Below are 72,089 nucleotides of genomic sequence, written 5' to 3'. Positions count from 1 at the left end.
GTAGGCTACGTCCGAGAGTGGACCCTCTGAATAGCGGCACTGGATTTCCCAGGGGCGAGCTCGCCAGGTGGTGCCGACCCCTATACAGGGGCCGTTAGGGGCAGGCCCTCGGAAGACAGATGCCGCGACTGCTAGACCCAAGAGGGGCAGCTCAAAAGACTGAGTGAGGGGTGCAGGACTGAGCATGGAATGAAGAAGGGAGTAGGAAGCACAGAGTAGGCGCAGGACAGTAACATGGAGTATAGGACTGGGCACTGGGGTGCAGGACGGAGACACGGAGTACTGGAAGGGGCACTGGAGTACAGGACAGAGACATGGAGTACAGGACTGGGTACTGGAGTACAGGACGGAGACACGGAGTACTGGACGGGGCACTGGAGTACAGGACAGAGACATGGAGTACAGGACTGGGTAATGGAGTACAGGACGGAGACACGGAGTACTGGACGGGGCACTGGAGTACAGGACAGAGACACGGAGTACAGGACTGGGCACTGGAGTACAGGACGGAGACACGGAGTACTGGATGGGGCACTGGAGTACAGGACAGAGACACGGAGTACTGGACTGGGCACTGGAGTACAGGACAGAGACAGAGAGTGAGAAGGGGAAACCCCTAAACACTGGGCCAGGATACCGTAGGAAAGGCACACGATAATCAGGCGTCTCCACCATGTTGGAGACGCCTGATATACCCGGTGCTGCCGGCTGATTGGACGCCTAGGCTTCTGGGCGGGAGCTCAAGGGTTAAGAGACCTGGAGAGCGCGCGCCAGAGGCCTAAGGCGCCCGCAGGAAGCAGGCACACGCCGGATGTAGGAAAAGGAGGAGGAGGCGGGCACAGAGCGGGGAGGCGAGCGCCGGTGAGTATAGGCGGTGGCAGGCCCCGCTGCTGCTAGGTCGGCGGCGGCTACCGCCACCGACGTGACGGTACCCCCCCTTTACGTCTCCCTCTCCTGAGGTTAGATAAAAATTTCCTTAATAGAAGAGGAGCATTAACATTCTCCCTGGGTTCCCAGGATCTCTCTTCGGGACCAAAACCCTTCCAATCAATGAAGTAGAGAGTGCGCCCCCGAACTCTTTTCACGGCAAGAATTTCTTTCACCTCAAAGACGTCATCGGCCCCTACTGGCTGAGAAGGAGGTGGGACTGAGTGAAACCAATTCAGAACAACAGGCTTAAGGAGCGAGACATGGAAGGCGTTAGGGACCCGAAGCGAAGCTGGCAACTTTAATTTATAAGCCACGTCGTTAATGCGTCCCAAAACCTCGAACGGACCGGTGTACCGAGGACCTAGTTTGTAAGAAGGTATCTTCAAACGGATATACTTAGTTGACAGCCAAACTTTGTTGCCAGGTTGGTATGGCGGAAGGTCCCTGCGCCTCTTGTCTGCATGTCTCTTAATCTGGATACTGGATCTTTCAAGTGCCTCTCTGGTCTCCTTCCAGACTTGAGAAATTTCGGTAGCGAGGGCATCTGCTGCGGGAACACCAGAGGGCGTAGAGCGAGGTAGTGGAACACCAGGGTTCTAGCCGGAAACCACAAAGAACGGCGTTTTAGTGGTGGACTCATTAGGATGATTGTTGTGGGCAAACTCTGCCCACGGCAGAAGAGACACCCAGTTGTCTTGATGGGCATTAGAGAAGTGACGCAGGTAGGCTGTTAATACCTGATTGATCCGTTCCACTTGCCCATTGGACTGAGGGTGATAAGCGGAGGAGAAGTCCAGAGATATATCCATGAGCTTGCTGAGTGCCCTCCAGAAACGGGAGGTAAATTGATCCCCTCGATCAGAGACAATTCGTTGAGGAAGCCCGTTTTCACGTCACCGTCAGACTCAGGGCCGGCTGTCCCGGCCTCGGCCATTAGGAGGCGCCGGACTGTCACATCACCGTCAGACTCAGGGCCTGCTGTCCCGGCCTTGACCACTAGGAGGCGCCGGACTGTCCTATCACCGTCTGACCCGTGGCCTGCGGTCCCAGCCTCGGTCTCTGGGAGGCGCTGTGCTTCAACCCCGAGTGATGGCGGCGATAGTTATGAGGTTCCTGCGCAGGCGTCCTCTGGACGCAGGCTTCGTTCCTCGGTCAGTCATGAAGGGGCTGGTGCATCACCATCCAGCCTGGTCCTGGGGGCGGTCCGGATGACATCATCAGCCCAGGAGCCTGTGAGGGATGACCTGATCCCTCAAATACCTTGGGACTGCTCTTGCAGGCCGCCGGATATATTCTTGGTTCCCTTGCGTGTATTACTGTGTGACTGACTTTTGCCTGGACTTCTGACCCTGCTTCTGCCTAACGATTCTGTACCTCTGCGACTCTCCTGGTTTATGACTCTGACTTTGGCCTGGATTCTGACTCTGCTTCTGCCTAATGATTCTGTACCTCTGCGACTCTCCTGGTTTATGACACTGACTTCGGCCTGGATTCTGACTCTGCTTCTGCCTAACAATTCTGTACCTCTGCGACTCTCCTGGTTTATGACTCTGGCTTCGGCCTGGAATCTGACTTTGCTACTGTCTACTGTTTTTATACCATTTCTGCCTGACTGGTTTAGTCTCGGATATCATTGCCTCTGTGTCCTGTATTGGAACACCTTTCTGGCGACCGTCCTGCTCTGGTCATTGCTCATATTCAGACAGCACCTCCTGGGCTCTGCTATAAATCCAGATCCCTGTATAGGGGTAAAGGGTATCAGTGTTTCTCGGGGTGTTGTCTGGCTGCAGCCCAGAGCGCAGGCAGACATCACATTATATCCGGCCATAAAAAATAAAACTGCTTTTTGTGTCTATACTTAACACATATAAAAGCAGTTTTCCTTACCTTTTTTTTTCCTCTTCCTCCTGACTGAGCTGATTCTTGGCCCAAACACCTGTTATATTGCACAGCCTGGAAGGTCACTCTCAGGCTCAAGCATGCTGCAGCCTGGAAGCTTCAAGGAAAATGCTGGCTGTTGGAAATCCACATTCCTGGATCATCACCCCCTGGACAGCTCTGGGGGTCAGGTATTGCCCGCAAATGCGGCCAAACTGTTGTTACCAGTTTCCCTTTCTTTTGCTAAGAAACGTCTGTGTGTGAAGGCTTTTGTGGATTGTGGTGCTGCCGGCAACCTTATGGATTTTTTATTTGCTAGGAGCCTTGGTGTACCTCTGTCAAGGCTTAAAGCACCTATTCAGACTACTGTGATTAATGGTACATCTATATTCCAGGGAGGCGTGGAATTCGTTACTGCCGAAATTTCTATGTCAGTGGGGACATTACATAATGAACAAATGTCATTTTTTGTTATATACAATTTATCAGATCCAGTTGTGTTAGGCATGCCATGGTTGCACCAACATAATCCGGTTATTGACTGGCGCATAGGTGACGTTGTGCGCTGGAGTCCACAGTGTCAGAGTAACTGTATGTCTTTTTCAGTAAACCAGATTAAAATTAAAACACCTTCTATTCCATATGCGTTTAGGGATTATGAAGATGTTTTCTCTATAGTGGAGTTGGAGAAACTACCTCCTCACAGAGAATACGATTGTCCTATTGACTTGGTCCCTGGTGCCCGTCTCCCTAAGAGGAGAATATTCAACCTCTCTGGTCCTGAGCGTGTATCCATGAATGACTACATAGCAGACAGCCTACGAAAAGGCTTCATTAGACCTTCCACCTCACCTGTAGGAGCTGGGTTTTTCTTTGTAGAGAAAAAAGATGGTGGACTCAGACCATGCATTGATTACTGTGAGCTGAACGCCATTACTGTAAAAAATCAGTACCCACTGCCACTCATTCCTGATCTTTTTAATCAGTTACTGGGAGCCCGCTGGTTTACTAAACTTGACCTCCGGGGGGCATATAACCTGGTCCGCATAAGAGATGGGGACGAATGGAAAACGACCTTTAATACACCCCTTGGCCATTTTGAGTACCTGGTAATGCCGTTTGGACTCAGTAACGCTCCTGCAGTATTTCAGCACTTGGTCAACAATATTTTCAGAGACATTTGTGGGGTGTATGTCGTCGTATATCTGGACGACATTTTGATTTATTCTGCTGACCCTGTGACACATGCTCAACACATCCGTTCAGTACTGCAAAGACTGCGCGAAAACTCTGTTTGCGAAATTTGAAAAATGTGGGGGGTTTTTTGCCGAAGAGGTGCAGTTTTTAGGATACATGGACTCAGGCAAGGGGTTCCGCATGGATCCTGCCAAGATTCAACCTATTAAGGATTGGGTGCAACCCAAATCGCTGAAAGCACTGCAGCGATTTTTGGGATTTGCGAATTATTATCACAAATTCATCAGGGGATTCTCAGATTGCCAAGCCACTCACGGACCTTACCCGGAAAGGGACGGACGTGACCAATTGGAATCCTGAGGCAACTCGGGTTTTTTCTACACTAAAAGAGTGCTTCGTGGCCAACCAGGTGTTGATTCAACCAAACTTGGACCACCCGTTTATTGTAGAAGTAGATGCCTCCGAAGTCAGAGTGGGAGCAGTGCTCTCGCAAGGCACTGCATCCCTCACTCAGCTTCGCCCATGTGCCTTTTTCTCCCGCAAATTCTCTGCCACGGAGAGAAACTATGACATCGGGAATTATTGGCAATCAAGTGGGCCTTCGAGGAATGGCGCCACTTCCTCGAAGGTGCCAAACACAAGGTTACTGTTATTACCGACCACAAAAACCTAACCTACCTAGAGTCGGCTAAAAGACTAAATCCTAGGCAGGCCAGGTGGGACTTGTTTTTCTCCAGGTTTAATTTTTTTTTAATCACCTTTTGCGCCGGAACTAAAAATGTGAGGGCAGATGCCCTCTCTCGCAGCTTTTGCCCCACACAAACCGAGGACTATGAACCAGTTCCAATATTGGCTAATGGCATTGTCGTGTCGGCACTATCTCTGGACCTTCTGGAGGAGATCCGTAGGTCATCAGAACGAGCTCCTGACACTACACCCCCCAAAAAAATTATTTGTTCCAGCTACCTTTCACTTACAAGTGTTAAAAGAATCACACGACTCCGTCATGGCAGGCCATCCTGGTCTCAATAATACCACTAGGCTGGTAACCAGGAACTTTTGGTGGCCAACGGTGGCCAAGGACTGTAAGGACTACGTCTCAGCGTGTGAAGTCTGTGCCTGTGCCAAGTCCCCCCATAATCGCCCTACCGGCTGGCTTCAGTCCTTGCCCACCCCTGAGAGTCCATGGACCCACATCTCCATGGACTTCATTACAGACCTGCCACCCTCCGATGGGAAAACTTGTATCTGGGTGGTGGTGGACAGGTTCAGTAAGCAGTGTCACTTTGTTCCCCTGTCTGGCTTGCCTAACTCTGAAACTTTAAGTAAGTTGTTTGTTCTTCACATTGTATGTTTGCACGGCGTTCCGGCAAATATTGTGTCCGACAGGGGTACCCAGTTTGTCTCGAAGTTCTGGAGGGCGTTCTGTAAACGTATTGGTGTTGAGTTGTCCTTCTCCTCGGCATACCATCCCGAAACCAATGGTCAAACTGAGCGTGCCAACCAAGCGCTGGAGCAATACCTCCGCTGCTATGTCTCAGCACATCAGTCAGATTGGGTGGAACATTTGCCATTGGCGGAGTTCGCTCTCAATAATAGATACCAAGACTCCATCAAAACTATCCCCTTTTTCTGTAACCTTGGACTACATCCGCGCTTTGGATCATTTTTGGCCAAGATGTCGGAACTCCCAGGAGTTGAGCAAAATATACATCGTCTGAAGACAATTTGGTCCGAAGTAAACTCTAATTTGAAAGGGGCTCAGATTAGACAGGCTTCGGCGGCTAATAGACGACGATCCCAGGGGCCGCACCTGGGAGTTGGTGACAAGGTTTGGCTCTCTTCAAGAAACATCAAACTTAAGGTACCGTCTGCCAAACTGGGTCCCAGGTTCATCGGCCCATATGAAATATTGGAGGTAATTAACCCGGTAGCGTTTCGGTTAAAGCTCCCGCAGTCGTTTAAAATTCCTAATGTTTTCCATAAGTCCCTCCTCAAGGTGTACCGTTCCCCAATTCGTCCCGTCCAGTCCCCTCCTCCTCCAGTTTTGGTCAAGGGCGCCTTGGAGTACGAAGTCCAGGGCATCTTTGATTCCCGCCTAGTGAGAAACTCTGTGCAATATTTAGTGCATTGGAAGGGCTACGGCCCAGAGGAGAGGTCCTGGGTCCCCGCTAGTGACATTCGTGCAAAGCGGTTGATTAGAAGGTTTCACCTCCTCCACCCTGACAAACCGGGTTTTGAGGGTCCGGAGGCCCCTCTTAGAGGAGGGGGGTACTGTCACATCACCGTCAGGGCCTGCTGTCTGGACAGAGCGTCTGCCTTGATGTTTCTGTCCCCAGGCCGAAAATGAAGTTTGAAGTCAAACCGGGAGAAATATAGCGACCACCTGGCTTGCCTGGAGTTGAGTCTTTGCGCGGACTGAAGATACGCCAAAGTCTTGTGGTCCGTGAAGATTACGAAGGGATCAACTGCCCCTTCTAAAAGATACTGCCACTCCTCCAGAGCCATCTTAATGGCCAGTAATTCCCGGTCTCCAATTGCATAATTACATTCTGCAGGAGAGAATGATTTAGAGAAGTACCCACAAAGCACCACTTGACCCAAAGTTGTCCGCTGAGAAAGGACCGCTCCCGCACCAGTAGAAGAGGCATCCACCTCTAGGATGAAGGGCCTATTGACTAACGGCCGATGTAAAATCGGAGCGGAAGCAAAGGACTGTTTCAAGGTGAGAAAGGCCTCTTCAGCCTCTGGAGTCCAGGCATTTGGTTTGGTCCCTTTTCGGGTCAACGCAGAGATGGGCTTAGTCACTGAAGAGAAGAAGGGAATGAACTGTTGGTAGCAATTCACGAACCCCAGGAACCGTTGGATGGCTTTGACTCCAACCGGACATGGCCATTTGAGCAGAGCAGACAACTTTTCGGGGTCCATCTTTACTCTGGAGTCCGTGATGATATACCCTAGGAAGGGCAAAGAGGTTTGCTCGAACAGACATTTCTCTAGTTTAGCGTAGAGTCTGTTCTCTCGTAGATGTTGCAGAACCAGCCGAACACTCCTTCTGTGGGTGGATAAGTCAGGGGAAAAGATGAAAATATCATCTCGGTATACGACGACACATGAGTATAGTAGGTCTCGAAAGATCTCGTTAACGAACTCCTTAAAAAATCGCCGGAGCATTAGGGACCAAAAGGCATAACCAAATACTCATAATGGCCGCCCCGAGTATTGAAGGCCATCTTCCACTCATCCCCGGCGCGGATCCTGATCAAGTTATAGGCTCCCCGCAGATCCAATTTGGTAAAGATCTGGGCCCCTCTCAAGCGGTCAGAGTTCTGGGATCAGCTTAAGGGGGTACCTATTTTTGACGGTGATGCTGTTCAGGCCTCGGTAATCAATACATGGCCGAAGGGACCCGTCTTTCTTCCGGACAAAAAAGAATCCTGCCCCAGCAGGCGAAGATGACTTCCGAATAAAACCCCGAGCCAAGTTCTCCTGGACATATTTGGACATGGCCGCGGTTTCTGCCGGAGACAAAGGATAAATTCTTCCCCTGGGGGGAGTCGCTCCTGGAAGAAGCTCAATTGGGCAGTCGTAGGCACGATGCGGCGGTAGAGTTTCAGCCTCCTTCTTACTAAAGACGTCGGCGTACAAGTAGTAAGCCATAGGAAGCCCAGGAAGATCGATAGGAGCTTGCTGCGGACTTGGGCGAGATACAGGCAGTGTTCATAGCAAGAGCGTCCCCAGCGGAGGATCTCCCCGGACCGCCAATCTAGAATCGGCTCATGAAGACGAAGCCAGGGAGCCAAGGAGCACGGCGTGGGACAAACTGGGCAAAACATAAAAGGCGATTTTTTTTTTTTTTTTTTTTTTTTTTTTTTTTTTTTTTCTCGGTGAAGAGCTCCAACTTGATACTCCAATGTATCAACCGGAATTCGGAGCTGGTCCACTTCTTTGAGCCGGATGAAGTTACCAGTCGCACCCGAGTCCACATACGCCTCCACAGATCTGCGCTCCCCACCTAAAACAATTAAAGCTGAACTAGTAAGGGGCAGAGAGGAATCGGTGTCACCTAGGAAGGCCTCTCTTACCTGGCCTAGGCGGAGGCGTTTCCCGGCCGCACTGGGCAAGTACGCACAAAATGATTAGCCCCACCACAATAAAGGCATAGGTCCTGCGTCCTTCTCTCCCTGCGTTCTTGCTCAGACAACCTTACTCGGTCTACTTGCATGGGCTCAGGGGTGGAATTACTAGAAGACGCCGGGGAGCGGGGGATGGGCGCTTGGTATAGCCTAAAAGACCTCTTCTCCCTAACTGACTCACGGGTGTGTTCCTGAAACAGTAAATCTATACGGTTAGCTAGAGATATGAGATCTTCCAGAGTGGTAGGAGTGTCTCGGCCAGCAAGCTTGTCCTTTATTTTACCGGAGAGGCCCCTCCAAAACGCCCCAACCAAAGCCTCATTATTCCACCCCAGTTCAGAGGACAGTGTCAGGAAGCGAATAGCATACTGTCCCATGGTTAGGGAGCCCTGTCGAAGATTGAAAAGAGCCTCAGTGGTAGAGGCCACACGGCCAGGCTCATCAAATACCCTGCGGAAAGTATCCAAGAAGTTATGGATACTTGATACCACCGGGTCATCTCTCTCCCACAGGGGATTCACCCACGCTAAGGGCTCCCCCTCAAGATGGGACACAATGAAAGCTACCTTGGCCCGATCAGAGGGGTATTGCTGAGGCAGGAGCTCAAAGTGCAATCGACACTGGTTTAAAAACCCCCGACACAACTCGGGGTCGCCACTAAACCTGGGAGGTTTCCCTAGGCGTGGTGGCGATGAGATTGGGGGTCCCAAGGTAGGGCTGAGGCGGCCGCAGAGGACTGTAGGGATTGGAGTCGGTCGTCCACGGACGCCATGTAGCTCAGAATATGGGACTGGGCGTCCCGCTGCTGCGCGAGCTCCTGCTGGAGTCCTGCTAGTAACGGGGCGTTCCCCGGATCGGTAGTTTGCAAGGCGGAAAGGCGGGTGTCCATGGACTTCATAAAGGACATTATCCTAGTTTGATTTTCACGCAAGAAGAGCAATTCTTTCTGGGTGGCCGCCGAGGCGCTAGCAGGATCCATGGCCTGATTATACTGTGATGTATACTGACCACGGGTAGGACCCTCTGGATCGTGGCACTGGAGCTCCCAGGGGTGAGCGCGCCAGGTGGTGCCGACCCCTATACAGGGGCCGTTAGGGGCAGGCCCTCGGAAGACAGATGCCACGACTGCTAGACCCAAGAGGGGCGGCTCAAAAGACTGAGTGAGGGGTGCAGGACTGAGCACGGAATGAAGAAGGGAGTAGGAAGCACAGAGTAGGCGCAGGACGGTAACACGGAGTATAGGACTGGGGTGCAGGACGAAGACACGGAGTACTGGACGGGGCACTGGAGTACAGGACAGAGACACGGAGTGCAGGACTGGGTACTGGAGTACAGGACTGGGCACTGGAGTACAGGACAGAGACACGGAGTACAGGACTGGGTACTGGAGTACAGGACTGGGCACTGGAGTACAGGACAGAGACGGAGTACTGGACAGGGCACTGGAGTACAGGAATGGGCACTGGAGTACAGGACAGACACGGAGTACTGGACGGGGCACTGGAGTACAGGACTGGGCACTGGAGTACAGGACAGACACGGAGTACTGGACGGGGCACTGGAGTACAGGACAGAGACACGGAGTACAGGACAGAGAGTGAGAAGGGGAAACCCCTAAACACTGGGCCAAGATACCGTACGAAAGGCACATGATAATTAGGCGTCTCCACCATGTTGGAGACGCCTGATATACCCGGTGCTGCCGGCTGATTGGACGCCTAGGCTTCTGGGCGGGCGCTCAAGGGTTAAGAGACCTGGAGAGCGCGCGCCCGTGACCTAAGGTGCCCGCAGGAAGCAGGCACATGCCGGATGTAGGAAAAGGAGAAGGAGGCGGGCACAGAGCGGGGAGGCGAGCGCCGGTGAGTATAGGCGGCGGCAGGCCCCGCTGCTGCTGGGGCGGCGGCGGCTACCGCCGCTGACGTGACGACCAAAAAGCTCTATCTTGGTTTCTTGTGTCCAGAAGAAGCTTTCCCAGATGGATTTCGGCTTATTCTCATACATATGTCTGTGTCAGCAGTGGGGTCCTCTTGGGTCACCTGCCATAGTGTTTTATTTCATTTAAATGTTGGCGGATAGTTTGCGCTGACACTGATGCAACCTGAGCCTGCGGAAGTGCATGGATTTCTTTGGAACTTGATTGGGGCTGCTTATCCAAAGAAAAGAATTTAATATAGAACAAAATTTCCCATCTGATGAAAAAGATAAGCAAAAATAAACTTGGCACTCGAATTGATGAAAGATGAGGAAATTTCATCTATTTTGCATCCAGACAGAAACAGAAGAAATAACTGAACGATTTCGGTGCCACATTAGGCCTTCATCAGAGTATCTTGCTGGTTCAGAAGGATAAGACAGTGTGCTTCAAATAAGCTGGAAGGCTGATAAGAGGAAAATGCCTTAATGCTACAATATTTAAGGAGGCAAGATTTAATCTGGCCAAATTAAATGTAGCGCGTCCATAAAGCCCCCGTCACACATAGCGATCTCGAGTCACAAGTTTTGTGACGCAACAGCGATCTCGCCAGCGAGATCGGTGTGTGACAGCGATCAGCGACCGGCCCCCCTGCCGGGTATCGCTGATCGCTGTTGAAAGGTTCAGACATTTTTGGGGTTGCTGGTCTCCCGCTGGTCAGCACGCATCGCTGTGTGTGACAGGCGGGAGACCAGCGAGCAGGAGATGGTAACCAAGGTACACATCGGGTTTCTAAGCAGCGACGCCCAGCGCCTAGAAACCCGATGTGTACCTTAGTTACCAGCGCGCTGATGCAGGGAGATGGTAACCAAGGTACATATCAGGTTTCTAAGTGACGCGCGCTGCTTAGAAACCCGATGTGTACCTTGGTTACCAGCTCCCTACATCAGCGCGCTGGTAACTAAGATACATTGCGGGTAACTAAGCGACGTGCGTCGCTGGTCCTTATCGCTGGTGAAGCTGCCTGATTGGCAGCTCACCAGCGATCACATAGCGACTCACCAGCGATCCTGACAAGGTGATATCGTTGTCGGGATCGCTGGTGAGTCGCTATGTGTAACGGGGCCCTAAATGGCGACTGCCGTCACTGTGGTAGAGTACTGGATGCTGTGTAGGGAATTAGAATTCAGTTCAGCATGTCCTTAATAGGTAATTACTATCGCTGTGCCGGTACTCCTGTCCAGCGCCCGGGACCTCCACACACGCAGCACTTTGAAGCAGCGACCACAATCGCCTCACATGGATGAGCTGCCCATAATCTGATCTACATATACAGCAACCAGCGCTTGGGCACAGCGATAGTAATTACCTATAATGGACATGTTGAACTGAATTCTGATTCCCTATGTAGCATTCAGTACTCTACCACAGCGACGGCAGTCGCCATTTATGGATGCACTACATTTAATTTAGCCACATTAAATCTTGCCTCCTTAAATACAGTCATATGTTAAAGTTTGGGCACCCCTATTAATGTTAACCTTTTTTCTTTATAACAATTTTGGTTTTTGCAACAGCTATTTCAGTTTCATATATCTAATAACTGATGGACTTAGTTATATTTCTGGATTCAAATGAGGTTTATTGTACTAACAGAAAATGTGCAATCTGCATTTAAACAAAATTTGACCGGTGCAAAAGTATGGGCACCCTTATCATTTTCTTGATTTGAACACTCCTAACTACTTTTTACTGACTTCCTGAAGAACTAAATTGGTTTTGTAACCTCATTGAGCTTTGAACTTCATAGCCAGGTGTATCAAATCATGAGAAAAGGTATTTAAGATGGCCACTTGCAAGTAGTTCTCCTATTTGATTCTCCTATGAAGAGTGGCATCATGGGCTCCTCAAAACAACTCTCAAATGATCTGAAAACAAAGATATTCAACATAGCTTTTCAGAGGAAGGATACAAAAAGTTGTCTCAGAGATTTAACCTGTCAGTTTCCACTGTGAGGAACATCGTAAGGAAATGGAAGAACACAGGTACAGTTCTTGTTAAGGCCAGAAGTGGCAGGCCAAGAAAAATATCAGAAATGCAGAGAAGAATGGTGAGAACAGTCAAGGACAATCCACAGACCACCTCCAAAGACCTGCAGCATCATCTTGCTGCAGATGGTGTCACTGTGCATCGGTCAACAATACAGCGCACTTTGCACAAGGAGAAGCTGTATGGGAGAGTGATGCAAAAGAGGCCATTTCTGCAAGCACGCCACAAACAGAGTCGCCTGAGGTATGCAAAAGCACATTTGGACAAGCCAGTTACATTTTGGAAGAAGGTCCTGTGGACTGATGAAACAAAGATTGACTTGTTTGGTCATACAAAAAGGCGTTATGCATGGAGGCTAAAAAACACAGCATTCCAAGAAAAACACTTGCTACCCACAGTAAAATTTGGTGGAGGTTCCATCATGCTTTGGGGCTGTGTGGCCAATGCTGACACCGGGAATCTTGTTAAAGTTGAGGGTCGCATGGATTCAACTCAGTATCAGCAGATTCTTGACAATAATGTGCAAGAATCAGTGACGAAGTTGAAGTTACGCAGGGGATGGATATTTCAGCAAGACAATGATTCAAAACACCGCTCCAAATCTACTCCGGCATTCATGCAGAGGAACAATTACAATGTTCTGGAATGGCCATCCCAGTTCCCAGACCTGAATATCATTGAACATCTGTGGGATGATTTGAAGCGGGCTGTCCATGCTCGGCGACCATCAAACTTAACTGAACTGGAATTGTTTTGTAAACAGGAATGGTCACAATAACTTCATCCAGGATCCAGGAACTCATTAATAGCTACAGGAAGCGACTAGAGGCTGTTATTTTTGCAAAAGGAGGATCTACGAAATATTAATGTCACTTTTATGTTGAGGTGCCCATACTTTTGCACCGGTCAAATTTTGTTTAAATGCAGATTGCACATTTTCTGTTAGTACAATAAACCTCATTTGAATCCAGAAATATAACTGAGTCCATCAGTTCTTAGATATATGAAACTGAAATAGCTGTTGCAAAAAACAAAATTGTTATAAAGAAAAAAGGTTAACATTAATAGGGGTGCCCAAACTTTAACATATGACTGTAGCATTAAGGCTCAACAAGATAGTTATAATCTGTTATGTCAGCGCTGGCATCCCTGCACGATCCCTCTCCTCCTCCCAGCAGGGATGCTGACAAGTCCACCCACTTACTTCCTCTGCTCTGGTCTGGTCCCCACCATGTATGCTTCCTCCCAGGACCTGCGCATGACACGCATATCTCCTGTGAGTGTGCTTAGCGCATGCATGCACACTCTCCCTACTTCTTAAAGGGGAAGTGAGCCAATTTCTGAAATGTCCCTCAGCCAAAAGCTGAAAGACATCAAATATTTAAAGCACTCTCCCCTATAGGCATTTAGTGTTTATACGTCCATCTTAGTTGTAAGGTCCCTGTATCTGTCCTGCCTAAACCTGACCATCCTGCTTGAATCTCTTTCTAAACCTGTCCTGCCTGTAGCTATTCCTGATCCTGACCCACCTAGTCCATTCCTGAATCTCTTCCTTCTCCTGTATTATCTAAACCAGCACCCATGATCCCTTACCTGAGTTCATCTTGCTTTCTTGAACCTGTACTGTCTGTACCTGTTCTGGTATACTCCTGTTAACAAGTTTTTGGCTGGCCTGGCTCTTTGCGTCCATACCTGCATCCCTAGCCCTTTGGGGTCAGCTGCTGCAGCTCCGGGATCTGTCCTGGAGTGGTATCTGGTGTCGACCTGCGGCCAAGTCTACCCACACCATCAGGGGCTCTAGTGAAGAGCCAGGTGGTCGCATAGTTACTCTCTTCCAGGTCTGTGACACAGTAGTTCCAAAACCACAAGGCGCAACATCCTGTAATCTCATTACAAATAATCATCTAGTGATTAAACCAGCTGACAAAAGTAGGGCAATCTTCATGATGGATAGGACTAACTTACCGTTATTTTACTTTTAATTCCATAAAGAGCAATGAAAATAATTAACTTTGCCATATACTGTATATTATCAGAGAAATCTGCTTCTTTTCCTGGATTGAACATTAACTCTCAATTTATGGGTAAAATCTGTATTCAATAAATACAGATTTCCAAGTTATTGGCAAATGCTACTAAGAAAAAAATTCCATGGAGAGGGGGAGGAGTACGATGCTAGAGACAGACACAGACATGCTTCTGCAAGTTCTCTTGACAAGACAATTGAATCCTATTTATGCTGGCCGATAATCTGCCAGATTCTAATGCTAGTGGCCAATTGTTCAAGACAATTGTGTAAAGTAAATGGTTTGAGCAATTGAAAAATGTGTTCAAAAACACTTGTTCACCATGCATAAAATCATTTAGTATGTGAAAAAATTATTTTTCAACCTTACTGACTGACAAAAAAAGAAGTGGAAATTCAATTTCTAAATAGGTTTCTGTCGGTGTGAACACAGAGCAAGATGTTCGCTGTTCCAATATAACTATCGCTATTGAACCATTTCATTCACTATTCTAGTCCTATGTAAACACTTGTTTGACATCGTTTGCTAGTTATGATCACATCATTCATGCGATTTTCTGCTCATTTAAATAAACCCTTACACCTTAAAGAAGTTGTCCACTATTTAGACAACTCCTTGTCATACCCCAGGCTTGGCCGCGATAAAATAAAAAAGCCCATACTCACCTCCAGTGCAGTTGCCGTTTTGGCATGTTGCTTGGAAGGAGAAAGACCAGCACACTGTCCTTTTAAAATTGTATGCTTGTGGAAGGGACTTGTGGTCCAGACTAATAGAGATAGGAACCTCAGCACTACAAAAGAAAATGAGACTGTAGGTCTTGCTGCAGTGTAAATTTATTTTGAATCGGCAAGGAGTCACAAACAGATGTGGTCCAACGTTTCGCCTGTAAACTGTCTTTGTCAAGGACATCTGAAGTTCGTGAAATTACAAAATGGATACATATTATACAGTGTATCGGATGATATATACAAAATTATGTACAATATTTAAAAAAGAATATGTACAAAAATATATAGGAAGAATATGCAAAAGTAAATACATTGATCAAATGGAGGGAAAAGGGAAGGGGAATGGAGCAATGAGTAAAAGGTCCAATGGAGACTTAATCACTATCACCTGTTGCAGGTGCATGTAGGCAAAATCAAGTAGAGCAATAACTTAAATCATAAGATCTTTTTCACGCCAAGGAGGTCCTACAGAACATATAGGTTATAATAAAGTACAGTCAGTAATCTGAATAGACATTATACACATCATAGAAGGAGGAGAGTATCTGGAGTATAAATAATACATCTTAAAACCTAGATGGAGTGACCTGAAGCCAAGGAAAGGAGGAGGGGAGAGGGAAGGGGACGGAAAGTGTGAAGCAGAGCATTATAAAGAGGATTGGTTGAAAATCACTGGCGCGTTTGTTGTGACACATGACCCCGGTGACCAATCAGCACTGGCATCACTGTCTCTGCCTTCAGACAAATTGATAATGAAGAGCTGCAGCTGATCTCTGACTTCCTCTTCATGTTCAATTTTTCCAAAGGTGGGACCAGTAATGCCAGCGCTTATTGGGTGCAAGGGTCATGTGTCATAACACCACATGAGAGCCCCAGGGAAATCGAGTGCTGACTCTGTGGGAACCATGCTGGCATGAGAGGTGAGTATAAGCTTTTTTATTTTATGTGGGCCAAGCGTGGGGTATAAGAAGGGGTTGTCCTAGCAGTGGAAATCTCCTTTAAGGAAATACACTCCCAACTTAATGACCATAACACTTACCAAGGGACCTAACACAAGAGAAAAGAAGGCAAATTAGGAACAGGTAAACCCCGCAGGTAAACCGGGCCCTTAGCGCGGCGCTGCGGGTGGCAGCTAAACGCTATTGACATGTGGGCCCGCCGACCCGCACGTCAATAGTTAACAGCTGCCAGCCAATCGGAGGCTGGCAGCTGACGTCAGCCGCAGCGTGCACATCGCCGGCGTCTGACGTCACTGTCAGTCGCCGGCTAGAGCATGCTTCAGCAGCGTGGAGGGACGGAGCCTCGCCTGATGCTGGAGCATGGCCAGGTAAGAAATTTTTTGTTTTTTGACAGCGGCGATCGGGGGGGCCGGGGGCAGAATGCTGGAGACTGGGGCAGAATGCTGGAGACTGGGGCAGAATGCTGGAGACTGGGGCAGAATGCTGGAGACTGGGGCAGAATGCTGGAGACTGGGGCAGAATGTTTGACATGGGGTAGAATGCAAGACACGGGGCAGAAAGCTGGACATGGGGGCAGAATGCGAGACACGGGGCATGATTGGAGACACTGGGCAGAATGGAGATATGGGGCATGATTGGAGACAGATGGGGCAGGGTTGGAGACAGATCGCACAGGATCATGGGGCAGGATGGATACGATGGAGACAGATGGGGCAGAATGGATACTCATGAGGGCAGGATGGGAGAACATATGGCTAAAGCCAGGAATGAGAAACATGGGGGTCAGGAGGGGGGATATTATTACCATAGGGGCTAATTAAGGGATATTATTACTGCAGTGATGTATTTACATTTTTGAGGATACTGTTTTAAATGGGGGGGCGGTCCTGTTACTGTGCAGAGCAACACTATGCCACCTTTTTTTTCTTCATGTGGTGTAATGTAGAAGTTGGGAAAAAATAAGTAATGTGTTCTGCAAGCGGAGCTCTAGATAACTGTGTTATTTCCTGCAGAGATGAGTCCTGGCTGGAAGACGTAATGGCGATCTGTGCTGGATGAGTGAAAAGCAAGGATGAAGGACTTCACCTAGAGACATCACTGGTGAGTTAGTGTGTTACCTATACACTAACACTATACATTGTATACTATATACAGAGGTCCTGTGTATGTCACCAGTGATCACTGTGTTACCTGTACATTATACACAGAGCTCCTGTGTATAATGTCATTGATCACTATATTACCTGTACACAGACACTGCATACTAAATACAGATCTCCTGTATATAATGCCACTTATGGTGATAGTATTATGTTTTTTTATTAATGATTAGTATTGTAGTATTCAGTCACCATGTGGTGGTAATATGTGGTCTGGGCATGGTGCGGTGGTATTTGTCCCTTGTATGTGCTATTATTTGGTCACTTTGTGGTGGTAATATGTGGTCTGGCGTTGGTGCGGTGGTATTTGTTCCTTGCATGTGATATTATTCGGTCACTATGGTAGTAATATGTGGTCTGGTCATGGTGTGGCGGTATTTGTTCCTTGCATATGGTATTATAGGTCACTATGTGGTGGTAATATGTGGTCTTGACATGGTGTAGTGGTATTTGTTCCTTGTATGTGATATTATTGGTCATTTTAAAGATTGAAAATTAAATAAAAATATACCTAAATTGTATTGCATATTTTAACAAATATTTAATAGGTTACAGTAGAGTAGAGCCTGGCCAAAAGTGTCTACCCTGTTATGGTGGCGGCTTAAAAAAATCTTTTGTCCAAAGCAAAAGCTGCTGGCTATATGTGTGATCTGGTGATGGGAACTGTTATTGTGTGATTGGTGAGAAGTGGAGTTTTTCCAAGAGAGAGCGGTGGGACTGTGGACAGTTTGAGGGGTGGAGCCTGGGCGGAGTCTCAAGGGGGCCCCGAAAATTTTGCCAGTATGGAGCCCCAAAATTCCTAGTGGCAGCCCTTCCCATCGGGCTTTGTCTGGTGTCACTGATAACAGTGACAGCAGGTGCCGCTGATGGGACAGTAGTATCATCTGCCGGCGCCTTCGCTCACAGTTAAAAAAAAAAAAGTAAAATTACATACATATTCACTTAAAAATATAAACCCATTATACTCACCTCACACCAAATCCACAACATCCTCGTCTCCTAGAAATAATGTAAAATAATAAACCAACCCCGGAAATACTCAACGAGCTCCGAGCATCTCGAGCAGTGAGATGCTTGGGCGAGTACCAAGTAGTGGTGAGCATGCTCACTCATCACTAATTAGTACATTTTTTTTATTCAAATCTTGCCAGATTTGCCAATTTTTTAAAAAATTTGATTTGCTGTCTAAGCTACTGCAATGCATCCAATTGCCATGAAAAGACATAGCTGACACTCAGAAGTCTCCCAATTCTGTGTTCATCCCTTTCCAAGCTCTTGAATAAAAACACTGCCTGTGTAATATCATAGTGACCTCAATGCCTATAGATAACTGGTAGTAACCAAAAGACAATTTATTCACATACTGCACTTTTGAACTTTATATTTTCAAAATAAAAATATACTCTAAAAAAAAATCCTATTTTGAGTGCAACCCCTTAACAACATATGACATACTATGTATGTCATATAACGTCTCACTATCTCTGATGCAGGCTCTTTCACAACAAATGATGGCTGAATTACTTGCATTTACAGCATGCCAGCAAAGGGGTTCGCTGTGCTAACCGCTCATCTGCATTCCCGTAGCACGATCGTGGGACTCTAATTCTGAAGTTCTCTGTGCCTGTCATGACGGTACTCCTGTGAAAGTCAGCCGGTGACCGGTGTTCATAGGTGACTGTGATTTTTACAATATACAGCAAAGCTGCGGTATTGCTGTATATAGCGCAAGCGATCAGACGATTGCAGGTTCAAGACCTCCAAGGTGACTAACAAATGCAGTGAACATTAAAATACAGTTTTTAAAAAATATGTAAAAAATATAAAAGTTCAAATCACACCCCTATTCCTCCATTGAAAAATTATAAATAAAACAATTAAAATCAATTTTAAAAATACACATTTTACATTTCTGCATTCATAAAAGTCTGATCTATCAAAATATAATAAGTTAATCCATTCAATAAAAGGTGAAATTTAATAAAAAAATTAAAACCCCCAAATTGTGTTTTTTCGGCAGCTGCAATAACACGAAAAAATTTAATAACTGGCAATGAAAACATCATATCTACCCCAAAATGATATCAGTTAAAAGCATCGGCTTGTGGCTCAAAAACAATTCCTAACATAGATCCATATTCCAAAAATTAAAATGTTACGGCTCTTGGAAAAGCATCGGCCTGTGGCTCAAAAACAATTCCTAACATAGATCCAAATTCCAAAAAATTAAAATGTTACGGCTCTTGGAAAATGGGGACACAAGCAAATTTTTTTTCACCACTTTAATAAACAAAAACATAAAAGCGAAAACTCGCCTGGTCCTTAAGGATTTAAATACCTGCTGTCTCGGTGTTTATGCACATCGACAAACAAACCACCAAGCCATAGCTTTTAGGAGTAGCAACAGGTTTGGTGTTTGCAAACCGAAGAAGCATTGGCTTGGTTTCTTTCAGCTGTCAAAAATTATTAATCCTCCCTTCTTGTAGAGTGGTAACAGGTTTGCTCTTTGTTTATAATATGAATAAGTAATGGAGAAAAACATAAGGATCCAGACAGGTCATTTTATCTGGTTTGTGACAACTTAAGTTGATTATGTTGGCAGCAGTAAGAATCATTAAAGAAAGTTTTTTATTCATTAAATTTGTATGCATTAATATACTCACTTACCACTGCTATCTCCAGTGTCCATGGCCGTTCTTCGATGCTTCTCAGTGACGTCACTGCAATTGTGACTAACCGGCTCACTCTATACTCTGTGTGAGCTGGATGTCTCTTTAATAATGAAAACCTATGGATCCCATGAGCCCCAGCTGGTGTAATTTCTTCCGGTAAAAGGACACTTTACCAGTACATTACTGGTTGCAGCTCTACCCTGGATACCTTATCTAAATTAGCCACCTTTATATGGATAAGATTGTGAGCCCCATCGGGGACAGTGATGAAAATGTGTGCAAACTGTAAAGCGCTGCGGAATATGTTAGCGCTATATAAAAAATAAAGATTATTATTATATCATCCTATCAGTCTGATTTTAGCTGCAACTTTAGGGTACAAACTATTCTATCGGTGCCTATTCCTGATACCATATTGCAGGGCATTCCCCACATGTCCTCCTATCTCTGTATGAGTTGTACATAGTTTTATATAATTATTCCATTTACACCTTCAACCAAGGGATTTTACCTTTTAATATATGTTTCCTATTAGGTCTAACTTTGTGGGATGTTTGCTCATTGCATCCAGTGCACCCTCTGCATACATTGGTGTGTGTTTTTTCACATGTTTTATTTCCAGGCTTTCCCATGGGATGGAGGATATGTATGATGGGTATATGAGCACGGGACTATCGGATGGTGGATGTATGATGGGTATATGGGCATGGGACTATATGATGAAGGATGTGTGATGGGTATATGGGCACTCGACTACGGGATGGAGAATATGTATGATGGGTATATGGGCACGGGCCTATGGGATCGTGGATATGTATGATGGGTATATGGGCACGGGACTATGGGATGGAGGATAATTATAATTTGCTATAACTAACCACAGTTAGTTACTATGCCCGGGCAGCGCCGGGCTCTTCAGCTAGTTGTTTGATAAAGTTATTATCTCATTATATAATGAACTGTATGATTGTCTCTTTGGTCCCCCCTCCCTCTTTGTCAATATATATACTGTATAGCCGACGATCAGTCCTGACCTCGTCCTGCTTGTATGTTAGAGGTTATATGATTTAATACATACTATACCCCATTTGGGTAACATATAAAGTAGCCTTGGTGCACACTCCCTCTAACATACCAATGCATTTAATAAGTTATCTATATTACTATATATTGAAATATATATATACTAGCTGAAGAGCCCGGCGCTGCCCGGGCATAGTAACTAACTGTGGTTAGTTATAACAAATTATAATTATCCTCCATCCCTTAGTCCCGTGCCCATATACCCATAATACATATCCTCCATCCCATAGTCCCGTGCCCATATACCCATCAAACATATCCACCATTCCATAGGCCCATGCCCATATACCCATCATACATATCCTCCATCCCATAGTCGAGTGCCCATATACCCATCATACATATCCTCCATCCCATAGTCCCGAGCCCATATACCCATCAGACATCCTCCATCCCATAGTTCCATGCCCATATACCCATCATACATATCCGTCATCCCATAGTCCCGTGCCCATATACCCATCATACATATCCTCCATCCCATAGTCCAGTGCCCATATACCCATCGCACATCCTCCATCCCATAGTCAACCATTATGACATCATAATGAGCGGCGGCGGGGCTTGCAACCTATGATGACATCAGCGTCACCATGGCAACCATTGTGACATCATAATGAGGGGCGGGGCTTGATACGCACACACTGCTTCCCCATTATGCAGATAGGGGCATTATGACATCATAATGAGGGGCAGGGCTTGACACGCACACAGTTTTTTTCCCCATTATGTAGATAGGGGCAAAATTGTTTGGCAAATTGGAACGTGCGGGGTTAAAATTTCGTCTCACAACATAGCTTAGGACGCTCTCGGGGTCCAGACGTGCGACTGTGCCAAATTTTGTGGCTGTAGGTGCGACGGTGCGGATGCCTATCCCGGACATACATACATACATACATACATACATACATACACACTTTGAGCTTTATATATTAGATTATGTATGTTGGAAACATGTTAGATATTAGCAATTTATTTCTATCGGTGTTGTGCTTAAACCTCTGGAAAATTCTGAAGAATGACCTTGATTTAGACTTTAGGTCTGTGATATCTTAGTAATTTTCTCTTTTCACATGTAAAATGTATTACTGGCTATATGAAGGTCCAGACTTGGTCCTTAATACACTTCTGCCTTGAGTGACATCTAAGTTGGATATCTGATCCACTGTGGACAACCTTTAGTATAAAATCATATCAGATTTATATAGGGTCATCCGTCAGTGAGCTGGGGTGCCATATTGCGACCAAGTTAGGGTGCCAACCTCGGCAGCAAGGCAAGGTCCTCCTATAGGGTCATGTTAGGGATAGCTAGGTATTAAGTTTAATTACTTTGAGCAACCTAGTCGTTTATCAAAATATCGTTGTGGTATTGTACAAAAAGTTGACACCCACTTGACTAGGATAATTGAACATCTGTGACCTTGTTCAAGTGTTTTTGGACTCTACAACTGATATTAAGCCTTTATATAGCTGATACGGGTATAGTTTAGTCTCTGAGATTGTTTTATTAATTTTTGGGTATCTGATGTAATTGTGGTTTATTTTGTTTATTCTCTTGCAGTTTGTTATATGAATAGCCTATTCATGGACAGCGGTGTTTTGCATTATTGGGATGTCTGGAGGCATTAAATTATCCAGTAATAGGGTGCAATAGGGACCACTAGGGCTAGCCGTTGGTGAGCCGGGGCGCCACATTGCGTCCAAGCTAGAGTGCCAACCTCCACAGTTAGGAAGCTATAAAAATCAGGGTGTCTATAAGGCAAGAGAGACCTTTTCCACATGCAATTTACACTCACTGGCCACTTTATTAGGTACACCTGTCCAACTGTGTGTTAAGACTTAATTTCTAATCAGCCAATCACATGGCGGCAACTCAGTGCATTTAGGCATGTAGACATGGTCAAGACAATCTCCTGCAGTTCAAACCGAGCATCAGTATGGGGAAGAAAGGTGATTTGAGTGCCTTTGAACGTGGCATGATTGTTGGTGCCAGAAGGGCTGGTCTGAGTATTTCAGAAACTGCTGATCTACTGGGATTTTCACGCACAACCATCTCTAGGGTTTACAGAGAATGGTCCGAAAAAGAAAAAAAATCCAGTGAGCGGCAGTTCTGTGGCCGGAAATGCCTTGTTGATGCCAGAGGTCAGAGGAGAATGGGCAGACTGGTTCGAGCTGATAGAAAGGCAACAGTGACTCAAATTGCCACCCGTTACAACCAAGGTAGGCAGAAGAGCATCTCTGAACGCACAGTGCGTCGAACTTTGAGGCAGATGGGCTACAGCAGCAGAAGACCACACCGGGTACCACTCCTCTCAGCTAAGAACAGGAAACTGAGGCTACAATTTGCACAAGCTCATCGAAATTGGACAGTAGAAGATTGGAAAAACGTTGCCTGGTCTGATGAGTCTCGATTTCTGCTGCGACATTCGGATGGTAGGGTCAGAATTTGGCGTAAACAACATGAAAGCATGGATCCATCCTGCCTTGTATCAACGGTTCAGGCTGGTGGTGGTGGTGTCATGGTGTGGGGAATTTTTTCTTGGCACTCTTTGGGCCCCTTGGTACCAATTGAGCATCGTTGCAACGCCACAGCCTACCTGAGTATTGTTGCTGACCATGTCCATCCCTTTATGACCACAATGTACCCAACATCTGATGGCTACTTTCAGCAGGATAATGCGCCATGTCATAAAGCTCGAATCATCTCAGATTGGTTTCTTGAACATGACAATGAGTTCACTGTACTCAAATGGCCTCCTCAGTCACCAGATCTCAATCCAATAGAGCATCTTTGGGATGTGGTGGAACGGGAGATTCGCATCAGGGATGTGCAGCCGACAAATCTGCACCAACTGTGTGATGCCATCATGTCAATATGGTCCAAAATCTCTGAGGAATGCTTCCAGCACCTTGTTGAATCTCTGCCACGAAGAATTGAGGCAGTTCTGAAGGCAAAAGGGGGTCCAACCCGTTACTAGCATGGTGTACCTAATAAAGTGGCCAGTGAGTGTATATCCTAAGGTGTATTATATTTGTCATTTCTTTCTTTCAAATTATTCTAATTATGACAATTAAATTAAATAAACAATATACGGTAATTTAGTGGAGTAATCTTTGATAAGCTTACGCTAAGTTTTAAGTAAAGGTTTTCTTCAAAGAATTTCACTGCGGAAAACCTTTAGGTAAAAACACATATGCATTTTTAGTGTTTTTCCGCTGCGGAAACAAACTAAAAACGCATTTAATTTGCACATGACTGTATCAATAAAATTTTGTCCAAGCCAAAAACCAGGAAGTATGAAAAGCAAAGCAGCTTTATTTAAAAAATAACAAGTCACTGAATTTACAAAAAGGTGCAGAAATGCTACCAAAAAATCTGCAACAGCAAATACTCACTGTGGGAACACAGCCTAAGGATACAGGATGTAGCAACTGACTTTCTGTTTATTTCCATTTAGACTTATTCTGACACAAAAAAAAAACACAAAATTTGAGCTTGGTTTGAGTTGATACACACGCAGCATATAAATGCATGTTGACATTGGCCATAAAACATAAAACCTGCAAAAGACAAAGTGAGCAAAAACCCTGCTGTAACTAAATAAGTAAAAGCAAAAGTGCATCTAAATAATAGAGTTTTTAGTAATACTGTATATAAGGCTTCCCCAGACTGGTGTCTACTGTTTGGGACCCAGTCCTTTTGTCTGTCCTTGTTCACACATTGAGGTCAACTTTGACACAAGGCAAGGTTTTTAATATTAGACAGTGTAGGACTATCCCGAACAGAGTTATCGTGTCGTGGTGGGATGGCTTTCATGCTACTTTTGATCAAAAACAGTATTGGCTATGCTTTTACAAGGCAATCTTAGTCACAACCAGACCCTTTCCAAATCGTTCATCCAAAAACTAATTAAGAAATTAGTAGACAAATATACAGGTGTTACAGTATATCTGAGCACATGGGAGAAATATCTGTTGACAATCTGTTGAGATATTTGAATATTTTGCCAGGTGGATGTTTTCAGAGAATGGGACGAGATCTGAATCTGAGCTTGCGCGGGCTCCGGCGGTCATTTTCCCGGAGGCCACCGCATCGCAGCAATGGAGCTGCCTGGTCCTTCGGGCTATGGGAAAATGCCAGAGGAGCCCCGAGGCTGGACAGAGAGCCTCCGCAGCCGCCCCCCAGCACAGCGCCCCCACGCTGGACAAACAGGAGCCGCCGCCGCCGCCGACCCCCAGCACAGAGCCGCCACACTGCTGAAGGAGGAGCCGCCGCACCGCTGCCACCAATGAGGTAAAAGGGGATGATAACACCACCTACACCCTCCCTTCTTCATCGGGACCACTCCCCTGCCATATACACTTGGCGTATAAGATGACACCCAGCGTTTAAGATGACCCCCGACTTTTAAGCAGATTTTCAGGGGTTAAAAAGTCATCTTATACGGTAGGTATGCTAATGCAGATTATAGTTGGACAGAAAGTTAATGTTGAGCACTAAAGATTCAAACTCCTGTTTAATATTACCCAAAAGATTATCAGAGTAGTGACAATGTGGATTACTAATTTTTGAATTTGTATTCCCACATTAATAATGAAACTGAGTAGAACTATGAAACAAATTGTTAAGAAAAACTCCATATTTAGTACTTTTTAAGCAACATGGGGAAATAATGTTAAAAAAAATCTGTCTTTTAATTAATATGAATTGCTGTTAAGCATATCTGTCAAATATTTAATATAAACTATAGATGACATCAAAAACAAATCTGCTAAACTCCAATTTATTTAACAGTTATACAAAGGCAAGAGTTCTAAGGGTGTGTGCACACGCTGTGGATTCTGCTGCAGATTGATCTGCGCAGATTTAGCAAAATCCACAGGTAAATCTGCAGGTCAAAAGACCTGCGGTTTATCTGCAGATTAGCCTGCGGTTTTGCCCTGCGGTTTATCATCTCTACAATGGAAGAGATGGTAAACCGCAGCAGAATCCGCAGAAAGAATTGACATGCCAGTTCATTCTGCGGATTAGAAACCGCAGCAAATCCGTGCAGAAAAATCCGCACCATCTGCACTGCGGTTTCCATTTCCCATAGGATATTATGGTACTGTACACCGCAGCAGAAACTGCTGCGGATCCGCAGGACCAAAACCGCTGCGGATCCACAGCAGAATCCGCAGCGTGTGCACACACCCTAACAGTGGTGAATATCATGTCAATGCGTAACAATTTGTCTGCGTTTTCTATCAAGTTCTGGTATGGCAAACCTATTTAAAAATGTGGGATCAACTTAAATTGTAAATTAAAGTGTCAGTCATTCACCAGACTCACCTTCCAATGTTCACATGATTTATTACAAGTTACCATATATACTCTACTATAAGCCAACCCAAGTGTAAGCCGAGCCACGGAAAACTGGGTAAGCTTATTGAATCGAGTATAAGCTGGGTATGCATTGTCCCTTCATCCCTGTCCTGCTATGGGTGGCTCCCCCATCCTGTCCTGGTATGCATGGCTCCCCCCGTCGCTGTTCTGGTATGCATGGCTCCCCCCCCGTCCCATCGTTGTATGCTGGCTTTCCCCATCCCGTCGTATGCATGGCTCCCACGGTCCCGTCGTTGTGTGCATAGCTCCCCCGGTCCCGTCGTATGCATGGTTCCCCCGTACCATTGTTATATGCATGGCTCCCTCCCTCCCATCCTGGTAGGCATGCTTGCTATTACAAAAAAGCAAAAACATCCTACTCGCCCTCCTCCAGAGTGCCCTTACAGCAGCTCTCACTGCTGAGCGATCACATGGCACCACTCATTAAGTTAATGAATATGCATTCCACGCCGATGGGAGTGGAGATGCATGCCTATTCTTTACCTTATTGAGCAGTGCAATGTAATCGCTCAGCACAGGAAGAGCTGCCGGCGCCAAGACCAACGGAGAGGAGTATGATGTCTTCTGGAAGCCGGCGGCTGCAGCTGTCACTGTGCGCGCTATTTAGCAGCGGCACAGGCTTTAGCCACAGCCACCAGCTCCTGCCTCTGTGACCCGCTGCCCCACCGCTCCCGCTCCCCCGCTGGCATTCTGGACAATTACTCGTGTATAAGCCAAAGGGGGCATTTTCAGCACAAAAAAAGTGCTGAAAACTTGGCTTATACACAAGTATATATGGTATATTTTGTTGCAATTCTAACATTAATTTCAGATCACACATCTTTTCTTCTAATTCCTTTCCATATATTATATATTTGTCCTAGTCTGACCTTAGTAGTATATTCTAGTTTGGAAACTGACAAAATTAGGGGGTCACAACATTATTATTATTATTATTATTATTATGCATTTCTATAGCGCCATTTATTCAATGGCGCTTTACATGTGAAAAGGGGAAATATAGACAAGTATAATAAACGTGTAAGACAAGGGGCACACAAGTACATAAGGAGAGGTGACCCTGCCCGCGAGGGCTCACAGTCTACAGGGATGGGTGAGGATACAGTAGGAGAGGGTAGAGCAGGTCATGCGGTGGTTCAGTAGACCGAGGGTCATTGCAGGCTGTAGGCTTGTCGGAACAGGTGGGTCTTCAGGTTCTTCTTGAAGGCTTCCGTTGATGGTGAGAGTCTGATGTGTTGCGGCAGAGAGTTCCAGAGTATGGGGGAAGCGTGGGAGAAGTCTTGTATGCAGTTGTGGGAAGAAGAGATAAGGCATTCAGCATATAAGACCCTTCTGTCCTGCCAGCTAGCCCAACCAACCAAACACACCACACCGCCACCAGCTCCCGATTTCTCTGCTTAAGGTATAGACTTAATAGAGGGGTTCAAAGCCAACCCAATCAGTAGCGTAATTATCTAAAAATGGTGCTTAAGTTCGTTTCTTAGAGCATGAAGGCAGACTGATAAATTTACGATTTATTCCCCAAAAGAGGGCAGTGATTACAAAGATAAAAAGTTGTTACAAAGTTGAGACATTAGATATGTACATTGCAATTATAAAATAAAAGAGAATTAACATAGATCAACACTTACAGTTGCTGAAGGGTCTTTAGGCAAGCCATGTGGCTGGGGGATGGGCAGCCAGCCATACATCTCCCGACATCTGGTGGGTCCTTTCAGCATGGACTCTGCAGCTGGAACTGACTGGTTTGTTCAATGGAATGCCTTATGGCCTCTGCTGTGTGATATCCCAGAAGGGGCCGGCTGGGGAGGTTCAGCCCCCTACTCTTGAAGTTATAATTTAACTGCAAAACTTATAATGACTATATCTAGCTGGGGGGACTTTGTATAGCCACGTACATGGTATCATTTTTTCCAGTTTATCGAATACAATAAAACAAAACCAAACATGCAGTCGTTATGAAACACCATTTGGGAGTAATCCATATCTCAGTTTCTGGGGGTCTTAGAACCGTGAAAATTAGGGATCAGAATAATGGGTTCGTGCCCTACACAGAGATGTGGTTTTTATATCTGTGTGACATATGGTTCTCGCGATATGACTTCTTTTAATATTTCCCATAGCTGGATTGGCACATGGTTTCAAACAAAGACAGTCTTTCACTTAGCTAATCAACATTCCTTAGCTACACAGGAAATGGCCGGTGTCCTATTACCAATGCAGACACATAGCTGTAGGCAGAGAGGACACCCACAGCTGCTAAGGGGGGAGAGATCACATCTGCAGCTGTGACAGGCTGATTTCTCATCAAGTGTAGCGATGGGAGATTCTGGAATATTCCGCAAAATCATATCTACTTAGCATTACAGTAACATGGTTAGCAAGGCCGAAATAAGCCATGTGTCCATCCAGTTCAGCCTATATTCCTTGAGAATAAATACCCAGATCTACGTCCTTCTAAAAAACCTAATCACCGTAAGATACAATATTGTTACGCACATAAAACTCATTACTATGAGCTATATAAATACAAATAATTATTATTAATAATAAAATCTGCTCAGCTCCTCCTTCTCTGTAACATACTGCCTGTAGGATGGACTGCAAGTTCACTATAACTATTATAAGAGAAGCTCTAGGATTCTAAGGATCTGGCTTTAGGCTCCTATGTTACTTTAGTTTCCAATGATGACCTATGTTCACTTTTTTGTTTCAAACTCATTAACATACTTTTTTCTTTTGATTTAATGAAAAATAAATGTCAGTTTTTCCAATTCCAGTTTCTAATCCACGTTTTTACTCCAGTGTCACAAAATTTAGATATTTGAAAATATTTTAACTAAATTGGTAATCTTGTTTCTTTCATATTAATACAATTCTGTGGTGCCCATGGAGAGCAGAATCCACAAAACTTTTTTTTGCTAAATTCATTTATCTAAATACTAGTGAATTAAAAAAAAAATCACAAAAGAAGATATAGCCTTACCCAACACCAGATCAGATAACCAATGCACTAGCAGGATACAGGAGACCCCTATGATAAAGGAAGCACAGGTGCAAAATACTGATGGAGCAACCACTCACAAACCTACCAATTCATGAAGCGGGTAGTTGCCTAGTATTAACCCCTTAACGGCCAGACCAAATTTTTTAAATCTGACCATTGTCACTTTATGTAGCAATAACTCTGGAATGCTTCAATATATCCCATTGATTTTGAGACTGTTTTTTTGTGACACATTATGTTTTATGATAATGGTAATTTTAGGTTGATATGTTTCTGGTTTATTTATAAAAATATCAGACATTTGACAAAAATGTCAAATTTGCAATTTTTAAACATTGAATGATAATCCCTTTAATCCAGATAGTCATACCTCACAAAACAATAGTAAATAACATTTCCTTTATGTCTGCTTTACATCAGCACCATGTGTAAAATGTTTTTTATTTTGTTAAGATTTTAAAAGGTGTAAAAATGTAGCTGCTATTTTTTTTCATTTTTTTCAAGGAAATTTGCACAATTTTTTAGAGGATCAATTCAGTTTTGAAATGACTTTCAGGGACCTATATATTGGAAACCCCCCAAAATGAAACCATTTTAAAAACAGCACCCCTCAATGTATTCAAAATTGCTTTCAGGTAGTTTATTAACCCTTCAGGTGATGTTCAGTAGTTAATGCAAACTGACATGACAGGAATGAAAAGAAAAATGTATTTTTACCACCTAAATGTTTATAACTTCTGAACAGACCACAATAGCAGGAAGACTTTAAGGCCATTATTTGGCCAAGAACTACCATGGCAAATATCAGGACCACATAATCATAATCTCAGGGTGCCTATGGGGTTAAACAGGGAGCCCCCACACTCTGTTAACCATCTAGATTTTGTAGTCTCTTTTTACAGTAGTACTTAAGAGTTTAAACGGCAAAGGTCAGTGCCAACAATGATCATTGCTGGTGCAGCAAGATGTCAGCTGACAGCTGCTGGATTGTCATCTGTAGGATGCTATTCTCTTATATTGCAGGTCAGTTTTAAGTCGTATTGGTGGTCATTATTAAAGGATGCAAACAGATGAGACTTGCATAGAGCACCATTTACACAGGTATGTGTGATGCACAGTGTCTGGCTTACAGCCTATTCCTGATGTACATACTATTAAATAAGCTGGGCTGCCCAGCACTATATAAGTGCACCCCCCAAGAACAAAAACCCCTATTCACCCAGCCAAGAATAAAGGGCCTGCCTGCATTCTGTATAAAAATTGAAGAATGTGCAATAAATAACACTTGTGTGACAAAGTAAGGACTCCCCATATAAATGTTTAGTTTTTTCAACAGAAATGAAATGGTAAAAAGCATTAACATATTTACCATTCCCAGATCCTAGAACTAGTGATGATCGAGCACTAAAATGCTTGCATGCTCAGTACTTGAATCGAGCAAGCATGTAACACAAGGGAAGAGGAAGTAGTGTCACCCTCAGATACTGATTGTGGACCCAGGTGTTATGCCCACCTAGTCGGATGCTTTAATGACATGTGCCTGAGCATGCTGGCGGTCGTCAGGCTGGTATTGGTCAGGACCCTGCAGCTCTTGGTACAGCACAGTTTGCAAATGACCATTCATTTATCATCCGCATTTTCTTTAAAGCGCCAGACTGGGAAACACCTAACACTGAGCATGGGAACTTGCCATGTGTGGATGCTCTATGTAACAGTTGCCCACCTTCTTCCTCTGGCAACTCCACTGCCTCTTCCTGCCTGTTGTGGTGCTGCTGATCCCTCTTCCCCTCATCACTGCTGGTCTTGCTCTGCATGGCACCTTTCCAGGTTGGGTCAGTGACCTTATCATCCACCTCCACATCTTCCACTTCCGCACTCTGGCCCACCTGACTTGTTAACTTAACAACATCACTTGTTGGCAACTATGTCTCATTATCTACCTCTTGAGACACTAATTGCCGTTCTCCACCATCACCTTCTTCTGACCATGGCTGCTCAAACAGCTGAGCGTCACCAAACATAAGCTCCTCATGTACTTCTTGAAGCGTGAAGGGTGAGAGACTAGAATCAATAAATGAAAATGTAAAGATTTCCTCAGAGTGTCTGAGTGTGAGATCATTGGTCTCCTGGGACTCCTCAAGGTGGGAGAAAGGAAGACCAGGGTGAGGATTATGAGGTCCAAATTCTTGGCTAATGAGACTGGATATGAGGAAGACATGGTGGTGCTGGGAAACCTACTGGAAGCATTATATTCCATCTAGCTGACCACCTGTTTCCATTGTTCTGGCTCCAAGAGTAGTGTCCCATGCCCCACCTGCAAAGTGCAACAGGAAGCTAACTCTTAGCTAAAACGATAATCAGCAAGCACAATAATAAATAGGCTGAGGACACAGTCAAGCATTAAGCTCACCCAAGAAAAATATTCAGAAAATATATAAAAAGGCATTGCATTCCCAAATACCATTAGAAAACTGATGAATTGGAGTAAACCATAAACCACCAAAGATTTTGTAAACATAGACAAATCTAAATTTTATTGATATACAGAACAAACACCTAAAAAATGACAAGTATGTATCCAGGTAAAGATGGAAACATATGGAGGTAAGCAGGGCGGAAATACAGCCATCATTGTAAAAGTAATAAGACCAGTAAAATGAATACAGAAAAAAACCATAACACCAGCCTAGCAATAAGAACAATGAAGTTAAAGTGCAATGTGCGCATCAGATAAAAAACTGGTCATGAACAACTCCTATTTGCTTACCCATAATGTGTTACAGCAGCTGTTGCCCACCCCGCGACCCCTGACACGTGTTTCGCATTCAGCTTTATTGAAGGGGATGGTGTAATGTCCCAAAATGGTTGCTTAAACATGCCACAGTGAATCGTCGATAACAGCGGTGCATGTGCCCCAGGAAGCTCTGTACACTTCCAGTCACCTCCTCCACCACCGTCGCATCATTCTTTGCATGTGGGTAAACTTGCACCCTGTGACGTCATGGGGCATGTGCACAGGTAACTGTATCGATAGCTACACAGGGAGAGACGTGTAAACAGAGTTTCAGTGCACATGCTTACCCTTGGTGGCCATAATATCAGAGAGCACAGTCAAATATGGAAGTGGCCATCTTTGGTGAGAACACAAATTATGTAAAAACATAGCAAAAGTTCCCCTCAAAAAAAGGAAAAAGAAAAAAATGACAAGGGTGAAAAAGTGGAAGACAAGTAGGAAATGAATGAATAATAATGGAAATAAGAAAATGGAGAGAAATAAAAAAAGAAAAGAGAAAATATATAAAAGATATATAATATAGAGTGAACCACAATAACAATAAACAAAAGAATTTAAGAATCCATGTCAAAGAGCATACAATATCTATACAGAATCAATAAGAAATACTAGAGAAATGTCACATTGCAGAAATAAATGCCAAGCGAGTGTAAAAAACATACACCATATTCAACAGTGATGACATTGAAATACAAATATAATCTGTGAAATATAGAAATGGAGGACAAGCTATGATTTTTTTTAATTAAAAAATATATATATACATAATCAATGTCAAAGGTTAATTACCTTCAGACATGGTGTGGTGTAGTATGGAATCAGGAGACACGTGGGACGCGCTAAGCCTCATCCATAGCCTTTTCATCCATAGCCCCATTGTGTCTGTATACCCATATATTTTGTCTTTTTTTTTTTGTATTTCTTGATTAATAAACTTTGAAAAAATTTTTGATATTCTGTTATCCTCTATTGCTTTATTTTGGGATTTTATAAATATCTCTAAATTTTAAAGTGACAAAGTCATTTATGAATCACAAGGAACCGTGTTACAACACTAGTGACTATCATGACTACCGTCACGTATGACATTTCCTATCCATAGCTTTGTTTTTTGTTTTTCTGGTATTTATTTCAGGCCTAGAGGTGCTTCCACTTGGCCATGTGGAATTGTTTTTGGTATAATTGTTCCTCAAAGTAAGCCTCAGTGGAGGAGACCCGCCTGTTCCTAAGAAATTGGCCAACTGGGATAGCCTTAATAACAGAATAATTATGAGCCGAGGAAGCATGTAGTAAGGAATTCACAGAAGTAGCTTTCCGATACAAGTCTGTTTCAATCCGTCCATCTTCTCCGACAAATAAACTATTGTCCAAACAATTTATTTTGCTTCGATGTCAATTAAACGTAAATCTAGATTGATAGGGTTATCATTCAAGTACCGCATAAATGATAATAGGCTGGTCTCGTCACCTTCCCAAAAAATGAAAACATCGTCAATGTAACGAAACAGCCCAAAACTGGGACCTAGGTGTGTGCTCCATCACCTTGAAAAACCTGCCTCTCCCAAAAAATGAGAAACAGGTTTGTATATTACAGAGCACATGCCGTGCCCATTACGGTACCCTGGATTTGAAAGAAGAACCTATCCTTGAAAATGAAATAATTATGAGTAAGAATATACTCAAGTAAATCAAGAATAAACTCAGAAAAATCCCAGTTTGCTGTCTCAAGGAAGAAGCGGGCTGCGCTGAGGACATCAACATGGCGAATCGATGTATATAATGACTCACTATCAATTGTGACAAGCAACATGTTGGTTTCAACATGTTGGCTTCAAGGTAGATTCCGTCAATCTTTGTAAGAACTTTGGTCGTGTCCCTGACATAAGAGGGGAGTGTTTCCACTAATGGTTTAAGATAGTGGTCAATAAACTTGCACACATTATCACTAAAGCCCTCCTATGGCAGAGACAATGGGTCAACCAGGGGGAATCTCAATATCATTGTGTACCTTAGGCAAAAGGAAAAAGGTGTTTAGAAATGAATGGGAAGAGGTTGTGACTAAGTGCTCCCTGGGTTTCATGGAATTATTAGTGAAACTTGATGAGAGTAAGTTGGGTGATTTAGAAAAATAAATTGTTACCATCCAGGGGAGCATCAAAGAGGATCTCACCCCAGATGCTTTGGAAAAACTAAATGATGATTTGGAGAAGGATTTCTCCAAATGGGGGCAGGAGATTGGTGCCCTCAAGTCTAAAAAAGTACAGCGGGATAATCTTAATTTTCCAGATAACAAAGTATACAGATGGCGTAATAGATCTAGGCACCATCCTCCCTCACAAACACGGTCCGAGTCTGTCATCATTTACATCACTGATGAATCTAGTATAACTGTTGACCAAACAAAATCTTCTATGAATGAGAAAACTACGAATACATAATCTACATGGACTTTGAGGGGACACAACATTCATAATAAAAGAAAACACAATTCTTCACCTACCTATGAGCAGAAAGCTACAAAATTCCAATTTATAGGCAATCTCTCAACCTACCCCCTTTCTGAAACACAAAATGAACTTCTCAAATTGGGCCTTAACTTTGTTCCTAGTAACAGTTTTAATTTTTGTACAGCCCTGAAAGATGTACACCTTTTTGCCATAAATTGGCTTTAAAGAAACTCTGCAATAAAACAGGGCTGAATTCGGGACTTACAAGTGAAGTGCAACAACAGGCATTGGCAGCACTGGAGGATTTACTGAGCGAACAGCAGCCTGATTCCACAGGTACTTTTCCACAATTGGTCATTCCCAGATCACTCACGTTCCTTCCTTTGTCTGTTTGTCCACAAGTTGACATTTTTTGTAGACTTGTTACTGAGGATCTGAAGAGTATCCCTAGATATATTTGCAGTGACAATCTTACAACTTCCCAGAGACAAGCATTGAGGGAGTTAGAGGCCCTTGACTCTGTTGTCATTAAACCGGCAGATAAGGGAGAGTTGTGATCTGGCCAATTGAAAAATATTAGGAAGCTTTTCATCAGCTGAGGAACATGGACACTTATCAAATGCTTCCCTGTGACCCAACCCAGTCTTTTGCTGCTATACTGGAAGAGATTCTGTTGAATGCATATGAGTCGGGTATTGTCCCAAAGAAAGTAATGGATGGGCTGTTACCTAAATTTCCAAGGGGTGCTACCTTTTACCTTTTTCCTAAGGTGCACAATGATATTGAGAATTCCCCTGGTCGACCCATTGTCTCTGGCATAGGAGGGCTTAAGGCCCCGTCACACTAAGCGACTTACCAGCGATCCCGACACCGATATGAAGGTGTCAGGATCGCTGGTAAATCGCTATGTGATCGCTGGTGAGCTGTCACACAGACAGCTTCACCAGCGATCAGCACAGCGATGCCGAGCGCCCGGCATCGCTGGCCATCCTGTAAAAAATAGAATCAAAATAAAAAATATAGTTATTCTCACCTTCCGACGTCCTGTTCAGCAATCCCGCCTCTCTCCACGCTCCGGTCCCAGTGATCCTTTGCGAGAATGACCGCGAGATGTCACAGTCTCGCGGGCTAACAAAGTCTTGCGGTCATTCGTGCAAAGGATCACTGGGACCGGAGCGTGGAGAGAGGCGGGATGGCTGAACGCGACGTCGGAAGGTGAGAATAACTATATTTTTTATTTTTTTATTATTTTTTACACCTGATCGCTGGTCTCCCGCCTGTCACACACAGCGATGCGTGCTGGCCAGCGGGAGACCAGCGACCAAAGAAATGTCCAGAGGTTTCTTGCAGCGATCAGCGATACCGGCAGGGGGGCCGCTCGCTGATCGCTGTCACACATAGCGATCTCGCTGGTGAGATCGCTGTTATGTCACAAAAGTTACCGAGATTGCTTAGTGAGACGGGGCCTTTAGTGATAGTGAATGCAAGTTTATTGACCAGTATCTTAAACCATTAGTGGAAACACTCCCCTCTTATGTCAGGGACACAACCAAAGTTCTTACAAAGATTGACGGAATCTACCTTGAAGTCAACATGTTGCTTGTCACAATTGACAATGAGTCATTATATACATTGATTCGCCATGTTGGTGGCGTCAGGGCAGCCCACTTCTTCCTTGAGACAACAAACTGGGATGGCCATTTTTCCGAGTTTATTCATGATTTACTTGAGTTTACTTGAGTTTATTCTTACTCATAATTATTTCATTTTCAAGGATAGGTTCTTCTTGCAAATCCAGGGTACCACTATGGGCACGGCGTGTGCAATGTCATATGCAAACCTGTTTCTCAGTTTTTGGGAGAGGCAGGTTTTTCAGGGTGATGGAGCACACGCCTCGGACCCAGTTTTGGGCTTGTCTCATTACATTGACGATATTTTAATGATTTGGGAAGGCGATGAGACCAGCCTATTATCATTTATGCGGTACCTGAATGACAACCTTTTCAATCTAGATTTACGCTTAATTGTCAGTGAAGCAAAATTAATTTTTTGGACATTAGTTTATGCGTCGGGGAGGATGGACGGATTGAAACAGACTTGTATCGGAAAGCTACTTCTGTGAGTTCCTTGCTACATGCTTCCTCGGTTCATAACTATTCTGTTATTAAGGCTATCCCAGTTGGCCAATTTCTTAGGAACAGGTGGGTCTGCTCCACTGAGGCTCGCTTTGAGGAACAGTCCGCCATTCTTTCTGAGATTCAACGATACCCCTATAGCAACTGTTGCATCAAAACTGGTTATAGGCGGGCTAGGTTGACAGGTAGGAATGGCTCACTCAAAATATCTAAGAGACATACCCAACAAGATAATTTTGATCTCAGATTTCTTTCAACCATCAATTGCCACTGGAATTTGATCCGAGGGATCCTTTCCAAACATTGGTTGGTCTTACGGACTGACACTTTTTTGTCGGTACACTTACCTTTGACTTCACATATGACACAATGCAGGGGAAGGACCCTAAGGGATCATCTTGTGAGAAGCCACTATGTGGCTAAACAAAAACCTTTTTTTTAACTCTGGTGGTCCCAGACATGTCTGCTTTCACTGCCGGTTATGCATCGCTTTCCCTAACATCCTGAGGTGTGGGACCTTCACTTTCATCTGATGGGAGTAGGGAATTTAAAATCTGTGATATTATTTCATGTAACACCACCCACGTAATTTATTATGCTACCTGTCCCTGCTCCCTCATTTATGTGGGTCTCATGTCTAGGGAGCTAAAGACAAGAATTCACGAACATGTGCTCGACATTCTTGCGCAAAGGAGACTTTGGATGCTTCAACACTTAAGACTATACCCAGACATTTCAGGATTTCCCATGGGTCCGATCCCAGTGGTTTGAAAGTGAGGGGCATCGATAGGATATATGGTGGTTCCAGAGGTGGCACGGATTTTGGCTCAACATGAGTGTAGATGGATTGTGACTCTCGACACCATGTCTCCAAAGGGTTTGAATTAGGGATGAGCGAGCATACTCATGAGGATTCGGTACTCAGTGAGTAATGCGGTACTCACGGTACTCGAATCCTTGTATTTCACTACTCGCCTCGCAATATTCGCAACAGCCCGCTCAGTCCCCGCACAGCCCTGCACAGTCCCCGCACGGCCCACCACAGTCCCACACAGCCCAGCACAGTCCTGCACAGTACCTGCAAAGCCTTGCACAGCACGGCACAGTCTTTGCACAGGCCAGCACAGCCCGGCAGTCACCGCACAGGCCAGCGCAGTCCCCGCACAGGCCAGCACAGTCCCGCATAGCCTGGCACAGTCCCCGCACAGGCCAGCACAATCCCGCATAGCCTGGCACAGTTTTCGCACAGTCCCCGCCCAGTCCATCACAGTCCCCGCCCATTAATCGCATTTCCCATAGACTTACATTGGACTCGGTACTCGTTACGAGTACAGTAAGTCTGAATACTATAGTACTCGCTCATCCCTAGTTTGAATGAAAAACTCAGTTTTGTTCCCTTTTTGTGACCTGTTTCTGCCTGTATTACTTGTTCCTGCCTATGACGTTTATCTTCCCTCTATACATTTTTTCATTATTTGGTGTCCTCTAATGTTTCTGTGGTTTCTCTGCATTTTTTGATTTTTAATTGATATTTTGACCTTTATTTTTAGTTTTTATTATTGTCCTTCCTTTTGTATCCTGACTTATGGATGCCCCTTGTGAAACCTGTTATGCATTTCCGAATGACTCCTCTCCATCCTCCTTTGCGCGTATATGTACGGCTGCGACCAGTGTGTCTGGAGACCTTTATTATCGGCTGTTTGAAGTTCAGCCATATATATACGGATTTTTTCTGACCTTCTTTTGGCTGGCTACTGTAGCTTTAAGCTTTGTCTCATTGGTGAATTATTTTATGAATTATTTTATGGATTTTTTGCAACCTTGGTGGGAATATGGATATTGTGATTTTTTTACATTGATTATGTATATATAATTTTTAATATAAAAAAAAAATTAATCACTAGTCCTCCATTTTTGTATTTCACAGATTATATTTGTATTTCAATGTCATCACTGTTGGATATGGTGTATGTTTTTAACACTTGCTTGGCATTTATTTCTGCCATGTGACATTTCTTTAGTATTTCTTATTGATTCTGTATAGATATCGAATAAACTTTAACATGGATTTTTATATATTTTTTGTTTATTGTTATTGTGGTTCACTCTATATTATATATCTTTTATATATTTTCTCTTTTCTTTTTTATTTCTCTCCATTTTCTTATTCCCATTATTATTTATTCACTTCCCACTTGTCTTCCACATTTCACCCTTGTCATTTCTTTTCCCTTTTTTGGGGGGGGGGTTTTGCTATGGTTTAACATAATTAGTATTCTCACCCAAGATGGCCACCTTCCATATTTGACTGCGTTCTCTGATATGTCCGCCGAGGGTGCGCATGCGCACTGAGACTCTCTTTACACATCGCTCCCTCCGTAGCTATTGATATAGTTACTGTGTGCCTGCCCCGTGATGTCATAGGGTGCAAGTTCACCTTCATGTGTACAGTGATGTGACAGTGGTGGAGGAGGTGACCGGAAGTGTACAGAGCTTCCTGGGGCGAATGCACCGCTGTTATCGGTGCTTCACTGTGGCATATTTAAACAACCATTTCAGGACATTACACCATCCCCTTTGATAAAGCTGAATGTGAAACGAGCATCAGAGGTCGCGGGGCAGGAGACAACTGCTGTGACACATCATGTGTAAGTGGATAGGAGTTGCTCATGACCAGTTATTAATCACATTGCACTTTATCTTCATTGTTGTTATTGCTGGGCTGGTGTTATGAGGTTTTTTTTTCCTGTATCCGTTCTACTGGTCTTATTACTTTTACATTGCTGGCTGTCTTTTCCCCCCTGCTTACCTCCATGCCTCCTCCATATGTTTCCAACTTTACCTGGATACATATTTGTCATTTTTTATGTGTTTGTTCTCTGTATCAATAAAATTTAGATTTGTCGGTTTACAAAATCTTTGGTGGTTTATGGTTTACTGCAATTCCTCAGTTTTCTAAAGAAAGTTAGGTCTTGTAGATGAGCGTGTTTTTTGTGCTCTTGTAGCATGCACAGTTTCACCTGGCCCATGACCTCTGCATCCACCATCAGCAGAACCACATGCCTTGCATATTTTAAATTAAGGTATATATCTACCTACAAACTTTCTGGTATTATTAGATAAAAAGAAAATATGTAGCTCTGAAAGGACTTATGTTTTTAGGTTGCTTCAACAGTATACCTATAAAACAATTGTTTAATGTCAGAGTAATCTTGGTGTATGTAAACTTTTGACTTTGCAGTAAGTAATAAATATGACTTAAAATATTCTTTCTCTCATTATTCTGGCATTTGGCAAATATTAATAATTATGATAATCCTAATTGACAAAGCGGGAAAGGTTTATTCTGATTTCAAGTCAGATATTGAGAAAAACATGCATGTGTATTTTTATATAATGTATTATTATTATTATTATTATTATTTATTGTTATAGCGCCATTTATTCCATGGCGCTTTACATGTGAGGGGGGTATACATAAAAACAAGTACAATAATCTTAAACAATACAAGTCATAACTGGTACAGGAGGAGAGAGGACCCTGCCCGCGAGGGCTCACAATCTTCAAGGGATGGGTGATAATACAGTAGGCGAGGGTAGAGCTGGTCGTGCAGCGGTTTGGTCGATCGGTGGTTACTGCAGGTTATAGGCTTGTCTCACACCTCGCACTCACACCTGTTCAAGGCAGTTAAAACTGGTTTGAATCACTGACTGGTAACCAACGTACGATTTTACTTAAAAAAATGCTTTGTCCCAATTAATTTGCACAGCACTGCAAGCTTTAACACTCTCAAGTCCATATTTAATCATTTTTTTTTTTTTTAAAAAGTAGTAGTTTTCTTTAAAAATATTGTTATATAAAAATGTTAGTGCACTTGTGAAGAATTTCAGCTTAATAATATAAAATCTTCAACTTTATTTCCATATGATAGAACTTACAAGGGAATGGCAGGTAGCCAAAGCTAGCCATTGTAATAAGAGTAATAAGGCTAGCTTCACACTGGGCATTTTTTTAGGGCTTTTTTTTTTTTGCAGAAAATCCTGAGTGCTTGGTAGGAAAGAAGCTGCGGCAATAACGCAGCTTTCTTGATGCATGTTTTTTCGTGTTTTGTTTTTTTTTCTGTTGAATTCAATGGGTGAAAACGCTGAAAAAATGCTGAAAGTGGCATGCTCTATGTCCAAAAAAACAAGCAAATCACAAAATACTGATGACAAAAAACAAGCTGTGTGCGTGAGATTTCTGAAATCTCATAAACATAGCTGGTACTGTCAAATGCAGCTGAAAATTAGCATAAAAAAGTAGCAAAAACACACAGTGTTAACTTAGCTTAAAGGCCCCGTCTCACATAGCGAGGTCGCTAGCGAGATCGCTGAAGCGTCACCGATTTTGTGACGCAACAGTGATGTCGCCAGTGATCTCGCTACATGTGACACATAGTGGTGACCAGCCTCCCCGCTGGATATCGCTGATCGTGCTTGAATGTTCTGGGCCACTTTTTCATCATCGGCATCCCGCTGGCCAGTGCGCATCGCGTGTTTAACGCCGATGAGCGACCTCGTTGGTGATGCAGAACTCAGGGACGCAGGCGTGAGTCATCAGAAAAGTTACTGTGTGACAAGGTACCAACGACCGCTGAGGTCGTTATACAGATCGCCGTCAGATTGCTGCATCGTTGAAGAAATCTGCCTGTTTGGCAGCTTATTAGCGACCATGTAGCGATGCACCAGTGATCCTAACCAGGTTGTATCATTGTCGGGATCACTGGTGCATCGCTATGTGAAATGGGACCATAACATATAAGGGAACACAGTCACAAAACCTACAAAAGAATTCACTGTGTCATGCCGGCGCCAGCACCCGCTATCATGCCAGCGCAGGCCACTGCCGCCGCTCCCAGGTGCTCCTCTCTTCCCCCTACTCACCGCTCCATGCGCTGCGCTGTTCTCCTGGCCTGCTGTCCTGCTATCCAGGGGATCCAGCGGAGAGACCGGGAAACTCCTCCACCTAGGCCAGGTAAAGGAGGCCTCCCTAGGTGACTGTTTCCTCTCTATCCCTTACTATTTCAGTCCTAATTGTCCTAGGTCCGGGGCGCAGATCTGTGGAGGCGTATGTGGACTCGGGTGCAGCTGGCAACTTCATTCGGCTTGAAGTAGACAAGTTCTGAATTTCAGTTGTAACCCTTTAAGAGCCGCATGTGATTGCCTCTGTGGATGGCAAACCGTTACTTGTGCCCATCACCATAGTTACACGCGAGCTGGAGTTGCAAATTGGAGCCCTGCACAGGGAAAAAAGCCTTTTATGTATTGCCCAATTTGTCTCACGCCCTGCTCCTTGATCTGCCCTGGCTCACGTCGCATGAGCCAGTCCTGGATTGGCGCTCTTGGGAAGTCCTTCGCTGGGGTCACTGTTAGCAAGAATGCTATCTGGTGCCTGTTACCCGTTCTAGTCTTCACCAAATACCCGTTGACCTTCCAGGTAGGGATGAGCGAGTACTGAAGGATTCGGACTCAATATTACTCGTACCGAGTATACCCTAATACTTGGGTATTTGGTACGAATAGCGAGACCAATGATAGTCAATGGAAAATGCGAGTAATTGTCTGCTGGACCCTTCAAAGTGGTCTGGGGGCTGAGGAAAACGCTAAAAAATGTGTCAATGTTAAAAAATGTATTCTGTAAACAAATGTATATAACATGGGGGCACCTGGTCAGGGGCTGCACGATTGTTTTTACCCCACTGCTTCACTAAAATGTACAAACACTATTTTAAGTCCTTTGTTTTTTTGCCGGAAGAGCGGGACTCGTACGCCACTTACGCAGTGCCGTAAGAGCGAGTGATGATGGAGGCAATCTACCCTAGGGGTAGGGGCTGTGTTATGGTTAACGCAGGAAGAAGCCACCCATCATCATCATCATCACGAGGGATTCACAATTATAAAGCTTGGACTACTGTCCTTGTTGTGCCACTGCCCAATGTGTAGGCATAGATTTAGTGTCTTCCAAACATTTGCCATAGGGGCTGTATCATGGTTGATGAAGGAAGCAAGGCAGGTCTGAAGGGCCAAACAATTATGATGAAGCTAGGAGTCGGACTACTAGCATAGAGGTGGCCGTGCCCAGTGTCCAGGCATAGCAATAGTGTCTCCAAAAATTAGCCCAAGGGGCATGATAGCATGGTTGATGAAGGAAGTGCCTCCGATGGGAAATATTAACGTAACATTGTTTTTAGCTTATTGACAATGAGGTACATGTGTCAGAAGCAGGTTTTGAAAACATGTGTAAGAAGAAGAAAAGGGGCTTGTATGGGAATGGAATAGGATGGATGTGATCACCAATTTAAAAAAAAAACATGTTGGGTGACTTTAGGTTGGGATACTGTTCTCTGGAGGGCTTAAATACTGTTGTGAAATCCAGTCCTTGTTAAATTTTATCAGTCAGCCTGTCTGCATTCTCTGTAGTCAACCGTGTGCGTGTATCTGTGATGATTGCCCCAGCGGCACTGAAAACATGCCCTGACATCACACTAGCAGCAGGGCAGGCCAGCACCTCCAAGGCATAGAAGGAGAGGTTGGGCCAACTATGCAGCTTGGACACCCAGTAGTTAAACGGTACAGAAGCGTCAGGAAGGACACAGGTATGGTCACTTAGATAGTCGTTGACCACCTTGTTCAATTTCTCCCTCCTTGACATTGCTACTGCTGCAGCTAGTCATTGGTGATGAGCCGGTTTATTAAAGATGGCCCAGTTTGTGGACATTTTACCACCACCTCTTTTGGACCTGCTTGGTGTATCTCTCCCCATTAATGCATGCTGTTGCACAGAGATGGTATCTCTGCTAGCAGTGGTGTCTGAGGGTGCTGTTGCCATCAAATTATCGACAACGGCCTTCTTGAAGGATTCCATTGTGAAACCCCTTGGTGACTGCAACAGTAGCGAAGGAAATATGTCCTTGTACCGTGGGTCTAGAAAGGTGGCCAACCAGTATAGGTTGCTATTGAAAATGTGGATTACGTGAGGGTCTTGGCACAGACAGTCAGATATGAAGTGTACCATGTGTGCCAAGCTGCACATAGGCAAATTTTCTGTGACCCCTGAAGGAGGAACAATACCCATCCTCTCCTCACACTGACTCTCCTCCTCCACCTCCTCTTCAGCCCACCCATGCTGGACAGACATGAAGCTGGGGTTTGGATTCCGCTCTATAGCATGACGTGTCCCCTCAGTACCACTGAAAAAGAAGTCCTCTCCCTTCTCATTTTCATCATCTTCATCCCCCAATGTTACCTGATGATATTGTCTGGGCTGGGTAGGATCACCCATTGTGAAATCTTGCTCCATACCCAGCTGCAGGGCACGCAAAGATTCCATTTTTTGATTCTGCAGAGATCTTTTTCAGCAGACATAGCATAGGGATGGTTACACTGATAATAGCCTGATCACCACTCACAAGCTTGGTGCAGTACTCAAAGTTATCAAGCACCTCACAATTATCAGCGATCCACACACACTCGACAGTTATGTGTCTTGGCTGAGTCTCAGTGTGACGGGTATGTTTAAGCTGGTATTCAGAAAGTGCCCTCTGCTGCTCACTTACCCTTGCCAACATATATGTTGAGTTCCACCGTGTTGGTAGGTCGCAAATCAGTCTGTGGTTTGGCAAATTAAATTGCTTTTGAAGCGCTGCAAAACCAGCAACAGCGGTTGAGGAGTGGCGGAAATGGGCACAAATACGGCGCACCTTCTCAAGTAGGTACGGCAAGGCAGGGTATGTTTTTATAAATTTCTGCACCACTAGGTTCAGCACGTGAGCCATGCATGGCACATGTACCAGCTTCCCGAGCTTTAAAGCCACCACCAGGTTACGCCCATTGTCGCAGACAACCAGACCAGGTTGGAGTTGCAGTGGGAAGAGCCACTGATCGGTCTGCTGTTTTATTCCTTGCCACAGCTCTGCTGCAGTGTGTGATGTTTCACCTAAGCAGATCAGCTTCAGCAGAGCATTTTGCCGCTTTGCCGATGCGCTGCTGCACAGCTCCCAACTTGGGAGTGATGTGGAGGGTAATTCAGCATAGGATGACTAGGCAGAGGAGGAGGAAGAGGGGAGACTGGACGTATATGATGAGGCGGAAACCCTGATTGAGGTTGGGCCTGCTATTCGTGGCTTGGGTAGGATATGTGTTGATGGTCCAGTTTCAGACTTTGTCCTACCCTCCCCCAGGTTCAGCCAGTGTGCCGTGAGAGATGTATCATCCCTGGCCACAATTACTTGTCAACGTTTCTGTTGTAATATGGACCTTCCCTGTTACAGCGTTAGTGAGAGCACGCTTTAGATTGTTTAAGACGTGCTGGTGTAATGCGGGGACAGCACAGCGGGAAAAATAGTGCCGGCTGGGAACCGAGTATCATGGGGTAGCCACAGCCAAAAGATCACGGAAAGACTGTGTCCCCACAAGCCTAAACGGCAACATCTCCACGGCTAGCAACTTGGCAATGTGCGCATTCAGTATTTGTGCTTGTGGGTGCGCGACTTGGTATTTACGCCTCCTTTCATATATCTGGGGCACGGACAATTGGACACTTTCCTGGGACAAACAAGTGGATGAGCTTGTTGTGGCCTGTGTCTGCGCAACCGCAGCTTGTGAGCAAGAGTTATGATGATCACCTGCTTCCTGCCCAGCAGATTGGAAAGGACGTATCACAGGCGACATGGCAGTGGTTTGACCCGCAGTCGCAGACACTGATTTGGTACCCTGTTCAGCCCACTGACTAGGGTGCTTGGCTGCCATGTGTTTCCGCATACTGGTGGTGCTTTGGTTGCCTTTGCCCTGGCCTCTGCTCAGCTTCCTATGGCAGATGCTACAGATGACGTTTGGTTCAGAAGGACTATCGGAAAAAAAATTCCAGACAGTGGCTGAATGCACCCTTGCCTTGACTTGGGGCAGAGAGGGATTCCTCTTGGCAACAGTTGACACACTTCGCACTCTGCTCAAACCAGTAGCCCTCGGTGACTTTGCTGGTACTACGTATCCACCTTCATCCTCTGTGCTGCTGTGCTGGCTATGCATGCCAACGGCCCAGGTCGGATCGGTGGTCTCATCATTGACCACCTCGTCGTCCATGTCATCCTCCTTCCGTGTTGATATTGGTGACTGGACAGATGGCAACTGTGTGTGATCACCAACAGCCTTCACCTCTTCACCCGGTATATCATGTGGATGAAAGTGGCTTTCTTCTGGATGTGGGGTTTCAAATATTTGGCCATCTTTAACAGACGATACCCACTCATGTTCCTCTTCAATGTCGCGCGGTGAGAGGCCAGAGGCAACGAAAGAACCAAAGAGATCATCGGAGTGACCAAGGTTGGGGTCAAATGTTTTCTGTGACTCCTGACCAGGTAATGAACTAGGAACAGGTTGAGAATAGGATGACCCAGCGTTATCTGTATGGACAGTAGACTGTTTTGTTATGGATGATTGGGTGCTGCTAGAACATTTTGTGGAGGCCTTGTCAGCCATCCAAAACAGTATCTGCTCTTGTTCTTCTGGCTTCCAGGCCATTTTATGTTCCAGACTGGGAAATTTCGCCAGGAAACTAGATGCATCAACCTTCTTCAATCTCCCAGGCTCTGTGCCTTGTTGGGCACCAACGACCCCACGTCCACGTCCCTGTCCCTTTACAACAGCCTTTTTAAGAATTTTGGATTTTTCTGCCATAGTTGCAGATGTTCAGATGCAGATATTGGGGAACAAGGAGCAGTTAGTGCTTTGTGGAAGGTAGCACTACAGCCTAGTACTGCATTGTGTTTTACAAACAGCACCGCAGCAGCAGAAAAAAATTGCCCTGAGGTCTAAGATGAGATTACGCACCCCAGGAACCACACAAGACAGCAGTGCTGCCACTAAAAAATTGCCCTAAAGTTTAAGGCAAGAATATGCACCCGACACCACACAAGACAGTGGTGCTGCCTGCGTGTCAGTTGTGCAGTACCGTGCGTGCTATTCGCTATTCGCTGTGAACGCAGCATGGCAGCAGCATAAAAAAACTGCCCTGAGGTTTAAGGCAAGAATACCCACCCCAGACACCACACAAGACAGTGGTGCTGCCTGCGTGTCAGTTGTGCAGTACCGTGCGTGCGTACTATTTGCTGTTATTATGTGAACGCAGCACGGTAGCAGCACAAAAAACTGCCCTGAGGTTTAAGGCAAGAATATGCAGCCCAGACACCACACAAGACAGTGGTGCTACCTGCGTGTTAGTTGCACAGTACCGTGCATGCGTATTTGCTGTTATGTGAACGCAGCACGGTAGCAGCACAAAAAACTGCCCTGAGGTTTAAGGCAAGAATACGCAGCCCAGACACCACACAAGACAGTGGTGCTGCCTGCGTGTTAGTTGTGCAGTACCGTGCGTGCTATTCGCTGTGAATGCAGCACGGTAGCAGCACAAAAAACCTGCCCTGCAGGGGTAAAAAAAAAGCTGGGAAAACAGTCACTACTCGGTCCCTGACCTTATACTTTCAGCTCTGAAAAGAGCTTTTGGGTTTCACAGAGGATTTCTGGCTGATTTGAACCAAAAAACACAACTCTCCCTAGCAGCTGCTCACACTCTCCCTATACTAGCTGTGTTCTGCATGCAATGTGCAGAAAATGGCGGCGGCAGGCAGGGCTTAGTGCCAGGCTATGATTGATGACTCATAGCAAGCTGGGCGGCCAGCCAATCATAATAATGCCACCCACAACCAAGAAGGGTGTGGCATTACTGTGATTGGCAAATGCTGGGCGGGAGAACCGAATAGCGAGGCGAGTAGTGAAATACTCGCTTTGGTTCGAGTACTGCGAGTACCGCAATATTCACCGAGTACCGAATACCCACGAATATGCTCGCTCATCCCTACTTTCAGGGCTTCCATTGGTCTATCATTCTTTTGCGGATGTCTTTGATAAGAAGGAGGCAGAGACCCTTCCTCCGCATCGGACCTACAACTGCCCAATCGAGTTAGTTCCTGGAGCCACCCCTCCAAGGGGGAGAACCTATCCGCTGTCCCTGGCAGAAACCTCGGCCATGACCGAGTACATCCGGAAGAACTTAGCCAAGGGCTTCATCCAGAAATCGTCTTCCCCAGCGCGTGCTGGGTTTTTCTTTGTTTGGAAGCAGGATTGATCCCTTTGACCTTATATCGACTACCGAGGTCTGAACAATATCACGGTCAAGAATAGGCATCCTCTGCCGCTTATCCTCGAGCTTTTCGACCGCCTTCGAGGGGCCTGGATTTTTACTAAGCTGGATCTACGGGGGGGCCTACAATTTGGTCCGAATATGTGCCAGAGACGAATGGATGACCACCTTTAACATGCGAGATGGCCATTATGAATATTTGGTCATGCCCTTTGTAACACTCCGGCAGTCTTCCAAGAATTTGTTAATCAAGTCTTCTGGGATCTTCTGTACTCATGTGTCGGGGAATATCTAGATGACATCCTCATCTTTTCGCCCGATCTGTCTTCCCACAGGAAGAATGTTAGACTGGTCCTGCATTGCCTACGGGATAATCAACTCTATGCCAAAATTGAGAAATGCCTGTTTGAGCAGACCTCCTTACACTTCTTAGGGTATATTATCATGGACTCTGGGTTGATTATGGATCCAGAGAAATTGCCCGCCGTCCTCAAATGGCTGCGTCCAGTCAGAGTAAAAGCCATCCAACAATTCTTGGACTTCGCAAATTATTATAGGCAATTCGTCCCTCACTTCTCCTCATTAACCAAGCCTCTCACTGCCCTTACCCGGAAGGGAGCGAGACCTAACATCTGGCCTTCGGAAGCTGGGGATTCCTTTCTCGCCCTGAAGCAGGCCTTTGCCACAGCCCCTTTTTTGCATCGGCCAGAAGTCAGCAGGCCCTTCGTCCTAGAGGTGGATTCCTCCTCCACGGGGTCCAGGATGATTCTCTCCCAGAAGACGTCCTCAGGGCACTTGGCTCCTTGCGGGTTCTTCTCCAAGTCGTTTTCCCTCGCAGAATGCAATTACACAATTGGAGATCGAGAATTGCTGGCCATAAAGATGGCTCTGGAGGAGTGGCATTATCTTCTGGGAGGGGCTGTCCATCCCTTTATGATATTCACTGACCACAAGAACCTGGCCTATCTTCAGTCGGCTCAGACTCAATTCCAGACAAGCCAGGTGGTCATTGTTTTACTCTCGTTTCGACTTCAGGCTCCATTTTCGACCCTGTGACAAAAATGCCAAAGCAGATGCGCTTTCACAGTTCCTGCAGTCACCAGAGCCAGAGGATGGTCCGTTGCATATCATTGATCATGCCAGATTCATCACGGTAGCTCCCATGAGTCTTCTTCCCATCAAGCCTGGCAAGACCCTCATCCCGCAAGACAGAAGAGTGGAAGTCCTATGCTGGGGTCACTCCTCCAAGACTGCAGGACATGTTGGTACCAAGAAGACTCTCGCTCTTCTCTCCTGCTATTACTGGTGGCCTTCCCTCCCTCAAGATGTGTTGGATTTTGTAGCCTTCTGCTCGACCTACGCAAGAAACAAGGTACCGAGAAGGTTGCCTTCCGGCCTCCTACATCCTTTGCCTGTTCCCAAGGCCCCTTGGCAACATATCGCCATGGATTTTGTTACTGACTTGCCCCGCTTCTCCAGATGCACAACTATCTTGGTGGTAGTAGATCGTTTTTCCAAAATGGTCCATTTCGTTCCGTTGCCCGGTTTGCCCACAACCCCTGAATTGGCCAAGATCTTCATTCATTAGATTTTCAGATTATATGGGCTCCCGCAGCGGATCATGTCTGATCGTGGGGTCCAGTTTACCTCCTGATTCTGGAGAGTGCTCTGTAAACTCTTGGGCATATCTAGATTTTTCCTCCGCCTATCACCCATGGACCAACGGGCAAGTCGAACGAATTAACCAAGTATTGATCTCTTACCTACGCAACTTTTCTAACGCCCATCAAGATAATTAGGTAGCTCTTCTTCCTTGGGCAGAGTTTGCCCATAACCATTCTAGGGAATCTACCACCAAGTCCCTATTCTTTGTGGTCTCTGGCCAGAACCCAGGTGTACCTCTTCCTATGTCTTCATCCTCTGGCATACCCGTAGCTGATGCCCTCTCTCAGGAGTTTTCCCAAGTCTGGAGGGAGACCAAGGAGGCCTTCGTACAGGCTGCAGTCCGGATGAAAAGACATGCCGACAAGAGGCAGAGGGATCTCCCACCATACCATCCCGGAGAGAAAGTCTGGCTTTCGACCAAACATATTCACTTGAAAATCCCTTCCTACAAGCTGGGTCCCCAGTACATCGGTCCCTTTGAGATTCTTGGACGCATCAACAACGTAGCCTATAAATTGAGGCTGCCTGCTTCACTCCGGGTCCCTAACGCCTTCCATGTCTCACTCCTGAAACTAGTCATCCTCAATCGGTGTTGCCCTGCACCTCCCGTTGCTCCTCGGCTAGTAAGGGCCGATGACGTTTTTGAAGTAAGAGTTATTTGGCCATGAAGAGGGTTAGGGGAAAGACCTTCTTTCTTATCGATTTGAAAGGGTTCGGTCCTGAGGAGAGGTCTTGGGAACCTCGAGAGAATGTTAATACTCCTCGCATTCTGGAAAAATTCTTGGCCAAGCTCAGGAGGAGGGGACTTAAAGGAGGGGGTACTGTCATGTTGGTGCCGGCACCCACTATCATGCCGGCGCCTGCTGCTCCCTGGTGCTCCTCTGCCCAGCCATCCTTCCGCCCAGGGGATCCTGCGTGGGGTTTCCTCTCCCTCCTGCTTCAATCCTGCTCCAGCCCCGTGCATGCAACTTAGGTCATGGGCGCATGCTCCTCTCTCCTCTTAACCCTCTCTGCACCTTCCCAGAGGAGTGAGCACTCCAATCAGGCACCAGCACAGGGTATATCAGGCGGCTCCTCCATCATGGAGGCGCCTGATTACCATGTGCATATTGTACGCTACTCTGGCCCATCCTGACTACCTGCTCTGTCCTGACTACCTGCTCTGTCCTGACTACCTGCTCCGTCCGTTCTACCTGCTCCTGACTACCTGTCCCGTCCGGTCTACCTGCTCCTGGCTACCTGTCCTGTCCGGTCTACCTATCCGGTCCTGACCTCAGTCCAATTCCGTCTCCTGAGTCCTTGTCTCCTCCCTGGTCACCTGTCTTGGTGGCCTCTTCTCCCCAGCGCCGGTTGGGCTCTCTCATTCGCTCTTGAGCTGCCCCTCTTGGTACCAGCTGTCGCGGTATTTGACTCCCTCGGGTCTGCCCCTAACGATCCCTGTATAGGGGTCGACATAACTTGGTCTGCCCAGATCATGGAAACAAAAGTACCAAAGAAAAAAAGAGATAAAACCAATTGACCTATATAGGTTGAAAAAAACACACAAAAAAATGGAAGGGTGATCCAGAGTACAATATTATACATTTATCTTTATTTTCCAACATGATATGCGCATCCTTCAGCTCTTTGTATCATATTGAGGGCTTATATCGTGATCTGTTTATTTCTCAATAAAATGTATTTATTTTTATATATTAATATGAATGACTACATCTCAGTTTTCTTTCCTCTTCTCCATTGTTAATTTTACCGAGGGTCTCTCTTTTTTATGTTTATTGTCCAATGCGTGTATGCAATCATGCATTTAACATAAACCTTCCATACATTATTATATGTACTGTGGTAGAGCGGCTCACTCAGCTGTACATGCGGCATAAACCATGGAGAAGAAAAAAAACATGGCTCTAAGAGCAAAACAGGAAAAAAAAAGAAAATGGTATATCACAGTCCACACATCTGCAGGGATCCACCCTCTGAAGAGAATTCAGCATCCAAAGGTTCACCTTTCCTTAACAGGACACAAAGCACTGAATCTCCACTCTCCAGGCCTACCATACACTGAAAGCCTCTGGAGGCCAAATATTTAAGCCCCAGACCACACCCTGGGGTGGAGATAAGGTGGATAACCTCCCACCAGCTCTCTGGTTGTCCACAAAAACCCAGCCCTTAAATAACATGGCTGATTAGCACTTCTCAATACTTAGTGTGCTGAAGCAAAACTTTTGGGTTTCAAATCACTGAAGCCAATAGCCTCAACAAAACATATCTCCCCTCAAGGACTTTACCAGTGACTTTGTCACAGTACATATATTTTCTGCCTTTGATGCCTTTCCGTAACCTTATATGAACGTTTTTATTTTTTCACCCTAGATTCTTGTATCTTCCTGCTTATTTTCCTCTCCTGTTGGCAGTGTGTTGAGACCTCTCCTCTGTTTCATCAGGAGGTAAGAAAAACTCATTGATGGCTTTTAGGGGGCAAAGTTTGAGGTGGTTTTGAGTTGTGCGGTTAGGGTCTTCTAGCCTGTACAGGGACCAGATGGTTGTCGGTGTGGCATTTCCCTGTAGTAGGTCTGTTAGGTGTCGAGTTCCCCCCACTGCACAGGTGGAATCTCAAGCCATGTCCTCTGCGGTCTCCCATTCCTCTGCGGCCGGAGAGATTCCTGCCCAGCAGAGAAGTCGGTCCTGGCGTCTTGCCCAGGCTAATGCTAGTTATCTGGTTGCTCCTTCAGGCTCTGCTGTAACACCATGCTTGAGTCAGCAGCTAGCAGATGCTCCAGGGACTAAGTCCTGTATTTTGCCTACTGAGCATGCCGGTGGAATGGCCTCTCATTGGAGGTCGGAGTTCACATGCGCAGGTCCCGTTCCTGTTCTGATTGGTACACTGGGAAGGTCCCGGAAGGACGCTGCTATAAAAGAGTCGCATGGCCGCTCGGCCATGCGTTAGTATAGACTCTTATTAGTAGTTTTGTGTGTGAAGGTGGATGCATGAGACTGGTGACTGACTAATTAATAATAAGCTTGACTGGGCCCATCACTTGGATGCAGTGTACAGGAAGAGCCAAAGCAGGCTTTATCTGCTCAGAAAGCTGAGAGCCTTCGGAGTTAGAGGGGCACTCCTTACATCCTTCTTCAACTCTGTTGTGGCATCAGTCATCTTCTTTGGTGTGGCATGCTGGGGTAGTGGCATATCAACCAGGGATAGGAATAGGCTGGACAAACTGATTAGAAGGGCCAGCTCTGTCCTGGGATGCCCCCTTGATCCAGTTCAGGAAGTAGGCGACAGGAGGATACTGGCCAAGGTGAGCTACATGGTGCAGAATGATTCCCATCCCATGCATGAGACCGTGACAAAGATGTGCAGTACTGTCAGTGACCGGCTACTTCATCCTAAATGTGAGAGGGAGCACTATCGAAAGTCCTTCCTTCCTGCTGCAGTTAGGCTGTATAACCAGCACTGTCCAAAACGGAGAACGACCCAAACAGTGAACTGATAGATCCAAAGTTGTGACAGTCCGGTTACATTTTTTTTTTCCCCCGTATATGTACCTACCTGCTGTCAATGTAATGCCTTTATGCATCCATATCTGTACTTGTTCCTGCCTTGCTACTGTAATGCTCTGAATTTCCCCATGGTGGGACGATTAAAGGATTATCTTATCTTATCTTATTATGATCCTCTCCCTTTGGTTGTGTATGGTATAGGGGTTACAGAGTCAGTCTGCTCCAGTAGTGGCATAGTCTACGTGCCAAAGAGCATCCCGCTCTCCACATGAGCGTTAGCGCCATATAGTGCAGACCAGCACAAGGCACCTCTGCACCGCACGAGCAGCAGTGTTCCTTACAGCGGCGCCGTGAGCTAGTTAAGCGCTTTCCTCCCTGCTCTGGGTGCTTAGTGGTGTACACTGCAGTGGTGCAGTGCGCACTTGGTGAAATTAATATTTATTTGCTGGCACCACAGCTGTGGCGCCGAGCGCTAGTGGTCTAGAAGGACGCTAGCCCTGAGTCTCTGGGGCAGAGTTCTATGACCGTTAGCTAGTGCTCACCCAGCCGAGCCCTGTGAGTATTAACAGGCTCCGGCATTTGTTTCAGCGGCTCTGTGAGGTAACAGAGTTTGCTCCTGTGCACACCGGGTCAGCGGATATCCCGCCGGTGTTCACTTAGTTCTCCGCCATTACCGAGCAGCAGAAAAAGCTTCCATCTTTCCACTCTATCCCATAGGTCAGAAATATGAAGAATGTGAGATTGTTTACACAACAGTACACAACCAATATTTGCCAGATATTCCTACAGCTCCTTTAATGTTGCTATACACCTCTTGCCAGTTTTTTGGACCAATTTTGTTTTTCCATCAATTTTTTGAGCGACTAGGGAATGTCACTATCTTTACAGTGTGCCATGGGTCATCTAAGGCTTTGGGAATTTTTTGCACCCTGCTCCTGACCGATAACTCTCAATATTGACATTCTTTTGCTATGTTGTAAGCTGTTTATGAACCATGGCTTTTGCAGTAAAATGCAGCCAAGAGAATGCCAGCAATATCCTGAGAAGAGCTAAACTTTAAATGAGGTTAATCAGAATCACTATATATGATAGCAGCTGTGTAGTTTAAATGTGATTGGCTAATTCAGAACACAACCACATTCCCAATTAGAATAGGGTGTTCACAGTTATGCAACCACATTATTTTAGTTTTGTTACTTTTTATTTCCCCCCTCAAAATATTTTGTTTGTTTCTCAATGGATTTGTACAAATTACAGGTGACATTAAAAGGTGAAAAAGTTGTGAAATTATTCTTCTTCCTATCATTTTTTTTACAAAACAAAACCTAGCATTTTAACAGAGGTGTGTGTAGGTATTCTTTTTGTATTCAGTTTATGTTAACGCAAACAACTAAATATATATATATATATATCTTTTTCATTTCTTTCAATATTTGTTGTGATACACAATGCAAAAAATGCCAACTTTAAGTCTAAATTTGAACAAATAAAGGCAGCATTATTTCATTTATGTACAAGTGAATTGTAAAGAGGTTCAAGACTCGATGATATGAAGCAAATTTATGGTTGAAGGATTATTACATGGGGAATTTGTGAACTTATAAATTAAGCAAAATAAATGCAAATATATCAGAGTGATGACTGCAAAAAAGAATATAAATAGAGACGAGCGAACCAGTCAAAATTCAAAGTCATGTGTTTTTACCCCACAAATTAGATTCCAAGAATTTTGAATAACTTATCTGTCAACTTAATGTCCCTTGTTATGCTCTGGGGTCATTAAAAAAATAATAAAAAATATTTAGACTCACCTTAATGCTCGTCAGTCTGGTTCCTTCACTTCTAACCTTCACCTGTACTGTCCCCGCCACATCTTCAGACCACCATGAAGGTTCTGAGCATGCAGACCGAAGGTAACAGTGTACATCGTGCCCTTTCATGTGTTTGGGCAGAACTCTCCCGGGCTGTCATCATAGCCAGAAGTCCTGGCTTAACATGAGAGGCCCAGGAATTTCAGTGTGAACTGTAGCTATATGAAGATGCAATGAGGACCGGACAGGTGAGTATAAGGATTTTTTTTTACATTTTAATGGCATTTTACAGTTCAGAAAAATAATGCCCATCAGCTGCCATGTTGCTGAATCCATGCAGAAGTGGATTTTTAGAAAATTCAAGTAGAATTCAATTCCACTCAAATTTATTTGCTCCTCTCTACTTATGAATAATAAATAAAAGAGATGCTTTAAAAAAATCAAATAGGATAAAACAAAAGTTTTTAAAAAACTTAGGAAAAAATATATTTATTAAAATAAATTAGTTGATTGTATATTATATTTATTTAAAAGAAATACATTTTAAATACTGTTTGGAATTTACTTCAATGTATTCTCGAGTTAGTGAAGAAAAATGAAGGGTGTTAGAAAGGTTTGAGAGGAAAGGTATGATCAAAGGTTCATAGAAATTTTAATCCATTTTTCTTAAAGAATAAAAGCATCACTGCACTAAGAAACAAACTACAGTAATTATTAATTTTCCAGCTTCAATATATTTAATTGTTTACACATAATATGAAATTCAGGCCCGATTCACCAAAGTAATGTGGCCAGAATTCTGGCATAAATTTCTTTAAAAAGTCCCTACATTTTTGCGCAACTATTGTACTACTCTTGATGCTTTCAGGCCAGTTTCTCCCACTTTCTTACTCCAGAAATCTTATTTCTCTGAGGGACTGGAATATGACTTCTGCCGAGGCACATGAAGGCAAACGCCACTCGCCCTACGCTCCTGAATTATTAAGGTGCATGAGCCTCTTAAAGGGAATCTGTCACCCCCCAGGATGTATATGACCTATTAATATGGGTAAAAAGGTAATAGAAATTTAAACCTGTCCTATCTGTAAGCCTCATATATGCGGTTTTATTGTTGAGAAATTGTATTTTATTTCGGTATGCTAATAACTCCATGAACTGGAGCCTGGAAAAAATCATTAGCAAACGGAAATAAAATACAATTTCTCAACAAGACCGCTAATATGAGGCATACAGGTAGAACTAGTGTAACATTTCTATCACCTGTATGGCCATAGTAGTAGGTTATATACCTCCCAGGGGGTGACAGATTCCCTTTAATGAATTAGGAGCATCTGGTTTCAACATGTTTATTAATGAGGATTTTCTTACCACTTGAAACTCCAGTATCTATATTCACTTTGAGAATATCTTCTTTAACCCTTTCAAGATCTGACAATTTTTTTTCTTTTTGAACTTTTATTTTTTCCTCCTTTTCTTTCAAGAGCCATAACTTCTTTTTTTTATCAATATAGATATATGAGGACTTGTCTCTTTGTGGGATGATTTGTAGTTTTGAATGACACCATTCAAATTATTATATACAGCTGTGGCAAAAATCAAGAGACCACTGCAAAATTTTCAGTTTGTCTGATTTTTCTCTTTATAGGTAAATTGCCCTTTAATTCTATAAACTACTGGAAACATGTCTTTGAATTTTCAAGCACCAAATTTTGTATTTATTTTCAGAAAATGAGAAATGGTCAAAATAACAAAAAATGCAGTACTTGCAGACCTCAAATGCTAAGAAAAGAAGTTCATAAACATTTAGAAACAACAATACCAATGTTTTAACTCGGGAAGAGTTCAAAAATCAATATTCTGTGGAATAACCGTGATTTTTAATCACAGCTTTCATGTGTTTTGGCATGCTTTCCAACAGTCTTTCACACTGCTTTTGGGTGACCTTTGTACTCCTGGTACAAAAATTTAAGCAGTTCTTCGTTTGATGGCTTGTGACTATCCATCTTACTCTTGATTACATTCCAGAGGTTTCCAATGGGGTTTCAGGTCTGGAACTGGGCTGGCCATAACAGGGATTTGATGTTGTGGTTCTTCATCCACACAATGATTGACCTACCTGTGTGGCATGGCGCATTGTCCTGCTGGAAAAAAACAGTCCTCAGAATTGGGGAACATTGCCTGAGCAGAAGGAATCAACTGTTTTTCCAGGATAACCTTGTATGCGGCTTGATTCATACGTCCTTCGCAAAGATTAACTTGCCCGATTCCAGCCTTGCCGAAGCTTTCCCAGATCATCACCGATCCTCCACCAAATTTCACAGTGGGTGCAAGACACTGTGGCTTGTATGCCTCTTCGGGTCTCCGTCTAACCATTAGACGACAAGGTGTTGGGCAAAGCTGCAAATTAGACTCATCAAAGAAGATTACCTTACTCCAGTCCAATCCTTATGGTCTTTGGCAAACTTCAGCCTGGCTCTCCTTTGCTTCTCATTGATGAAAGGCTTTTTTCTAGCTTTACATGACTTGAGCCCAGCCTCTAGGAGCCTGTTATGAACTGTTCTTTCTGTGCACTTCACCCCAGCTGCCATTTGTTATTCCTTTTGTAGGTCACTTGATGTCATCCTGTGGTTGCTGAGTGACATTCGAATAAGATGACGGTCATCCCGGTCAGTGGAGAGTAGTTTTTGCCCTCTGCTGGTCTGTAGCTGTGTTGTCCCCAATGTCAGCTGCTTGACCTTGTTGTAATGGACTACAGCCTTAGACATTTTAAGGATGGAGGCGACATGATGCTCACAGCTTGTCCTATTGCAAGAGGATTGTGAACACCACAGCAGGGTTTTTTATATTTTCCTTTGCTAAATAAGATTTAGTTCAGGTGATCGCCTAATCAGAAGCACATTAAGTAGAATGAGATGTACTCTGGTTGGAATTCAACTGACACTGGAATGGAATGGCTGTCAGACATGTAGAGAAGCTGATTTTTATGAAACTGTGCAGTGGTCTCTTAATTTTTGCCAGAGCTGTATATTCTTCCAAGATTTATTTTTATATTTTTACTTTATTTCTTAGTCTCCTCGGGACTTGCACTTGCGAACAAACTACTAAACCACTGCACCACTGTAGTATTGCACTATATAGTATAACTGACATTCTTACAGCGGGTACGGAAAGTATTCAGACCCCTTTACATTTTTCACTCTGTTTCATTGCAGCCATTTGGTAAATTCAAAAAAGTTCATTTTTTTTCTCATTAATGTACACTCTGCACCCCATCATGACTGAAAAAAACAGAAATGTAGAAATTTTTACAAATTTATTAAAAAAGAAAAACTGAAATATCACATGGTCATAAGTATTCAGACCCTTTGCTCAGACACTCATATTTAAGTCACATGCTCTCCATTTCCTTGTGATCCTCCTCGAGATGGTTCAAATCCTTCATTGGAGTCCAGCTGTGTTTAATTAAACTGATAGGACTTCATTTGTAAAGGCACACACCTGTCTACATAAGACCTTACAGCTCACAGTGCATGTCAGACCAAATGAGAATCATGAGGTAAAAAGAACTGGCCGTCCATCCAAACTGAGCAATCGTGGGAGAAGAGCCTTGGTGAGAGAAGCAAAGAAGAACTCCAAGATCACTGTGGCGGAGCTCCACAGATGCAGTAGGGAGATGGGAGAAATTTCCAAAAAGTCAACTATCACTGCAGCCCTCCACCAGTCTGGCCTTTATGGCAGAGTAGCCCGACAGAAGCCTCTCCTTAGTGCAAGACATATGAAAGCCCGCATAAGGTTTGCTAAAAAAACACATGAAGGACTCCCAGACTATGAGAAATAAGATTCTCTGGTCTGATGAGACGAAGATAGAACTTTTTGGTGATATTTCTAAGTGGTATGTGTGGAGAAACCCAGGCACTGCTCATCGCCTGCCCAATACAATCCCAACAGTGAAACAAGGTGGTGGCAGCATCATGCTATGTGGGTGTTTTTCAGCTGCAGGGACAAGACGACTGGTTGCAATTGAAGGAAACATGAATGCGGCCAAGTACAGAGATATCTTGGATGAAAACCTCTTCCAGAGTGCTCTGGACCTCAGTCTTGGACGAAGGTTCACCTAAAATAACATCTAAAATAACAAAGGAGTGGCTTCAGAACAACTCTGTGACCACTCTTGACTGGCCAAGCCAGAGCCGTGACCTAAACCCAATTGAGGATCTCTGGAGACCTGAAAATGGCTGCTCACCAACGTTCACCATTCAAACTGACAGAACTGGACAATATTTCCAGAGTACGTCCTTTCCTCACTCCCATATCTACTAAAATATATGGTAAGTATATGCTCTCATAATGTCCTGCCTCGACTACTGCAATATTATCCTTTGTGTACCCCTCCAATTAATCCATCTATCCCCTTGCTTCTCCTCCTCTGGAAATATTTTTGAATCCCGCCAACTTGGTATTAAAGGCATTTCTCAGTCTCTAGCATAAATAGACTGTCCACCATTAATGGTTTTTCTCCAGCTCCAACACTGCTAAGCCAACCTATTTGCCTGTTATTATGCCTGTAAGACTTGGACTCAAGTACGGAAGTGACATTTCCCACTCAGGCGCTTTTAGTTGCTCCTATATCTTGGACTAAAAACCAGTCAAATAAAGACCCTCTCAGTAACGTAGTGCTACTGGTACAGACTTTACATTACAGAGGCCAGCCAACTCAGTGACACATAACAGCTAACCAGGACCTTACCACCTTTCTTACATATCCCCCCTCAGTCCAAAACTTCTGCCATCAAAGAGTGTACCCTCGACAGAGCATCTGCATTTCCATGTAGCTTACTGAGTCTATGCTGTACAATTGAGTCATTTTTCTTGCATGGGGAAATCTTTCTACTCAAGCAGACTATTGGGTGTTCCTTCCTAATGATCTACTTGTGCATGATAGCTTCTAGTCCAATGCATCTGTCTGATCTGTGAACGCTTAGGAGAGATTCCGCGCTTCCAACACTGTTTGCCCACAGAGTGACAGTTTAGGCATCTTAGACTCTGGAGACCACTTAAACATAACTGATTTTGTGCCCGTTAGCAAATCGGTTAGAGTTGCAAGGGACAACGCACTTATAATGGCCTAAAATTCCCAGCGGACTTTAGGAATCCTGTAGTACTTTACAGTGACCCACCCAAGTGTGAGGCTCAATGAGTATCTTATAGTTGCTGACACACGTGAGACCTGGAAACTCTGAGAATGTGTCCCTATGTTGCTGTACCACGTTCTGACAGATTTTTTTTGGGAAGGCAACAAGGTTACTGCCACTTTGACACTCAATATTGGCTTCTAACTGGGCCAACAAGCAAGGTATTTTAAGCGGGTCCCTATCCTACCAGGGTTTTAGTACGTTAATATGATATATCACGAAGGGGCTTCTTTTTCCCTTGTCGGTGTATTTTATAGTTGACCTCTCTCACCTTTTTCACCACCTCATAAGGTCTCTACCACTTGGCAAGGTACTTGCTCTCTACTGTGTGTACTAACAAAAGTACCCGCTCCCCACACTTTGATCCCTTGATAGTACAGATCATTATGGACTTCCTGGTTCAGGCCTTGGCTATACAGGAGTGAGAGGAGAGAGCTCTGCACAGCTCCAGTAGATTTCACCCCCTCAGGGCAGTAAAGACTGATAAGAAAGCCAAGGATCAAAAGCACACAGCAGTGAGATACAGATTAATAAGCTCATGGAAAGCTATCTCTTTCACACCTGCAATAAAACCGGAGTGGCATGACATGTGTGATGCAGGAGAAATCCAAAATGGCCACCAATGAAGATTCTCAGTGTGCCTTCCAGCTATCAGCAGAGGAGCTGAGAGGTGAGGAAATATCTGCAAACATCCAGCAGAAGAAGGGGGTGAGAGATGAGGAAAGTGCATAGAGAGACAGCATGCAGATGGGAGAGACCCATGCAGTATAAACTACAAAGAACTGACTGAAAGTGTAATCAGACACCTCACACCAGAGATAAGGGTCTCCCTAGAAAATGCAATGAAGCAGGCACTGATGGGTCTTAAAGAAGACATTTCACAACATGAAGTGAGAATAGAGGAACCAGAGTGCAGAATAGGATGGCTGGAGGCAGGGGCTGGCTGGCACTTTTCAGCCTGGGGGACAATCACAAGCCAGTGGCCCTCCAGTTGCGGTGCTTTTGCCCTGCTTATCTCTGGCCGCTGCATTAAAGCAGCAGAGATAACAGGCTTTAATAACAGGCTGGTACATAGATATGGGAACAGAATCGAGCTAGCTGCATATATATGGGAGCAGAACCAAGTTTGCTGCCTACATAGATACTGTAACAGAAGCAAGCTGACTACATAGACACGAGACCGGAACCAAGATTGCTATGTAGACAAGGAAACTGACTGGAGCTTACTACAGAGATATGGGAGCAGAACCAAGCTTACTAAAGAGAAATGGGAAAAGAGCGGAGCTTACTATAGAGATAAGGGAGCAGAACAGAGCTTACTACAGAGATATGGAAGCAGAACCAAGCTTGCTGCCTACATAGATACTGTAACAGAAGCAAGCTGACTACAGAGATATGGAAGCAGAGCCGAGCTTACTACAGAGATATGGGAACAGAACAGAGCTTACTACAGAGCTATGGAAGCAGAACCAAGCTTATTACAGAGATAAGGGAGCAGAACCGAGTTTACAACAGAGATAAGGGAGCAGAATAGAGCTTACTACAGAGATATGGGAGCAGAACCAAGCTTGCTGCCTACATAGATACAGTAACAGAAGGAAGCTGACTACAGAGGTATGGAAGCAGAACCGAGCTTACTACAGAGCTATGGAAGCAGAACTGAGCTTACTACAGAAATAAAGGAGTAGAACCGAGCTTACTACAGAGATAAGGGAGCAGAATCGAGCTTACTACAGAGATATGGGAGCAGAAGCAAGATTACTCCAGAGATATGGGAGTAGAACAGAGCTTACTCCAGAGATATGGTAGCTGAATGGAGCTTACTCCAGAGATATGGGAGCAGAACCGAGCTTACTGGAGAGATAAGGAAGCAGAACAGAGCTTACTACAGAGATAAGGAAGCAGAACAGAGCTTACTATATCTACTACAAGATACAGAACCAAGCTAATGGCATACATATTGTACCAGAATCTAGATTACTACATCAATACAGTATCAGAACCAAGGTTACTGTTTAAATATGGTACCATAACTGAGCTTACTTACAAACATACAACTCCAGAAACACGGACATTTAAACACACAATATGGCAGGGGCATTGCCAGGGTCCTTAAAGCTCAAGGGCCCAATCCCCAGAAAGCATGACTCCCCATAAGACCAACCTTTAGCCATTTAAAATAGCATGTATATATAATTACAGTATACCACTGTTGCTACCCAAAAACACACAATGCAAAGACCAATATGATCAATATTACTACTATAAAAGGCCAAAACAATACGTCTGCACAATGCCCACTACCATCACCACCACACTGCGAATACATAATATATGACCATTACCTCTACATAACAAAACACTCTAATCAAACCAATGACACCACCATACACCTTCTACGACATAATGACCGAAACACATTACGCTGTTACTAAATAAAAAAAACCAAAAGCTACTAAAAAGAGCACTAGTCCCACCTTACAGGAACCGTATATTGGTAGATACCAGTCCTGCAGAACACATACATGATTACAGTCAAGGCTGCCACTAGGAATTTTGGGGCCCCATACTGGCAAAATTTTCGGGACCCCTTGAGACTCCACCCAAGCTCCACCCCAGTTCTGCCTCCACACCTCGAGCTTGCCACAGTCCCACCGCCCGCTCTTGGAAAAACTCATCTTCTACACCACGTCCTCACCAATCTATTAACAGTTCCCAGCAAACACCAGATCACATACATAACCAGAAGCTTTTGTTTTGGCCAAAAGAATTTTTAAGCCACCACCACAACAAGGTAGACTCTTTTGGCCGGGCCATATTCTACTCTTACTTTTTAAACATTTCCTAAAATATCCAATACTCTTTTTAGGTTTATTTTTATTTATTTTTCTTTAAGGGAATGAGTCGCATATATTTTTTTGAATGACCATTAATACCACATACAAGGGACAAAAACTGTCACACCATGACCAGATCATATATTACCACCACATAGCGACTGAATAATACCATATATAAGGAACAAATACCCCCGTACCATGACCAGACCACATATTGCCATCACATAGTGCCAAATAATACCACATACAGGGAGAAATACCGCCACACCATAACCAGATCACATACTACCACCATATAGTGACCGAATACTACAATACAGATCATTAATAAAAAAATACACAACACTAATGCCATTAAACACAGGAGCTTTGTATATAGTGTACAGGTAATACAGAGCTCATCTGTGACATTATACACAGGAGCTCTGTATACAGTGTCCGTGTCCAGGTAATACAGTGATTACCTGTGACATTATACACAGAAGCTCTGTATATAGTGCACAGTGAACAGGTTATAGTGTATAGTGTCAGTGTACAGGTAGCACACTGACTCACCAGTGACGTCTCCAGCTGATGTCCCTCATCTTTGCTTTTCTTTTTTATGCAGGGCAGACCGCCATCAGTTCTTTCCGCCAGGACTCGTCTCTGCATAAAATAACAGTTACCTTGAGCACGGCTTCCGGAGCACATTCCCCATTTTTCCCCTTTCTTCTACACTACACATCTAAATACAGACGTGCACCCACCATTAATATATAATAATTCACCATTCCAAATATAAATTATAATTCACCACTGCGCCCCCACCAACAATAAATAGCAATTTCCCCACCTAATAAATATATACATTAATTAGCCCCTGTACTCTTCCTCCAATTCATTACCAGTCACTGCATCCGCAATGTCCTCCATTATGTGCCTCCCGCTCCCCCAATTCATTATATTTATATGCCGCTTCCACCCCAGTTCAATGTCATGTCCTTCTCTCCCACCCTCTATTCATTATCAATTGCTCTACCCCACTTTCAATACATCATTTACTCCCATCACCCTGAAAATTCATTATTTGCTCTCCCCCAGGTCCTCATTTGTTCTCCCCATCCCCCACCTTCAATTCAATTGCTGTCCTCGTCCCTCATTTCATCATTTGCAGCCCCCCTCCATTTCCAGCACCCCTCCATCATTTGCAGGCCTGCTCCATCATTTGCCGCCTACTGCATTATTTGCAGCCCCCTCCATCATTTGCAGCCCCCCTCTACCATTGGCAGCCCTTTTCTTCATTTGCAGCCTCCTCCATCATTGGCAGCCCCCCTTTCATCATTTGCAGCCCCCTCACCCATTTAATTCATTTGATAAAGAAACAAAAAAACATTTTTCATACTTACCTCACCAGTGATCCCCAGCAGGCACAGCTGCAGCTCCTCTTGTCATGGCAGATGCTGTACCTGGAAAGAGCCCATATGTTGTATCATTTTCAGCAGTGAATCAGCTAGACTGTATGGGCTGCTGAGAGGAACTGACTGCAGCCCATACAGCCTAGCACATTCGCTACTGAGACAGCTAGAATGTATGGGCTGTAGTCAGGACCTGCAAGGAGCCCCTAGCCCCTACATTCTAGCTACAGCCATGTCACATGACCAGAAGTCCAGGGAGGGCGGAGGGAGAGAGTCGGAGCTGTGCAGCTGTCAAGGTAAGACAGCTATGCACAGCTCAGAGAAAGCTGCCGGCCCATGTGTGCGCCTGTGGCAGCGGCCCGGGGGGCATATGCCTCCCTGCCACCCGGCCCAGCCCGCCCCTGGCTGGAGGATATAAATGAGCAGGCTGACAAAGACATCTGTTTACTACAGAAACAAGTTAATATTCTGATAGACCATATTGAAGACCTTGAAAACAGGTCGCGCAGGAATAACTCCCAGAAACTATCAAGCCCAGACAACTTCAGAGAATATTTGAAGATGATCTACCAGAGGCTCTGAGAATAAATTTGCAAAGTAGGGTAGAAAGGGCACACAGAATAGGCCCTCAAAGACCAAACAATACACCAGAGACAAACTAGAGACCAAGGCAAGCAATAGCCAAGTACTTGAACTTCAATGATAAGGAGAACATACTGCGAGCGCTCAAGTTCCGCAGAAAACCATTAACTTTTCAAGGGCAAAAAATTATCATTTTCAAGGACTATTCATGGAGGTTAATAAATGGTGCAGAATGTTCAGTGAATGTTGTTCCAGATTATTTAAAAACCATATACAGTTCCAATTACTATATCCAGCCATATTGAAAATATGGCACACAGATGGCTCAACAAAAAACTTTCAAAATCCGAAAGACGCAGAATATGTACTGAAGCTGCTGGGGAAAAATGGACAAGATGAAACAGAGGCCAGGAAATCACCGCAACAGGGGAGAAGAACAGAACAAAGTACAGAGAGAGAAGAGGAATCCGAAAATTGGAGAATGAGCCCACACACCCAAAGACAAAGATCACCCCGGTATCACAAGAAACTCCAGGAAGTGGACATTGAAGAAGATAAGTAATGCACTATAGAGAGAATAAATCAAGGAGGACACTTTAATAAGACAGGTGGTCCAAGGGCTCTCCTGTTTGTGTTCACTTGAGGGGGTGACCACTTAAACAACTTAGATGTTATTTAATGAAACAAATATTGCCGAGGGAGGAGCTTGTGGGGAGAATAAGCCAGAAAAAAAGGAAGTTGCAGAAGACAGGATGCTTTTGATTGATTTTTTATTGTTGGTTGTTAATTTATTTTTTGTTCAAAGGGGAGACTGTCAGGAACACCGCACTGCACTTGCTCACTTAGCCAGTGCGCATGTCCTGAGTAATACAAGCTGTGCTCAAAGATACCTGTGGAGCAGCAGCGGTGAAGATGCGCGCTTCACACAAACAGGACCTGAAGCACGTGACTGCTGGGGGAATTGTCTAAACTCAGGAGAGCTAGGAGCTGAAGGAAAACTCCTAGAAGGGTAACTACGGGACAAAGTTACCAAGAGGCATAGACAGGGACGTAAACCAGATCAGGCTGGGGTCAAAGCACGAAATAGCACGACAGTACCAAAGTTCTATTGAAAACTCTGGTATCAGAAGTGGAAGGAAAGAACAAAGACAAAGAATCTAATTAATAAAAATATTGGAGAAACAGAAACCAATCACAAACTAAAATGTTTCTATACTAATACACAAAGTATGGGCAACAAAAAAGGAGAATTGGAACTACTAACACAGGAAAAGAAATATGATGTCATTGGAATCACTGAAACTTGGTGGGATGATACACATGATTGGAATACAAGACTAGAAGGATACAACTTATTTGCAAGAAACAGACTTGATAAACGAGGAGGAGGTGTCGCATTGTATGTTAGAAACGCGTATATCTGCACAGATTGAAGCTTCAGAGACTGGGAGTTCTGTGGAAACTGTTTGGGTAAGAATACAATGACAGAACAATGGAAAGGACACCATTGTAGGCTTGTAGGCATTTACTACAGGCCGCCTGTGCAAGCTGAAGATATGGATGAACTCTTTATGCATCAAATGGCCAAGTTCTCCAAAAAATATGACATAGTTGTCATGGGAGATTTCAACTATCCAGACATTTGTTGGGAATCTCTCTCAGGCAAAACTAACAGGTCAAGGAAATTCTTATCCTCTTGCTGACAACTTTATCTTCCAAAAGGTAGGGGAGGAAACAAGGGGAACTGCTACCTTGGATCTAATCCTTATAAACAGGGAGGAAATGGCTGAGGAGGTAAAAGTGGCTGGGACCCGAGGAGGTAGCGACCATGCTATTTTAGAATTTTGGATAACTAGAGGAGGAAGACCTGTGAAGACTCAGACGTCAAGGTTAGATTTCAGAAAGGCAGATTTTAAGGGATTCAGAAAGAGAATTGGAGGGATCCAATGGCTGGATATCCTTAAAGACAAAAATGTCCAGGAAGGATGGGAAATCTTGAAAAATGAAATTCTCAAAAGCACAATTGTTAACAATTCCGAAAAGAGGGAAGAATAGGAAGCATTTAAGGAAACCAGGATGGATGAACACAGAACTTAAGCACATGCTAAAAAGGAAGAAAGAAATGTTTATAAAATGGAAAGAGGGAGGCATATCTAAAGAAGAATATAATGCTGTCTGCAGAACCTGCAGGGCACAAATCAGATTACTAAAGCTGACAATGAATTGAGGCTTGCAAGAGATGTCAAAAGCAATAATAAAGGATTTTGGGGATATGTCAAAAGTAAAAGAAAAGTCAAAGATGCTATAGGATTTTTACAGGATGAAAATGATGAAATAGTAAGACAGGATGTCGAGAAGGCCGAACTTTTAAATTCCTATTTTGCATCTGTTTTCTCTCAGAAAGGAAATGTAACATCAACTGTTCTTCACTGTCCTATTAAAGGAATAGAAGAATCCAGGATATCTATAAACAGAAAGATAGTGAGGAAACACTTAGCTAACCTAAATGAATTCAAGTCTCCAGGTTCAGATGAATTACACCCCAGAGTGCTGAAGGAGATAGCAGAAGAAATTTTTGAACCCCTCTCCATAATCTTTGAAAAGTCCCAGAAGACTGGAGAAGAGCAAATGTTGTTCCTATCTTCAAAAAGGGGAAGAAGGTGGACCCAGGCAACTATAGGCCGGTGAGTCTGACTTCTATACCAGGAACGATCTTTGAACAATTTATTAAACATGCATGTCAGTACCTGGATAAGAATGAAGTGATTAAACAGGGCCAGCATGGGTTTGTAACTAATAAGTCATGTCAGACTAACTTAATTTCCTTCTATGACGGAATCACTGGTTGGGTGGATCAAGGAAATACTGTAGATATAGTATATCTTGACTTCAGCAAAGCATTTGACTAAGTATCTCATACAATCCTTATTGAAAAAATGACTAAGTATGGAATGGACAAGGCAACTGTTAAGTGGATTCATAACTGGCTTAGTGATTGGACCCAAAGAGTGGTCGTAAATGGCTGCACATCCAGTTGGAAGAATGTCTCAAGTGGGGTACCACAGGGCTCTGTCCTGGGCCCTGTATTGTTCAACATCTTTATCAACGATTTAGATGAAGGAATTGAAGGTAAACTGATTAAATTTGCTGATGACACAAAGCTAGGAGGGATAGCTAATACTAGAGAAGAGAGAGAGAGAGGATTCAAAAAGATATAAATAAACTGGAGAAGTGGGCAGCAACTAACAGAATGGTTTTTAACAGGGAAAAATGCAAAGTACTACATCAGGGCAATAAAAATGAAAAAAGCATATACAGAATGGGAGGAATAGGGCTAAGCCACAGCACATGTGAAAAAGACTTGGGTATACTAATAGATCACAGACTGAATATGAGTCAACAGTGTGATGCAGCAGCAAAAAAGGCAAATGCAATTCTAGGATGTATTACCAGAAGCATACAGTGTAGATCACATGAAGTCATTATTGCCCTCTCCTCCTCTTTGGTCAGACCTCATCTGGAATATTGTGTCCAGTTTTGGGCACAACATTTTAAAAAAAGACATCAACAAACTGGAGCAAGTTCAGAAAAGAGTGACCAGAACGGTAACCGGTCTGCAAACCCTGTCTTATGAGGAAAGGTTGCAGGATTTGGGAATGTTTAGTTTACAAAAGAGAAGACTGAGAGGAGACTTAATAGCTGTCTACAAATATCTAAAGGGCTGTCACATTGTGGAAGGATCAATTTTATTCTCATTTGCACAAGGAAAGACTAGAAGCAATGGGATGAAACTGAATGGGAGGAGACACAGATTAGATATTAGAAAAAACTTTTTGACAGAGTGATCAATGAGTGGAACAGGCTGCCACGAGAAGTGGTGAGTTCTCCTTCAATGGAAGTCTTCAAACAGAGGCTGGACAGACATCTGACTGGGATGATTTAGCGAATCCTGCTTTGAGCAGGGGGTTGGACCAGATGGCCCAAGAGGTCCCTTCCAACTCTACGATTCTATGACTCTATGATTAGACAGAACGGATAGTCAGGACGCAGCAAGAGATCAATAAACCAGAACGGGCAAATGCACAGTACCAAGACAGTAGATAAACTCACAACGAAGAGACGGACCGGGTCAAAACCAAACAAGCAAGAAGATATGAGGCACAAGACACAGGCATGCAAGACGTCAGCTAACTCAGCCGAGGGCAGGAGTATAACTTACACCGGACCTAGGTCGATTGGCATCTAAATAGCCGCCCTCTGTCAGAGAGAGGCAGAAACAATTAACCCCTGTCTGACCAGGACAAAGACAAAACCCCATCCTGGATCATGACAGAGACATGCAGGAATGCAATGTAAGACAGAATGAAATTGTTAACATTTGGTGTGAACACCTAACATACAATCCAAAATAGAAAATATAATATGCACATTGTATCATGGAATGGAAAGGGCTTAGAGCCCAGACTACAAGAATGATGGTTCTGCAGCACTTAAAGAAACCAAAAGCAGATATTGCATTATTGCAGGAAACATATCTGAGAAATGAAGGTATGTTTAGGTTGAAAAAAATGTGGGAAGGAGAGGTGCATGGATCAGACAGGGAGGGAAGAAAGGCAGGTGTTCTAATATTGTTACACAAAAAACTAATCTACAAAATAAAACAGGTGGAACAGGATACAGATGGAAGGTACATAGTGCAAAGCTAGAAAGAAATGAGGAGGAAATCTGCATAATCAATATATCTGTGCCTAACATGGACCATAAACCTTTTTTTGAACAATTAGGTTCTAACATACTGCAAAACACTACAAAGAAAATGATAGTAGGAGGAGATAACAACATACACACCTTAGAGGAAGATAGATTGAGCCACTTGTGGTCAAGAGGGGAAAAACTATTGGGAAACCAACTCTATTGGCAACCACAGATCTGTCAGATAATAGGAGAATGGAATCCACCTAATGAATGAGAATTTATGCACTTCTCCCACCCACATCAAACTTGGTCGAGAATTGACTATATATTTGTGAGCAGAGGGGCTACTAAACAGATGCAAAAAGACAAAAATTGAGGAAATGGTTATTTCAGATTATGCGCCAATATTTCTAAACTTACATAAGCAATTTCCAAAGGGAACAGACTACATATGGAGATTTCCATCATTTCTCCTTAGAGACCAACAATTTTAAGTGATGTTGCAACAATGGCAGGAGGAGTATTCTTACCAAAATTCGATGATCGATCTGAAACCAGAAACATACTTGGAAGCAGGAAAAGCGGACTTGAGAGGGAAACTAATAGCGTATGTGCATACATTAAAAAAACAAACATTAAATATGAGGAATTTTGTAGGAAATTAAGGGAGAAGTGCTTGCACTTTCAACAACAAAAACAACAGAAGCTAGAGAAGAATGGAGGGAGGCCAAAAGAGATTTTGACATATGAGAGGAAAAAAGAGAATCATTTAGAAAGACGCAAATGGAAATTGAGTTGAGAAGATATGGAGATAAGGCAGGAAACTTATTAGCAAATTTGGCAAAGGTAGGAAGGAAAAGAGTAATATATTAAAGTTTAAAACTAGAGAGGGCTTAATGGTAGAAAATCCCAGGGAAATAAACTCAACCCTGCGGGAGTTTTACGCTAATTTATATTTGAAGGAGGCCAAGGGCACAAACAGGGGTGGAGACTTTCTAAAAAAAATTAACATGCCTAAAGTCACAGAGCCACTGTTAACTATGTTGAATGCTCCCATTACAGAGGAAGAAGTGAGGTGTACTATTGGGGGATTGCCAGCTGGAAAAGCACCTGAACCGGTTGGGTTCACGGGCGATTTTTTTTTTTTTTTTTTTTTTAAAGCCATAACCCAACAAATAACCCCTACTTTGACTGTATGGTATAATGAATTGTTACAATCTGTTGATGGGCACTATTGTGGCTCATATAAGCCTAATACCAAAGAATGGGAAAAATGTGGAGGGCCCAGCATCCTATAGACCTACAGTTGTGGCCAAAAGTATTGACACCCCTGCAATTCTGTCAGATAATACTCAGTTTCTTCCTGAAAATGATTGCAAACACAAATTCTTTGGTATTATTATCTTCATTTAATTTGTCTTAAAGGGAAGGTGCCGCAATTTTATATAATTTGCAAAAAAAGAGTAAGTAACAAAACATGTTGTTTCAGCAAATGTTGTACTAACCAGGATTTATGGTTTGTTTGCAATAATGTTTTAATGTAGCCACTGGGCTCTGCCATCTTGATTTGCAGATCTGTGGAGGACTCATACAGTCTGAAAATATGGCCGTCCCAGGACATAGGAGACTGCGGTCAGCTCCCGACCCCACATTGCAGCCTCATTAGCAGTGAACTGGGCACGCCCCTGTGGGATGCACCATTCACTGCTGTAGGAGTGGCTGGGCGCCATTTTACTGTAGCCCATTGCTATCTGCTGAGCTCCACGTTCTGCACTGTGCTTCCTGCTCCAGCTCCCCTGTCCTCCTGCTCTGTCTCCGTCTCCTCACTCACAGCCCCAGCGATCTCCGGTAATCTGACACCTTCCTTTTTATGAGAGCTTTTATGGCTGTCTGAGGAGGACAGTGAAATATACAGCCCATAGTCTGGGGGGGCTGGAAGTTTCACCAGTGTGGGCATATCTGTAATACTGTCTTGTGTGATACAGTCTGCTGAGCCGTGTATCTAATCCTCTCCTGTGTGATACTGACTGCTGAGCCGTGTATCTAATCCTCCCCTGTGTGATACTGTCTGCTGAGCCATGTATCTAATCCTATCCCGTGTGATACTGCTCTCCTGAAATACTCTGTGCTGCTGTCACCCTGCTGGTTTTATGTGTGATCTACATGGTGGTATGAACTATATGGCGGCATTATGTGTGAAGTATATGGCGGTATTATGTGAGAACACTATGGCAGTATTATCTGCTAAAAGCATTCTAGGGTGGTTCTGGCTGAGCACCTGCACACGGGTCAGGGGTAATAGGTGAAGTCAGAGGAGGGCTGGTGAGGCAGCTGAAGAGAGGGGTCTCATTTTTACTGTATGGCTCCATTCCCCCCCATCCTGCTTCCCAGCGTCACCCTGGACTGCGCCTGTCGCCTCGCTTTCACACATCGCCAGGACAGAATCTGAGGAGGGGAATGGGGTCTTTGCATGCAAAGTCTGGATCAGAACAGGCCATCAATCAGCAGAAATGTTTCCTGAATTTCTGTGGTGCTGTCACCCTGCTCCTCCCCCATATATCTCCCTCTGTGACCCCCATAGACCAGCACACTGCTCTCTTGAAATACTCTGTGCTGCTGTCACCCTGCTCCTCCACCATTTATCTCCCTCTGTGACCCCCATAGACCAGCACACTGCTCTCTTGAAATACTCTGTGCTGCTGTCACTCTGCTCCTCCCCCATTTATCTCTCTC

This window comes from Dendrobates tinctorius, unplaced genomic scaffold (assembly GCF_039654945.1).
Source record: "Dendrobates tinctorius isolate UK_male_01 unplaced genomic scaffold, ASM3965494v1 ptg000094l, whole genome shotgun sequence".
In the NCBI taxonomy this organism is placed as follows: domain Eukaryota; kingdom Metazoa; phylum Chordata; class Amphibia; order Anura; family Dendrobatidae; genus Dendrobates; species Dendrobates tinctorius.
Note: the sequence above shows the minus strand (reverse complement) of the source record.